The 72,089-nt window shown below is 37.9% G+C and overlaps 4 protein-coding genes across 4 annotated transcripts; all 4 read right to left on the bottom strand.

The window, feature by feature from the left end:
* Nucleotides 1-19,922: 19,922 nt before the first annotated feature.
* On the bottom strand, nt 19,923-21,763 carry LOC123270776. Its single transcript, XM_044736922.1, has 3 exons — nt 21,304-21,763; nt 20,825-21,108; nt 19,923-20,273 (listed from the first exon to the last, which is right to left on the bottom strand). Exons 1-3 carry the CDS (start codon nt 21,737-21,739, stop codon nt 20,085-20,087), a joined length of 909 nt encoding a protein of 302 aa, XP_044592857.1. The 5' UTR covers nt 21,740-21,763; the 3' UTR covers nt 19,923-20,084.
* Nucleotides 21,764-48,159: 26,396 nt separating this feature from the next.
* LOC123270159 lies at nt 48,160-50,202 on the bottom strand. Its single transcript, XM_044736098.1, has one exon. It carries the CDS (start codon nt 50,200-50,202, stop codon nt 48,160-48,162), a length of 2,043 nt encoding a protein of 680 aa, XP_044592033.1.
* A 60-nt stretch (nt 50,203-50,262) lies between these two features.
* Nucleotides 50,263-51,687, bottom strand: LOC123270158. Its single transcript, XM_044736097.1, has 3 exons — nt 51,312-51,687; nt 50,633-51,215; nt 50,263-50,557 (listed from the first exon to the last, which is right to left on the bottom strand). Exons 1-3 carry the CDS (start codon nt 51,685-51,687, stop codon nt 50,263-50,265), a joined length of 1,254 nt encoding a protein of 417 aa, XP_044592032.1.
* Nucleotides 51,688-51,741: 54 nt separating this feature from the next.
* Nucleotides 51,742-53,060, bottom strand: LOC123270156. The gene is made up of 2 exons (XM_044736096.1): nt 52,751-53,060; nt 51,742-52,391 (listed from the first exon to the last, which is right to left on the bottom strand). The coding sequence occupies exons 1-2, from the start codon at nt 53,058-53,060 to the stop codon at nt 51,742-51,744; spliced, it is 960 nt and encodes a 319-aa protein (XP_044592031.1).
* Nucleotides 53,061-72,089: the final 19,029 nt, after the last annotated feature.

The raw sequence follows: 72,089 nt of genomic DNA, 5'->3' as shown, positions 1-72,089 counted from the left end.
GTCTCTATTGTTGACAAATTTGATCCTTTATGGCATACCTAACCTCAAAATAATTTTCTCGTTGTTTGTTGTATTAAGTGATTAATCCGAGAATCAATTGACGCTGATACTAAGACAGAATAAGCCAATTTTTTAATAAACTATATTCAAATTACTATTCTAATATCAATTTTTTGCTGTCACTTGTGTTTAATGGTATATATCGTATTTAAATTAGTTCTTGATATTCTTCAGTATTTATTTGATTACATTTCATTAACTTTCTAATCTAACTATTGTTCATTATGACTAAAGTAATTGGTAATAGGACATATAACTATTTAGTTAGCTTTCAAATTAAAGAATTTAATTGTTATAAATTAGCTACTTATCGTGACGTTATTAATTTATTTATGTATAAACATTTAACGTTAAAATTGACTATACGTATCAGTACTACCGAAGCTATCGATGAATTAGAGGCTATGTGGGATAAAATTGAAATTCCCACGACACTGAAACGAAATAGTATTCAGAAATTTGAAAAGTTTTATGACGATTACAAAGACATTAAGAAACGAAAATCTCTTAACAATCTCTCAGACAATCAAAAACACAAAGTGGAAAATTTCGTTAATCAATTGAACAAATTATTCGATATTGCTGATAATAGTGAAGTTGAAAATCTTCCAAGTGATTTACAATTATTTTTAGAAGAATGTCGACAAAATGATGGCAATAAATGTTTACCATTAATATCTAAGTTAAACGAAAATGCAATAGTACTTTCTGATCAATCAGATATACAGGATGAAATACAAGATGAAAATAACAACATTGAATTTAGTAAGTATAGAATTCTATTCACACTGATGATTGAATTGTCATTTCTGCATTCATAATAATGAATTTATGCTATTTTCATATTAAATTTCACACTTTTTGACTTTCATTTTTGCAATTTTTAGTAAATTCTGTCGTCATATCCTTAGAATATTAAAAAAGTTTAGAATTTTATTTTTGTTAAATAGACAAGTTAAAATATGACATCGGTACTGAAGATGTTCTAATTAAAGATATCCTGGACGAAAAAAAAATACTCTACTACCATTCATCGAAGATCATCTACAGGTATAAATATTGTACAGTTTTTTACTAATGGAAAAAATTATTGCTAAGCTGTGCTTTGTTTCTCTCACTGAGTAAACAATTTTCATATTTTAATATTAACTACATTTCATTTTTTACAGAATCGAACTTCAAGAGATGACTATCATGAACTTTTGACGTTGAGCTACATTTTTTTAGGAGGTGTACCAAACAAAGGTATAAAATTTAGAGCTCCTGGTGCTATGCACCATGCTCGTTGGCTATCAAAAGCTATCTATAGTTTAAAAATATATATGTTTATACGGGTGACCAGTCTAGGGTTAAGGTCACAGGAGCTTCCCTGACTCATCTCACGATGGTGTCCGTGCGGCTGTGTGTGTGTGTGTAAACCTCTTGTAACTTTTGAACGGTTGGACCAATTTGATCGCGGTTGGTGCCATTCGAAAGGACTTCGCCAAACTGAGATTTCTTGTTAATTTGAACCGATTTGGAATCGTAGATTTTGGAAGATTTAGAGAAATCTCAAAAAAATGGGATAGAAAATTTTTTTAGAAGTGGGTTTTTTGGGATAACTTTTAAACGGCTCTACCGATCGATTCTGAAAACTAATCAGCTCTCAACCTTAAAAAATCACGTCAATCGCCGCCAATCCGGTCAAAATCGGTCGATTCGTTCGAGAGATATCGTGAACGATAGAAAACCGAAAAAAGTGTTTTTTTAAAGTTACTCCAAAATTTATAGTTTAACTAATTAAAACTTAAAAATTCCTAATGAGGCTTGAAAAACTGCGTATAATGCCACCAACCACGTAGAAATCGGTTCATTCATTCAAAAGTTATTGCAGTATGAAATTCAAAAAATAGTGTTCTATGAAACTTCTATCAGCTCAAAGAGCTCAAAAGCAGAGAAAAGATATCTTTTTGAGCTCCGAGAGCTCAAAACAACACACAGATTGTATTTTTGAGCTCGAAGGCTCAAAAAAAGCGGCCAGGTATTATCGGAATTAGCAAAAAGTTGCAGGGATGGCCTTTAAAGTCAATCGTTATCTTAATTTTTTTTTTCCGGTGGTTTTCTTACAATTACTCGAAAAAAATTTCCAAAAAAAAATTTCAAACTCAGATTCGAAAACTAGCCAGTTAGAGCTACAATTTGCTTTTTTTTCGCTGTATCAGCATTTTTGTATAAGATACAGCATGTTAAAAATCCCCCAAAAATTTCGATTTTTTTCTTGCTCCCTTAATTTTTGTGAGAAGTGTAGAACCAGGAAAAAATATCAAAATAGTTCAAAGGAAATTCCTGTCAATCAGGACATTTTCCGTTTGAAACACGATAACTTGCGAAAAAATTCACGAATCCGATAAGTTTTTTTTTTAATAGCTTGAGATATACTTTGCACTTACTCAGTGTGCACGATCGATTTAAAATATCGGGCGAAAGTTGAAATGAAAAAGAAAATAAAATAAAAAAATTCGTAAAACGGTTCAGCCTGAAGGCCATCCCTGCAACTTCCCGCTAATTTCATACCTGGGCGCTTAAATTGTACTTATGACGTTTTTGAGATTTTTGAGCTCAAAATATAATTTATGTGATATTTTGAGCTTGCTGAGCTCAAAGAGATAGTATTTCTATACATTTGAGCTCTTCGAGCTCAAAAGTCTGATACAAGTTTCATAGAACACTACTTTTGGAATTTTTAAACCGCAATAACTTTTGAATGGATCAACCGATTTTCACGCGGTTGGCGGCATTCGACGCAGTTTTATTAGTCTCATAAAGAATTTTCAGGTTTAAATTGATCGAACCAAAAATTTCGAAGTAATCCCGAAAAAACACTTTTTTCGGTTTTCTTTCGTTGACGATATCTCTCTAACGAATCAACCGATTTTGACCAGTTTAATGGCAATCGACGTAGTTTCATATTGTCTAGAGCTGATTTGTTTTTGGAGTCGATCGATGGAGCCGTTTAAAAGTTATCTAAAGAAAACCACATTTGAAAAAATTTTTTTTCTTAGTTTTTTTAAAATTCTTCAAATTCTACTGATTGGAATCGGTCCAAATTATACTCAAAATTTAAGTTTGGCAAAGCCCTTTCAAATGGCACCAATCGCGATAAAATCGGATGAGCCGTTCAAAAGTTATAAGCGGTTCACATACTTTCACACACACACACACACACACACACACACACACACACACACACACACACACACACACACAGTGACAGCTTCGCGGGAGTAGTCAGGGAAGCTTCCTATGACCTTCAAACGTCGAGATCTGATGAAAACTCGATTTTTGCAAAACAGGGTGAAAACAATCACTTCCCGATTTTTAAAAATCTTCGATTTTCTTAGCAGGAAGTTAAAAATTAGGAAAACGGTTGACCGTGAAGGCCATTCCTGCAACTTTCCGCTAATTCCGTTAATACCTGGGCGCTTAAAATTGTACCTACGAAGTTTATAGGCTCTTCGGGCTCAAAAATACAATCTATGTAGTGTTTTGCGCTTTCTAAGCCCAAAAAGAAACCTTTTCCATGCTTTTGGGCTCTCTGAGCTCAAATGTCTGATAGAAGTTTCATAGAACACTATTTTTTTAATTTTCAACCGCAATAACTTTCGAAAGAATGAATCGATTTGCATGTGTTATGTCCAAGGGCGTTTTTAGAGCGGTAGCGTAAACGGTGGAGGTTTGGACAAACAGTTTAAAGAATACGCAACGGAGGTTTTAATTCCGTTGTTTTAATTATTTATGTGGGACGTTTTCGAAGTACGAATTTACCACGCCTTCGTTTGAGACTGGCACGGATTTTTATAAAGAGTAGGTGTACTTACTACTTGTTGAACTATTTCTTAGGATCGGATCCGTGATTCCGGGGCTGATCGTAGTGCCTTTTCCTAGATTGGACCCTTTGTTGGTGTTTGCAGCGGATGGATGTGGATGGATTTGGGCTGCTTATCTTAAGGGCTTCTTATATTTATGAAATGAATTTATTTGGAACAGCTTTCACTTTTCAAGATTTCTTTAATTAAACACCAAACTTCTACACTTTCACAATTTTTATTAGATCGAAATTATTATTAATGAATTTTATTTGAGCTAACGTCCTCCAGTCCCCCGTAGGGTAAAGTGCGCAAATTTAGCTTTAAAAGATATTATAATAAATGATTTTATACTTATTGACCGAACTCTCGCCTAAGTGCAGAGCAAATTAGAACCTTGAGAATCCGGTTCTCTAGATTTTCTTACTTGTCAAAATCCCGCCTAAGTGCAGGGCAAATTAAGACTTTGGGATTTGACTTTCTAGGTTTTATCTATTTATCGAGTCCTCGCCTAAGTGCAGGGCAAATTAGAACTTTGAGAAACCCGACTAGTAGATACTAATAACTAATACGTGGCCTGCCGGTTGAAACCGCGTCCAAACTTCCTTTAAGTGCGGAGCAAATTAAAGCAAAGGACTCTACAAGGCACGGGCCCGTCAGTTAAACGCGGAAGTCGAATTAACCAACTAAGACCTGGTTTACACTTAAAACTAATACGTGGCCTGCCGGTTGAAACCGCGTCCAAACTTCCTTTAAGTGCGGAGCAAATTAAAGCAAAGGACTCTACAAGGCACGGGCCCGTCAGTTAAACGCGGAAGTCGAATTAACTGCTCAAAGACCTGGTTTACACTTAAAACTAATACGTGGCCTGCCGGTTGAAACCGCGTCCAAACTTCCTTTAAGTGCGGAGCAAATTAAAGCAAAGGACTCTACAAGGCACGGGCCCGTCAGTTAAACGCGGAAGTCGAATTAACCAACTAAGACCTGGATTTGGCTGTTGATCGCCTTTTTAAAAACTTGCGCTGCTGAGATTGCAGAAGTCCCCGCTATGTCAACCAGCAGTCACGTAGCTTACATTTTATTGTGGCTTTCGCGCATGGAGAAGTTTTCCATCTGCGCGGGTGATTTAAATTAAAAGAAAAAAATGCGGGTGGACATAACATTCCCCCGGAAAAGCGAGAGGCTAGTATAGTCTTTCGGTTTTCCTATGGCCACCTTCACCATAAGCGAGAGCCACTTACAATCTTTTGATAAAAATATTCTTAACATACTAAAAGAATAATAAAGAAAGTCATCTGGCGCGAATATTCAAACTTAAATTTGTATTTTTATTTCGCGCTGTATTATATGCTGACGGATGGTTAATCGTCCTCGGTTCTTGATTTCGTGAAGCCGTGTCAAGTATCACTATTGTCTCAGCAGTGATCGAGGTAGCATTGTATTTAAGAGATTTGTTAAAGAGAGAAAAGAAGAAGAGATGTATACTGTTGAAAAAAAAAATTTCGAAAACTACGGTACCTGGTACTAGATGGCCCTTGCCATTTGTGGAGAGAAGGTTAACAAAATTTGTAACATAACAAGTATATTCCAATCGTTTCATCTCTTGCCAAGAGATTAATTTATCTGTTATTCCTTTTAGGCGTATCAGATGATATCGGGTGGCTGACAATGGAGATTAAATAGCAGATCATTCTGCTTCTGCGTTATATGTATAAGTGAACATATATATATATATATATATATAAATATTAGAAAAATTTTCCTTCTGTCTTCCTCTTTTTATTTTATTTTAAATAAATATAAAAAGAAAGAAAAATTTGGTTTTAAATTTTTTTTTTTTTTTTTTTTTTTTTTTTATAATGCCTATGCTTTCTCTCCTATACCATGATAATTCAGGTAGTTGTAATGATAAAGAGTAAGAGAAAGGGAAAAAAAAATTTTTTTTATAAATAAATAATTAATTAGAATTTAGAAAATAAGTTGGAAAAAAAAAGAAAGGAAAAAAAACAAAAGAATAAAAGCTTATTTTAGAGGAAAAGGAAATTCTATAAGAGTTTATATAGCTCGATCAATGGGTATATGTGAGTACATGTGCAGCGGCTCTATTATAATTGCCATTAGATGACTATCCCTGTCCTCTTAATAACTTATATTTATTCTTGTTGAATATTAGACGTTTGAAATAATCGTTTTGAAAAAAAAAATTTTTTTTTTTTTTGATTTCTTAATTTTTGAAAAATTTATATGAGTGACGTTAGCTCGATTTTCTTTTAGTTATTATTTATAAAGTATAATAATTATATGTAAAGAAAAAATTTTGTTTAATATATGTTAATAAAATTTTTGTGATTCATAATATGTGGTAATACATCATATGTAAGTATAGTGATAGTATAGTGATATAATATCAAGTAATATGTAAGTATAGTGATAGTATAATGGAAAAGTAAAATAAAAAAAATTTTCTATTTTATTTTTTTTTTTTTGAATAGTAATTTTGTATAAAGGAAAAAAAAATTTTAATCAGAATTTTGCGCTGTTCCACTCGTCCCCTCAAGGCCGAAGATAAATCTTATTTTCGGTCTTGTGAGTCATAAAGCAGCAAAACTTTTTCAGAATTTAGATAAATTTACTGGTTTTCATTATACTATCTACTAATATATGAAGATATTTAAAAAATTCAATTAGGTTCCTTGAATTAAACTGTTTATACAAACTGTTGGCTCGTTTTTGGCAATTTTTTTTTTTATTTTTGTTAAAACGAAATTTCTTAATAAGAGAGAAAAAAAATTTGTTATCATTTTAAATTATTTTCTTACTTTTCCGCAAAGGAGCCATCAGTTTGTAAAAAAAATTTTATAAATGACCTTAAGTTCTACGATGTTGATGTCGGGATTGTTGTCTAAGTCGGTGATTTGTAGTCTTTCAGTCGGAATGTTTTTGACTTCTTTGGTGTCTTGATGGTCTCAGGAGCTTCTTTGGTTGTTACTGTTGTTGCCATGGAGGATTTCTTCTCGTTGTCGGTGTCAGTTCTTGTTGGAAGTGGTTCGTTGACTTCTGCTTCGTCGTCCCCCTCTTGGCCAATGTCTGAAGTCGGATTACTCGTAGTTGATCCTGGTGTAGGGACTCGTAGGAAGATTTCGTCGTCCCCCTGTTCTTCATTTACTATTGGTTACTTCTTTTTGGTGGTGTAGGGCTATTAGTGACATTTTTCTTTATTTTCTTCTAGCCCTTGGCCTCATGGATCGAATTTATCGATGATCGTAGCTCGATTAAGGTTTAATGTTTCTATGGTTCCGAACAGTTCTCGTGTAATTGTGCCTACGAAGCCGAATCAAGGAGCTCTCTTGGTGCGGTTTCGTGGGTCGAATTCTTCTAGTCGTAGATCTTCGAGGGGTTGTCTCAGTTGATGTTGAGCTTGTTGGATTTCTGCTTGTATTTCTCGATGGCTGTTGACCCTCAAATATGATGTGCAGATTGAATGGTTGAATTTTACTGAGCATATTCCATAGGCTTCGCATAGACTTTGATTCGAGTGTGGGTACAGGTTCACCAATTTTTCGATGTTGATTGAACTAATGAGTTGCCATTCTTCGAGGATCAGGTGTATTTTTTTTTTTGAATGGATCGTAGAGTAGGCCTGGGTTTGCCTCCATTGGTTTTATTCTCGTTTCTCCGGCGCTCCATGCTAGGTATACAAGCCCCAGGAGGAGAGGTAGCGCAGTATTCATGATGGATTGATTTTTACTTTTATTACTTTTATCTGAAACAAACGACTTAGATTCTTTTTAGTCAAATTTTTCGCGGCTAGCTGGTTTAGCCTTATTCGGGTGAAGTAATTTTCGTTTCCCGTTTTCTTTTTCGATAATTAGGTTTCCCATTTCGTTTATTTCAGCTATTTTGTACGGTCCGATATAATAAAGGTCTAATTTATTTTTTTTTTTTTTTTTTTTGGCTCTTTCAACATGTACACGAGATCTCCTACTTTAAATTTTGCCGGATGAATATGTTTGTCGAATCGTACTTTTGATTCGTGTTTTGCTCTAGTTAAATTTTCTGCGGATATTCTTTGAATTTCGGATATTCGACTAATTAAATCTGCCAAATAATCGTTATACGATTCGATTTTACTGAAATCCGGGAATTGGGTTGGGCTACGAGCTTTTCTTTCGTACAAAATTTCGTAAGGTGTAAATTTCGTGGCTGTATGAACGGTTGTATTATAATTTAGCATTGCCATTGGGATATACCGATCCCAGTTATTAAATTTATCTACATAGGCCCTGAGGTAGTCGACTAAGGGCTGATGAGATCTCTCTAAAGATCCGTTCGATTGAGGATAATAAGAGGAAGTTGTTATTCTTTGAATTTTTAATGCTCTAGCGAGTTGTTGTATTAATTTACTGGTAAATGAGGTGCCCTTGTCTGATAGAATTACGCGGGGGCACCCGTAAAGAGCAATATAATGATTTAATAAAGCATCCGCAACAGTGACTGCTCTGATATCGGGGAGAGGAACTGCCGCGGCTGCTTTAGAAAAATTATCTTGTATAGTTAATATATGTACATTTCCGTCGGGACCCTTCGGCGGTATATTTTCATCGGAACTCGAGGGTGACGACAATTTTGGCCGATGATGTCTTTCGGCGAGAAGATCCTCCGCCACCCTACATGTTCCCTACATCATCCCCCACGGTTTTATTCCCGCTTGTAGTCGGTCTATCGTCAGATTTATCCGGATCGCTAGAGTTTTCCGAATTATTGCGTGATTTATTTTTATTATTATTATTTTGAGAATTTGTTAATATAACCCCATTTGATGATTTTTCGCTCGATCGTCTCCCTTCCGATTCGATAAGAGTGTTATTTGGGTCGGCCGATTCGGTTTCGGGTGATCTTATGCGGGATGGATTTTTATTCCGGGTTAAATCTCGATAAAAAAAAATAATTTTCGACGGCACGTAATTTATTACGGGCCCGATAGAGATTGAAAAGTGTAAAAACCTAAATTTCTAAATGCAGGAAGAAATGTATGAAATTTTAGATGTCAATAACGGAAATTGACAATCAGCAGTCGAATAAAATTTTGTTATTAATTTTATTTTACGAGACTTAAAGAATATACCCCAAAAAAAAAATTTTCGCAAGAATATAATTTAGCAGGAGAAGAACTTTTTGTAATACCTGAGGATTAACAAATCCTTATTAAAATTATACGTGACGGGAAACGAAATTTAAGAATCAAAAAAAAAATTTATATAAGATGCACAAAAATTTACTATAAGAGTGAGAAAAAGAACAAATTTATAATAATTAAATTGTAATGATTAATATATTATGCAAAAAAAAATTATATATAGATATGTACACAATTACCGAGAATTTAATATTTCGAGTCAGCAAAAATCTCAGGAGAGACTTATGTATGCGTATATAAAAAAAAATTTCGAAAATAAATTATTTATAAATTTAGGTAACTAGGTAACTAGGTTACCAGTGATACTGCTTAATTAGCAAAAATAAAATGTATAAGATTTCTTAATGCGGAAGAAGAATATTTTTGCTGACAAGAATGTAGGTGCGAGTACGCGTGAGGCAACAACCTCGAATAAAGAAATGTCAGCGAATTCTTTATCGCAATATTAGGTTGCGATGAGTAGAGTATACCAAAAGGTTAAAACCTATATGAGGTCGAAAACCGATGATGAAAAAAAAAAATTTTAATATTGCAAAATGACGAAATAACTCCCTTTAAACAAAAATTTATGACGAAAGAAATTCTTTTGCAATTTATGGGAGCGATTTAATATAGATCAAAAAAAAATTTTGAACAACGATTCTAAAATTTCTGGAGTTAATATTTTATTCAAAATAAAACAAAGAATTTTATAGTTTTTAAAAAAAAATTTTTTTATAATTTAATAAATTTGGCTAATAAGAAAGGTTTTGAAATTAACAAAATTATACAAATTAAACTCGAATTTTATTTAACCAATGGAATTTAAATCGATTTCAATAATAATAATAAAAATAAAAAAAAAAATGGAAATAACAACAAAATTTTCAAGAGAAAAATTTATGGATAGTTAATAATATACAAGAAAAAAATTATAAAAATTTGCAGAACTTTAAAATAAAATTTAAAATTAATTTTTCAAGAAATTTTTAAAGATATCAAAATTAAATAGAAATAAACTTGAATTTACTTCTGAACAGTAGGATATACTTGATTTTAAAAGGACAGATTTGAAAAGAAAAATAGAAAATATTTAGAGATTATAAATTTTCTCAAACGAAAGTTAAATAATTTCGTATTCGAATCCCACCGCTGCCACCAGTGTTCTTTATGTTATGTCCAAGGGCGTTTTTAGAGCGGTAGCGTAAACGGTGGAGGTTTGGACAAACAGTTTAAAGAATACGCAACGGAGGTTTTAATTCCGTTGTTTTAATTATTTATGTGGGACGTTTTCGAAGTACGAATTTACCACGCCTTCGTTTGAGACTGGCACGGATTTTTATAAAGAGTAGGTGTACTTACTACTTGTTGAACTATTTCTTAGGATCGGATCCGTGATTCCGGGGCTGATCGTAGTGCCTTTTCCTAGATTGGACCCTTTGTTGGTGTTTGCAGCGGATGGATGTGGATGGATTTGGGCTGCTTATCTTAAGGGCTTCTTATATTTATGAAATGAATTTATTTGGAACAGCTTTCACTTTTCAAGATTTCTTTAATTAAACACCAAACTTCTACACTTTCACAATTTTTATTAGATCGAAATTATTATTAATGAATTTTATTTGAGCTAACGTCCTCCAGTCCCCCGTAGGGTAAAGTGCGCAAATTTAGCTTCAGAAAGATCTTAAATTACTTATTGACCGAACTCTTGCCTAAGTGCAGAGCAAATTAGAACCTTGAGAATCCGGTTCTCTAGATTTTCTTACTCGTCAAAATCCCGCCTAAGTGCAGGGCAAATTAAGACTTTGGGATTTGACTTTCTAGGTTTTATCTATTTATCGAGTCCTCGCCTAAGTGCAGGGCAAATTAGAACTTTGAGAAACCCGACTAGTAGATACTAATAACTAATACGTGGCCTGCCGGTTGAAACCGCGTCCAAACTTCCTTTAAGTGCGGAGCAAATTAAAGCAAAGGACTCTACAAGGCACGGGCCCGTCAGTTAAACGCGGAAGTCGAATCAACCAACTAAGACCTGGTTTACACTTAAAACTAATACGTGGCCTGCCGGTTGAAACCGCGTCCAAACTTCCTTTAAGTGCGGAGCAAATTAAAGCAAAGGACTCTACAAGGCACGGGCCCGTCAGTTAAACGCGGAAGTCGAATTAACTGCTCAAAGACCTGGTTTACACTTAAAACTAATACGTGGCCTGCCGGTTGAAACCGCGTCCAAACTTCCTTTAAGTGCGGAGCAAATTAAAGCAAAGGACTCTACAAGGCACGGGCCCGTCAGTTAAACGCGGAAGTCGAATTAACCAACTAAGACCTGGATTTGGCTGTTGATCGCCTTTTTAAAAACTTGCGCTGCTGAGATTGCAGAAGTCCCCGCTATGTCAACCAGCAGTCACGTAGCTTACATTTTATTGTGGCTTTCGCGCATGGAGAAGTTTTCCATCTGCGCGGGTGATTTAAATTAAAAGAAAAAATGCGGGTGGACATAACACATGCGATTAACGGCATGCTACGTAGTTTTTTGAGCCCCATTAAGAATTTTTGAGTTTTCATTGGTCAAACTAGAAATTGCGAGGTAACTCTGAAAAAACCCTTTTTTCAATTTTCTTTCGTTTACGATATCTCTCGAACGAATCAACCGATTTTGACCAGATTGGTGGCGATTGACGTGGTTTTTCAAGGTTCAGAGCTGATTAGTTTTTGGAATCGATCGGTTAAGCCGTTTGAAAGTTATTCCAAACAATCCACTTTTGAAAAAATTTTTCTCCTTATTTTTTTGAGATTTCTCAAAATTTATCAAAATCTATCGGTCCGAATCGGTTCGAATTGAAAGGAAATATAAGTTTGGCCAAACTCCTTCGAATAGCTGCAACCGCGATAATGTCGGTTCAACTGTTCAAAAGTTATAAGAGGTTTACATACTCACACACACACACACACCTCGTGTCGGGCTTGCTGGGTCCCGCATCGGGCGCCTCCTCAGGTGGCGGATAGGGTAGTGCCCGGCATATCTGCACGTCAGATGCGTCGGGTACCGAGGAAATAGAATACTCGGGGTGGACCAAAACCTAGCAAAAGATGATATGGAAATGTCAGAAAATTTTCAAACATCGTTTACAGTACAGAGGATGGATACCTCAGTGCCGGCGAGGGAAGGCGTGCAAACAGGCCTAAACTCGTCGTTATCAAGCGACCGTTTGAACAGTGGAGTAGACCCCATGGCTCTGCTGTCTAGCAATGCTAGCAAGGTTACAGGGAGTACGAAATCAGCCCAGATGGTAGAGAACGGACAGCTGAGCAACATTCCTTCAAAAAGTGGAGGACCTTTTGCTCCTGCCACTAATCAAACCCACCGAGGAAGAATGAACTCTCTACCGACCGTCACCGGCCAACAGTCACCAATGGAGAGGCTCGGCAACAAGATTGATGAGTTAGCCGACTTCATAAAAGACAAAAAGAATCTCCACCATGAGATCAGAAAATTGGTTTCGTCTATTAGTACGGCATAAAGGCTGGCCAACAAATCACCAACGAAGTCGGCGTCAACGACTCAAACATCTCCGAGTCTGAACAAAAAATCACAGCCACCTCTGACCACTCCTAAGAAATTACCACAGCAAGGAGATGGCAACAAGAAGAGGCCGCTGTCCACGCCCAGCCTTTCCTCAGATATTGACAAGCCAGCACAGAAAAAGACAGCCCGGGATGATACCTGGACCAAAGTGACTCGGCAAAACAAGAAAAAGAAAGAACAGGAGCCAGTGACTCAAGTTGCTACAGCCCAAGACCAGCCAAACAGCGGTGGCTCCAAGAAACCAAGGAGGAAGAAGACAAGAACTAAAGCTGTCCTAGTCCAACCAGCTGAAGGGCGAACATACGCCGATCTCTTCAAGGAAATCAAGGCCAAGGTAAGCCCTGTCGAGACGGGCGTAGACATAAGGTCTATTAAAAAGACGGAACACGGAGGCGTTCTCCTTGAAATGGCTCGAAAGACCGAAGACAGCAAGGCATTCACCGATGCAGTAAGGGCAGCCACTGCAAACATCGGCACAGTCAAGATGCTAACACCAACAACATCGATCGAAATCCTCGACTTAGATGAAATCTCTACCGAGAGCAAAGTCCGTGAAGCACTCAAACGTGAATTCACTGACAACCTGGAGGTCAAACGGGTAAATTTGACAAAACCCACACCATGAGGTAATCGGGCAGCCTTCTGCGAACTAGACGAGCCCAGTACGATTAAGGCCCTTGACAAGGCCCGTATACGGATCGGTTTGGTGAACAGTCGTATACGCCCAGTAGTAAAAGTAACACGTTGTTTTAAATGTCTTGGTTATGGACACCAAACACGTCAGTGTGCGGGACCAGACAGAAGCAGGTGCTGCTACAAATGTGGCGGAGAGAACCACAAGGCCGTAAACTGCACGGAGAAGTTAAAATGCTTCCTTTGTGCTTCGGACAAAGATGTCCAGGATAGTCTATGCCATATTTCTGGCACTGGAGCGTGTAAGGCATTCCGCAAAGCACTTGCAGAAGCCACGAAAGGTCAGAAATGACACGCATACTACAAGGCAACCTGAATAGGTGCGCCTTGGCGCAAAACCTGCTGCGCCAGCGTGTTTTCGATGATAAAATTGACGTCTGATTTATCTGCGAGCAATATCTAAACATCGAAGGTAAGACATGGTTCGCAGACGAAACGGGCACGGCAGCAATTTGGATTGTGAACACAAAGAACGTTACCGTCAACAACAGCGGAGGTGGAGCAGGTTTTGTCTGGATTCAAACCCCCACAACCTACTTGATGAGCGTCTATCTCTCACCTAACGAGGGGATTAGTGTGTTGAATGGGGCGCTGCTTTCTCCGACACCAGAGGAAACGAGGTCGCTGACGTCGTAGTTAAACTCGACCTTATAGTGCTGAACACCGGGAGCACCACGACCTTTAGAAGACCAGGGTACCAAGAATCCATCCTCGACATCTCATTGGCGACTCCAAGGACTGCCAACATGATTGAAGACTGGACAGTATCCGAAGAATACAGTGGCAGTGATCACCAGTTTGTGACATTCAGCGTTGGATTGGCATTTGCTCCGGTTTCACAACGCGACGTTTCTAAGCGGAAGTGCCAAAAGGCTTGATCCAGAGGCATTGCAAGCTTCACTCGCACGAAGCTGGTCTATCCTCCAGAACAACCCGACACCGGATACCTGCAGTGAGACGGAAAAGGCAGTGCTAAACACGATGAAGGAAATTACTGCCGCATGTGACGCCTCTATGCCGCGGCTGAAAAACCAGAGCTTCCACAGGCCGGCGTACTGGTGGTCAGCAGACATAGCAGAACTTCGCAAAATATGCAATCAGCTACGTCGCCGAGCAACGAGAGCTACGAAACGCTCCCCAAGCCAGGACTTGTATTCAAAAGAGTACAAGCAGGCCAAAAAGACGCTAAACCGAGCCATTAAAGCAAGTAAAGCGAAACTGTGGAAAGAGATCTGCAGCGATCTCGACAATGACCTCTGGGGTAAAGCCTACCAAATTGTTGCCAAACGACTTGGAAAGGCTTTACCAGAAGCACCGAAGTCTCCTGCCTTGATGGAGAGCATTGTAACGGAGCTTTTCCCCAAACACCCACCGCGGGAGAAGAAACACTACACTAAGAACAGCGAAGTAACACCTTTCACAACTAAGGAATTACAAGACGCGGCCAAGTCACTCAAAACAGGAAAGGCACCTGGACCTGATGGCATCCCGGCATCGGTGATCAAAACTGTAGCCCTGGAATACCCAGACATACTCCTGAACACCTACAACGCATGCTTGGCAACTGGCACGTTTCCCGTGGTCTGGAAACGGCAGAGATTGGTTCTTTTAGACAAAGGTAAGGGAACCCCCATAACACCTTCGTCGTTTAGACCACTCTGTATGCTGGACATTGCTGGAAAACTGCTCGAGAAGCTCATACAAGGGAGACTTCGCAACGACATAGACCGTGCTGGAGGTTTTGCCGCAAACCAACACGGCTTCCGGAAAGGACGTTCAACAGTCGGCACGGTTGGACTGGTAGCCTTAAAGCCTGCAAGGTGTGTCTTGTCCTCACGCTAGACATTAGAAATGCCTTTAACAGCGCAAATTGGAGAGATATTTTGGACGCCCTGGAGCACAAATTTGACGTGGAGCCGGAGAATCTGGCACTAGTCGACAACTACCTTGACGAGAGAAAGCTGATAGCAGAAACCACGGAAGGTCCACAAGAATACGCCATAACGGCTGGCGTGCCGCAAGGCTCAATAATGGGGCCCGATCTATGGAACGCGGACTACGACGAGCTTCTGGAAATCCCGTTGCCAAAGCAAGTGGAGCTAACGGGCTTTGCAGACGACGTCGCGGCCACGATAATAGTAGATAGCGTAGAGGAGGCTGAACTACTCGTTCGGGAAACCATTGATGCTGTCGAGACTTGGCTCGATAAACACCACCTGAAACTCGCAAAACACAAAACCGAGATGGTCGTTCTGACTCGCCAAAAATGGTTCCCAAAACCATTTGCTGTGGACATGGGAGGAATAACGCTAACGTCAACAAGGGCCCTGCGCTATCTGGGGGTAATGATAGACGAGAAACTATCTTCCCGCGAACACCTCGATAGTGCATGCCAGAAAGCCAGCAAGACGGTGTCTAGCCTAGCAAGAATTATGACGAATACTATGGGACCAAAAACCAAAAAGAGAAGAGTCCTTCTGGAAGCAGTCCATTCGGTACTGCTTTATAGAGCGGAAATATGGGCAGATATATTAAAGCAGAAAACCTATCGGCGGAAAATGGCAGCAGTGCAGCAGCGAGGCGCTCTCAGAGTTTCGAAGCGGTTTCCGAAGCGGCTGTATTGGTCATTGCGGAAGCTGCGCCCATCGACCTATTAGCGTTCGAGAGAGCAAGACTCTACGACGCTAAAATCGGTGGCGAAAACATGAAGGAGGCAAGAACGAGGATAAAAATGGAAACGTAGCAAGAGTGCCAGGACCGATGGACGTCGGGAGAGACAGGCAGATGGACAGCGCGACTGATCCCAAACATCAACGTCTGGCTTTCTCGGAAGCACGGGAACATGGACTTCTTTCTGACCCAGCTACTGACGGGACATGGGCAGTTAAATGCCTATCTATTCAAAATGGGTTTGCACAGCACACCAACGTGCAAATACTGTCTAGACAAAATTGACAACGCCGAGCACACGTTTTTCGAGTGTGATCGATGGAAGGATGATAGAATCTGCACCGAAGAAACAATGGGCACCGCGCTCTCCCCTGAGAGCTTGGTAACCTGCATGATCGAAAAAGAAGAAAACTGGACAGCTGTAGTAGCCTACGCGCAGCGTCTCTTGAAAGAAAAAATCGCAGAAAGGGATTAGAAACCAGTAATAACAAGAAGTAGGTGTCGTGAGGCACAACATGGACTGGATTGAAGTTCCTTGTAACATCTATAGGGAAACGAGAGAGGAGGATGTTTAGTCGGTATTGTTGCAAAATAATATTGTCTTCTGAGTCCGACATACCCAGGCACCAACACCTAGTCCTGACAACAACACCAAGTCCTGGCATACGTAAACGTATTTTACCTCCTCTATAAAAAAAAAAAAAAAAAACACACACACACACACACACACACACACACCTGCGGCAGAGGAGAAACTGCTACCAGGCGCGTCTTCCCGTAGCGGATGGGAGAACGCTCGCTGTCCTTGGATGACACTAGGTCTTTTAGTTGATGAGGTACAGAGGGTAGGAGCCAAATTAAATACGCTCCCGTGGACAAAATTCCCCTGTATAATGGGTTGGTCACACTTACTGATCTAGCAAGACGATCGTTCCCTGCTGTAACTCACTGGGAGTGTCCGGAACCCGTGTCGATTATTTCCAACGTTGCGGGCCACGGCTGATGTGAGCTTGCTCTGCCGACGTGTAAGTTGCAGCAGCAGTGGAGGAGAAAGTCACTTCGGGCCTTGATCAGGCCTTGAACTGGTCGCAGAAGAAGAGAAAGATCCATGGGGCAGACCGTATAAGGTGGTTATGACCCACCTGAAATGCCAGCCAATTCCATCACCTACGTGTCCACAGCTCCTAGAGAAGACTGTTACTGCGCTGTTTCCCCAACAGCCGGTATTCACCTACAAGTTGGAGCAGCTCAACCTTGAAAACATCCCAACTATCACGTTGGACGAGTTGATAGAGGCAGGCAATCAAGTAGGGAATAATAAGGCGCCGGGATTGGACGAAATCCCTAATATTGCCCTGAAATCAATCCTTAAGGCAGCATCGACATTATTCCTGGACGCTTACGATACATGCCTGAAGGAAGGGACTTTTCCCCAGAAGTGGAAACAGCAACGGCTAGTGCTACTTCCGAAGGGGAAAAAGCCGCCGGAAGAACCGTCATCCTACCGACCACTCTGCATGTTAGACACGGCCGGCAAGATATTCGAGCGCATAATTCATCAGAGGCTGTAGTCGATCCACTCCTGGCAGAGAACCAGTTTGGTTTCCGAAAAGGACGGTCAACTCTGGATGCGATCAAATTGGTTGTTGATTTAGCCAAGGATACAATCGCCGGAACGAGATGGAAGGGTGGAATGAAGAAATACTGCTTGGTGGCTGCTCTGGACATCAAGAATGCCTTTAACTCCGCTAACTGAGACTGCGTTATGCGGGCTCTAGAAGAAAAAAACGTACCAGGATACCTTCGCAGAATGGTAGCGAGCTACTTCACGAATAGGGTCCTGAAATATGACACGAAGAACGGTACGGAAGTGTACGAAATCACCGAAAGAGTGCCACAGGGATCAGTCTTAGGTCCTCTGCTATGGAACATCATGTATGATGGCCTCCTGAGAATAGCATCGCCTACGGGAGTCAAACTTGTAGCATATGCGGATGACATAGCTGGCGTGATCGTCACAAAGCACCTCGAAGAGATAGAAATGGCATTTAATATTACATTCAGACGAGTCAATTTGTGGATGGACATGGTGAACTTGCAACTAGCCAAGCATAAAACCGAGGCAGTGCTCATTACCAGTAGAAATCACATCACAACCATTTATTTGTTATCTGGGAGTGATGCTGGATGCACGACTCAACTTCAAGCAGCAGGTGGAACACGTCAGTGCCAAAGCGTCAGTAGTGAGGGCTAGTCTCGCACGGCTGATGCCTAACATCGGAGGCCCAATGCAGAGCAGGAGGCTACTATTGTCATCAGTAGTCACATCAGTGCTCGCTTACGGAATATCCATTTGGGCTGATGCACTGGAAACCTAGGAATCATGGAGAAAAGCTGGACCAGTATATCAACTGAGTGCCCTACGAATAGCTAGTGCCTTCCGCACTATATCAGAAGAAGCAGTGTGCGTCATTGCCGGAACCCTACCTCTTAGAGTTCTAGCAGAGGGAAGACGAGCCCTTCACCAACGAAAAAGGTCAACTGCACTGAGCCCTGAAGAACTTAAAATTGAAGAACGGCAGAACAGCATAGGCCGATGGCAACTACAATGGGATGCTGCAGAGAAGGGTAGGTGGACGCACCGCCTCATACATCGGATCGACATTTTGCTTAACTGGAATCACGGCGAGGTCAATTACTATCTTACGCAGATGTTGTCGGGACACGGGTGTTTTCGAGAGTATCTACACTAGGGTGTTTCAAAAAAAGACGAATTTTTTTTTTTTTTCTTTTGGTGTCTAAAAATTGATAGTATACCTAAAAACAAAAATTTTGGCGCCCATGTGAGCTCTTAATATCAATAGTAAGATTTGCCTGTATCCATTTCTTTATTTTCCATTTAAATAACACGGGAAAAATTTTTTTTAATTTTTTAATTTTTATTACTTTGGAACGGTTCATCGGAACAACAATCTGGAAAATGATATTTGTAGGAAATTTTACGCTCTACAAAAAACATCTGAAAACCAAAGTTCCTCAGATTAACGGCTTCAAAGATATCCGCGGTCAAAGATAACACTAATAAAAAATTTATAATATTTTCCAATAAAACTACAAAAAAAATATCATATGCTATATTTTTATTATTTTTTATGTTAAATTACTTCAATTCCGTTAACCTGAGACTGTAAACTTTTTTTTTTACTAATTAATTCAATACTTAACTCACGAAATGCACTAATATATAAATATAAACGTTAAAAATATCTTATAAATGATTTTTTGGTCTCTTTTATAACAAATTTATTTTTTTTTTTACTAAATATTAAGAAATTTAATTAAACAATTAATTTTTTATAACAAAAAACTATATTTACAACTTGTTACAACAATTTTTCAACTTGAAAATATTACAGTTTTATAAAATTACTTTTATTGCAATTAGGATATTGTTTTCTATGTTCTGTCACTACTTGCAACAAATATTGAAGCTGTTCTTCATCTTTCGTTAAGCATCGATTATACTGCTCTATCAATGCCACGCCGCGTTCTGCTACATCATTCACAACTTGAAGTTTCCCGAAATACTCCAAGTTTTCTAAGAAATTCGGATTCTGAGGCCATAAAGTAACATCCTCATCAATGAACTCATACGACAAATCAAACGATTCAAATATATTAATCGATCTCATAGACATAAATTGACTAAGATCTTTATTTAATAATGACTCTAAATTTTTCTTATCTATTATAAAGCGATTTGTTGTAGTTTCATTGGCTTTACAGTTTTTAAGAGCATGAACTATTCTTTTTTTTGTTCCAACTGAAACATTTTTATCAAAGAGAGATAAAACAGACAGCTCGTTGTTTAAATACCACAAGTGATCAGCTAATTTTTGTGAGCATGTCTGTGAAAGACTATTATTAAATCTTTCATATGAAATTAATTCTTTAATCAAAGTTAAATCATTATTAGGTGCTGTTATAGCACACGGCGCAGTGAACCAAGCTTTTAAATAGAATATTATGATAAATAAACAAAGTTCTCGTAATCCATCTATTTCCGATTTAGTAAGATGAAATTCATTTCTGAATAAAAAATTTTTAAACTATATATTGCTTTAGCCATCCACCTTGCATGATGGACCGCTCCAGGATGCTTAAATGTAATATTTGTGGTAGTAGTACCCAAAAATATTAATGATAATTCCAGAAGTTCACGGTAATCGTCTCGACAATGATCCATCTACAGAAAAAGTTATAAGTCAAAATGAAATTGATTATATCGCAATTTCAAAGTTGAGAAGACTAATTATTATTAACTGATGTGAGGTAAAAGTTGTAAAATATTTTACAAACGCAATTTTAATCGTTAAAGATGATTGAAAGTATAACAGTCATGTGAAACTGATTTTCAATATTTTTAATCACGACGGCAAGTTAATTAATCAGAGTAAAATTGATAATTGAGGAGCTTATTTTCAAAAGGGTATCTTTTGATTTTTGATTAATCGAGACAAAAAACTAGTTATCTTCAATTATAAATATTTGTATTGAACTTTTTTTAATTTAGCTATAAAGTGCAATCGGTTATGAAGCTGCAATTCGATTTTCATTTATAAATGTTCATAATTCTCAAAGTAATTAGTATTCAAAAGTTCAGAAAACTGGTATTTTAAAATATGAAAAGATACCCTTTTGAAAATCAGCTCCTCAATTATACTGAACTTTATACATTTTTCTTTTCCACTTTAACATCAGTTAATAATTCTTCAGCGCTGGATTAAAAAATTTTACTTCTATTTGATTATTAACGAATTTCAAAATCTCATCTTTGATTGGTGTTATTACTTCCAAAACTTTTTTGTCACAAACACCAGCCGTAAAGTTTGATTGGTCAATTTCATCCCACTTCTTTTTAAATCTCTGATAAATTGGAACGTTTGGGCCAGACGAAGCAGGCCAGTATACTTCAAATGCACTTCGAAGAACAATTTCAAAAATATGGTGTCGGCATGGCAAGTACAACAGTTTTCTACTAAGAGCCTTTTCTACTAATACACACGCACCATTTCTGATTCCTGTAAAAATAAAATGAGAATTGCTAGTGAAGTATCGATTTTTAGAGTAGTACGGAGAAACTTTTTCAATTTGAAAAAAAAAAATAACTCATAACTTGGAAATTAATGGTTAATACTAAAAATCTGATTTGATTTAGCATTTAAACATTACGGTAATCAACCATGTTATATTTTTTTTATTAATAAATTATTTACCCGTATTTGACGCCGTAGTATCAGAACACAATGCTTTGATGTTGTCAGTATTAATATCCCATTGTTTTACTGTTTTAATAATAGCTGAAGCTTGGTTTTGTCCAGTCCCAGATTCTAGTTTAGGAACTCCTAACAGTTGAAATTTACCTGATGATGATAAAATAATCGGAAGCCGGTCAACTTGTTCTGTACCTGTAATATCTGATAACAGTTTTCCATCAAAATGTAGTACATAATTGTCAGTTTCCAGATTAGTCTTCAGATTTAACGCCGCTTCTTTCCGGAATTTTTCCCTTGCTCGGTGAATAGTCACATGACTAAAGTTTACGCTTGCACAATCAATGTTCAAGCAAGATAATAAAGCAGCAATAATGTAAGTCGCCATCCTACTAGTCACGTTAGCTCTATCCAAAGCCGCAGCAAGTTCTGGTGTCATTATATCAATTTTTGGAACTTGTTGTTTTGGTATTTCATCTTCATAATCAGAGATTATACGAGAAGTATTACTTTCCAAAGATTTCTAGGATAATTGAGATGGATGACTTGATATTTTATGATAAGCAACATCATCAGTCTCAACTGCACAATAATAGTTGACATTGTCGTTATCAAACTCTCCGACATTATTATTACTATCATTACCATTATTATTATAGTTTTTATCATTGCTATCAATGTTCTCTTCACTATTATTATCACTATTATTGTTATTATTATCATAATTGCTGATATCAACATCCATGTCTTCGACATCTTCTAAAATTGGTTGAGAATTATATGAAATAAAACCACGTCGACTGGAAGATTTTTGTCCCAAATAAAATAATCTTTTTTCTTTGTCCAGTATATTTAAAACATCCGCATGAGCTACATCAAATAGTTTATTTAATTCATCCTGAAAAACGGATTCCTTTTTTTTTTGAGACTTTGACTTTTTCATTTTACGGTTTTTTTGTAAATTCTTCCATCGATTGTGATTTGAGATTAGTTTCAAAAAAGCAGATCTTTTCTCTCTTGTCGGGATTTGTGCCGCACACCAAATTTCAAAAACTTTGTCGATAGTGATTGATATACTTTCTTTAACTGAAAAATTTTTCGTATCAAGATAATAAAATAAAAGCGACATAACCTCTTTCAGAGAGGGTAATTTTTTTCCAACTAATTCACTTAACACATCACCAATCAAGTACACTGTTTTCACCATTATGGTCACAAAATTTATAACTAATATATTTTAACTAATTAAATTAATAATATAACGGATTGAAAAAACAGTCAGTATCAATGAACAAAGACAATGACGAGAAGATATAGTAAAGCGTTGAGAGCAAAGCAACTAAATGAAGTTAGTACCGAACAACCAGGCTTACCAACACAGAGCTTATTAGCTACAACACTCAAATTAAATGAGTATAATACTCTGTACCGACAGAGCTAAATAAAGCTCTGTTGATATTTTTCAAATAAAAATCATTTGATCAAGTTTTATAGTAGATTTAATTGATTTAACGTATTTACAGAATTTTCATATTATTTTGAATAATATGCAATGATGAGTGTTTGGTGAGTTTGTGTAATAAGGAACTTTACATTTTCCTCTTACAAAAATTTATAAATTTTATAAAATATAAAATAAATTTGTTATAAGAAAGACCAAAAAATCATTTATGTGACATTTTTAACGTTTATATTTATATATTAGTGCATTTCGTGAGTTAAGTATTGAATTTATTAGTAAAAAGTTTACAGTCTCAGGTTAACGGAATTGAAGTAATTTAACATAAAAAATAATAAAAATATAGCATGTGATATTTTTTTTGTAATTTTATTGGAAAATATTTGAAATTTTTTATTAGTGTTATCTTTGACCGCGGATATCTTTGAAGCCGTTAATCTGAGAAACTTTGGTCTTCAAACGTTTTTTGTAGAGCGTAAAATTTCCTACTAATATCATTTTTCAGATTGTTGTTACGATGAACCGTTCCAAAGTAATAAAAATTAAAAAATTAAAAAAAATTTTTCCCGTGTTATTTAAATGGAAAATAAAGAAATGGATACAGGCAAATCTTACTATTGATATTAAGAGCTCACATGGGCGCCAAAATTTTTGTTTTTAGGTATACTATCAATTTTTAGACACCAAAAGAAAAAAAAAATTCGTCTTTTTTTGAAACACCCTAATCTACACCGCTTTAAGCACGATGACTCTTCGGAGTACCCGTCCTGCCCAGGAGTTGCTGAAGATGCGGAGCACGTCTTCTTTGTATGTCCTCGTTTCGATCCACAGCGTGAAGAGTTGGAGAGGATCCTGAACCAGAGAATGCAACCAGATTCACTAGTGGAAGCAATGTTATCATCAGAAGCTGCCTGGAACGCTACCAACACGTTTGCAACAGAAGTCCTCAAAGACTTGCGTTCCACCGAAAGAGGAAGAGCAAATATCAGAAGATAGAAGGAAGTTAGTTAACACCTTAGCTACCAGAAGGAAGAGCAGTAGCTAGTTCCTCCCCTCACGAAGCAATGCCTGACGGCGGTTTCCATGAGGGATTAGAGAAAAGAAGAAAAGGGGTTTAGAGTTTAGTGAGTAGGAGCGTTAGCGTCGAGTTTTAGTATGACGCAGCGTCGAGTCTTCACATATCCAGGCGAAACAGCTATGCCTGGAATCCGCAAAAAGGATTCCCCCCTCTGAAAAAAAAAAAAACACACACACACACACGAACGGCACACACACACACGAACGGCACACACACACACGAACGGCACACACACACCCACGCATTCATACATGCATACATACAGACGTTTAGTGTCAGGCAGCCGGCTTCGGGAGGGATACCTCAATGCCGGCGAAGGAAGGCGTGCAAACGGGCCTGAACTTGTTGTCATCAAGCCACTGTTTGGACAGCGGGGTGGACCACATGGCTCTGCTGTCTAGTGCTACAGGGAGTAAGACAACCCAGATGGAAGTAGATGGACAGCTATTCAAAGTTCCTTCAAAAAGTGGAGGACCTTTTGCTCCCGCCACTAGTCAAACCTACCGAGAAAGGATTAACTCTGCACCGACCGTCACTGGACAACAGTCGCCATTGAAGCGGCTTGGCAGTAAGATCGAAGAGTTAGCCGACTTCATCAAAGACAAGAAGAATCTCTACCATGAGATCAGAAAATCGGTTACCTCCATCACTACGGCATATAGACTGGCCAACAAATCTTCAGGCATGACAGCGTCATCAACCCAAACAACCCCGGGCCTGACCAAAAAACCACAGCTACTCTTGGTCACTCCTAAAAAACCACCACAGCAAGGAAAGGACAACAATAAGAAGAGGCAGCTGTCTATGCCCAGCCTTTTTTTAGCAATTGACAAGCCAGTATAGTAAAAGATAGCCCGGGATGATACCTGGACCAAAATGACTTAGCAAAAGAAAAAGAAGCAAAGTAAGCAGAAGCCAGCGGCAAAACCTACTGAAGCCTAAAACCAGCCAAGTAAGGGTGGTTCAAAGAAACCAAGGAGGAAAAACGAAAAGAACAAAGGCTGTACTTGTCCAACCAGCTAAAGGGCGACGTACGCCGACCTTCTCAAGGAAATCAAGGCCAAGGTTAACCCGATAGAGACTGGAGTAGACATAAAGTCTATCAAACAAACGAAGCGCAGGGGCGTTCTCCTAGAAATGGGTCGCAAGACTGAAGACACGGCTGTTTTCACGGCTGCGATAAAAAAAGCAACCGCTAACATCAGTACAGTCAGAACGCTCACATCAAAAACAACGATCGAGATCCATGACTTGGATGGACTCTTTACCGAAAGCGACGTCTGTGAAGCACTCAAACGTGACTTTATCGACAGCCTGGAGATAAAACGTGTGAATTTGACAAAACCTACACCACGAGGAAATCAGGCAGCCTTCTGTGAGATAGATGAGGCTACCGCGATCAAGATCCTTGAGAAGGCCCGTATAATGATCGGATGGATTCAAACCCCCACAATCTACTTCATGAGCGTTTATCTCTCACCTAACGAAAGGATTAGTGTGTTCCAACAGAAATTAGCAAATATAGAAGATGCGATCACTAAGTTCGATGGTGAAATCATCGTATCTGGTAGCTTCAACGCTAAATCGGCTAGATGGGGCGCTGGTCTCTTCGACATCAGATGTAACGAGGTCGCTGACGTCGCGGCTAGACTCGATCTCATAGTGATAAATACTGGGAGCATCACGACCTTCAGAAGACCGGGGTACTAAGAATCCATCCTCGACATTTCGTTGGCGACTCCAAGGACTGCTAACATGATCGAAGACTGGACTGTATCCGATGAAAACAGTGGCAGTGATCACCAATTTGTGACATTCAACGGTGGACTGGCATCAGCTCCGATTTCATAACTTGACCTTTCTAAGCGGAAGTGGAACGCCAGGAAGCTTGATGTAGGGGCACTGCGAAAATCCCTCACACAAAGGTGGTCTAGTCTGCAAAACAACCCGATCCCAAACACCCACAGCAAGACTACAAAAACAGTACTAAATACGATGAAAGCAATTGCTGCTCCGTGCGATGCCTGTATGCCTCGGCTGAAAAACCGGGGTTTTCACAGGCCGGCGTACTGGTGGTCACCAGACATAGCAGAACTTCGAAAAAAATATCACAAGCTACGTTGCCTAGCAACGAGAACTGTGAAACGCTCCCCTAATCAAGATCTACATTCGAGCGAGTACAAGCAGGCCAAAAAGAACCTAAACCAGGCTATCAAAGCAAGCAAAGCGAAATTTTGGCAAGAGATATGTAACGTTACCTTGACAAAGACATCTGGGGTAAAGCCTACCAAATTGTCGTCAAACGACTTCGAAAGGCTTCACCAGAAGCGCTGAAATCACCTGCTTTAATGAGTTGCATCGTAGCGGAGCTGTTTCCCTAACACCCACCACGGGAAAAAAGACATGATGTGAAAAACAGCGTAACACATTTCACAACCAGGGAACTGCAGGACGCGGTGAAGACTCTCAAGACAGGAAAAGCACCTGGTCTGATGGTATTTCGGCATCGGTGATCAAGATTATAGCCCTGGAATACCTAGATATACTGCTGAACGCGTACAACGCATGCCTAGCAACCGGCACGTTCTCAACGGCTTGGAAGCGGCAGAGATTGGTTCTGTTGGACAAACGTAAAGGTAGCCCTGTAACACCTTCGTCGTTCAGACCACTCTGCATGCTCGACATTGCGGGGAAACTGCTTGAAAAGCTCATACAGGGAAGACTACGTGACGACATCGATCGTACTGAAGGCTTTACCACGAACCAACTTGGCTTTCGGAAAGGACGATCGACTGTCGGCGCGATCCAGAAGGTTGTAAGGACAGTGAGAGAAGTATGGTCTGGTGGCCTTAAAGCCCGTAAGGTGTGTCTTGTCCTCACACTAGACATCAAAAACCCCTTCAACAGCGCGAATTCGGATGACATTCTAGATGCCTTGGAGCACAAATTTGACGTGAAGCCAGAAAATCTGGCAATAGTTGATGACTATCTCGACAAAAGAACGCTGATAGCGGAAACGACGGAAGGCCCACAAGAACATGACATAACGGCTGGCGTACCGCAAGGTTCAATCATGGAGCCCGACTTATCGAACGCGGACTATGACGAAATCCTAGAAATCCCGTTGCCAAAACAAGTGCAACTCACTGGCTTCGCGGACGACGTTGCAGCTACGATAGTAGTAGACAGTGCGAAGAAGGCAGAACTACTTATTCGGGAACCATTGACACCGTTGGAAATTGGTTTGAGAAACATCATCTAAAACTCGCCTAGCAAAAAACCGAAATGGTCGTCTTAACACGTCAAAAATGGTTCCCAAAACCTTTCGTCATTGACATGGACAGGACAACACTGACATCTACAAGGGCACTGCGTTATTTAAGAGTAGTGATCGACGAAAAGCTGTCTTTCCGAGAATACCTCGAAAACGCTTGCGCAAAAGCTAACAAGACAGTATCAAAACTGTCGAGAATCATGACCAACACGGGGGACCACAAACCAGATAAAGGAGGGTGCTTCTAGAAGTCGTCCACTCGATATTACTCTACGGAGCGGAGATATGAGCAGATATCCTTAAACAAAACACCTACCAGCGCAAGATAGCGGCAGTGTTTTTTTTTTTTTTTTTTATTGAAAATATATAAGAATGGCTTGAGCTGAAAGCTCACTCTGCCGTGAATACAAATCATTACAAAATTCTTACATATTAAAGCCCTCTCACAGAGGAGACTTCGAACTAGAATATCACTTACGTACTAGATTTTAGAGTAAGGCACTGTATTTGAATATCAAAGTAGTCTGTTCAAAAAAGAAAAAATAATTAATTCGAAAATTAACGAAAAATAAATTCAGAAAGAAATTAAATGAGATTGAATGTTAAGTTCAATAGATTTATGAATTTAGATAGAGCAATCACAGACAAAGGGTTCATTTCACTTATCATGGCTTCAATACTGTAAGGAGGATACAATTTATCTTTTTTGAGATCATGAAACAAATATTCTCTAACTTCATCATACAACTTACACTGCCAGAGAACATGATTAGGTTCTTCCTCAGACTCTCCACAAGGACATTGATTTGACTCTACAATTCTGAATCGAAACAGGCTTGATACTAGGGAAGTGTATTCACTTCTTAGTCTATTAATTGACACAATAGTTTTTCTACGGAATTTAAAATTTTTAAACCACGGGTGTGCGCTTTCTGTATAAAATTTGCGGAAATAATTAGTTCCTTTGTCTTTGCTTGAAACTAGGCACCATTGATTGAATTTATTTCGGATTTTTTTGTTCCAAACACCTTTTAGATCAGAAGCGGGAATTAACAGTTGGGAGTCAATACCAGTCCTTACACTTTGAAACGGTGTGGTCCCGCTCTCTTGGTCGCCCCTAATATTTATTTAGGGTGTCACTGGATTTTTAACGCAATATCCAGAAACTGGACCAAGCATGGAGTTATAAAACAGGGTCATGAGAGATTATTAGGAAAGAGACAGAAATTATTCGAAAAAATCCATTTTCACAACTTATTTTATTTAACCAACCCTTTACAAAATAAACCCCTTGCCAAACATCAAATAAACTTAACACTAAGCCTTATTCCCGCTTACGCTGCGGTTTCTATCGAAAATTGTTATTCCCGATGATACCCTCTTATAGAACGTCCATATCGCGGTTTCTATTATAGTTGCTATTCCGGACAAGTACCCTCATATGGAGCGTCTATACCGCGGTTTCTACTTACTACCGTTGTACTCCCAACCCAGGCGTCTATACAACGGTTTGTAAGTGTGCCCAGGAAACAGACTATGAATACCATGAATCCCTAGGCAGCACTGTAAATATTTCCACACACACCCACAATTTAATAATTTTTCCAACTTACGTCTATTGCAGCCCCAACCCGGGCGTCTATGTAAAGGACTCTAAGTTCGCCCAGGAAACAGAGGAGGATACCATGAATTCCTAGGAAACACTACAATTGATAATTCTACCCACCCACACTATTAATTTTCCAAACACACTAAATATTTCCCCAGATTTTACAGATTAATTTTTATAAATTAACTTTCCAAAATTTTCTCATTAAACTTTATTTCCTAAATAAAATCCTATTTAATTCCCAATGACTAATTCACTGAATCCGATTTCTAATTTATTTATAAATCCTAATCCAAATTCCAAATTAAAATTCTTAACTAATTTATTGCCGTGGTCTTAATAATACAAAAATAAATATTTAATTACAAGAGGTCTTCGTATCTTGAATTAATAGATTAAAATCTGACGACAGAGGTTTTAATAATCTGCCGACAATGTTTGTTGCGTCCGAGATTACAAATTTCTTTTGTTAAATTAATTTACTTTATTTATCTAATTTATTTCACCAGAATTTTATAAATCTATTACTAAATTATTTAGAATTTTGTCCAGATCAATTTGTCAGAATTTATGAATTATTTTATTTAAATAATAATTTTTTTTCACTGCCGCCCCCTGGATTTTTAGTTCTTGACCTAAAAAAAAATATCCTACATAAATAAGCTCTTAATTACCAAATTAAGCCTTGCCCCAATCGAGTTATATTTCCTATTTAAATAACATGGGAACTTACAACTTTTTGTTATTAATTTTTTTCCTCTGAAAAAAATGCCACTACGACTATTATCGATGCATATTCTGATAAGAAATTGAATGTTTTACAAAAAAGTTCTCTTATAATTTTTCGATAAAATCATTCCTTTAAAAGTTATTCGTAGTTTAAGTTGTATTTATAGTTATTATCCTAGTTTTTCAGTCTTGCTATAAAGTTCCATGTGTTATAATCATTTATTTTATCTATAAATGTTCTAAAAATTTAATAAAAAAGATTAATAGTTACCGTAACGTTAACAATACGATGTATTGAAAACATTCTTAATAATATAGCCACATATTTGTATTTTTTCTGTCTCTAATCACATTTATTTGTTAAGCAATTTTTAGTCGCATTATGATAAGTATTTTTGTTTTTATGAATAATTTGCACTAAATATTGTTTTTGTTCTATTTTATGACTTAAAATGTTGCTTGTTCTTGAGTTAATTGAAGCGCTTTTTCAACTACATCGTTAACAACCCATGTAGGAAAGTATGGCGGGCCCAGGCTTGGCCCAACTATGTACAACTCTGGGCTAAGCTTGTAAACCAGAGTTGGCCCAGTCTTGGTTTAAGTCTGGAATGATAACGCTGGCCCAAGCCTGGTTACCAGTACTGGCCCATGCCTGGTTACCAGATCTGGGCCATAGTTAATTTTAAAGTCTGGCCCATGCCATTTGATAAAAAATGGTAAAAAAAGAATTATTTAAGACTGTATTTTTTTATTTTAATTTTTAAGTAGAGCTAAAGCAAATTTAGATAGTTTGACTCTTTATTTAGATTTTAATTCTACTAATCATAGAAATAAAGTAAAAATAGCATTTGCCCTAACCGAGATTCGAACCTAAGCCGCACGCTTGCCAGACCGAAAACTAACCCCTGCGCCGTACGACCGATAAGTTGATTCACATCTCATCATTCACATAAAATAAATTTATAAGATGACGAAGTGTGACGGTTTATATTATTTATATAATTTATTTTATTTAATATTGTATTTTTATGAAAATTAACTATTTTTTACAAATTTTTATTAGTAAAAAAAATGCACGAGTTAAGTTCTTATATTACTTTAGACTTTGTACATTGTTCTGTATATTTTTTTAGTATTTTATTGAAAATTTTAATGTTAAAAATTATTAATATTAAAAATTCAACTGTAAAATAATATGTTTTAATTTTTTTCAGACCGTATCAATTTTGACGATATGCAATTGTTTTGGTTACATAATAAATTTTCAATTTTAGCATTTGCTAACAAATATTCGTTAAACAATAAATATTTACTGTTTTAAATTCTATTACTTACCTATCTATGATAATTAACTATGATTAATTACCTTTGGATTTTCCATTGAATGGTCATGGCTAGGCTTCCTAGCCTTGGCCCAGGCTCGGGTAAATAACACCGGCATTTGACGGGACCCGTATATCTATATGTATTTCAAGCCGCTAAATCCGAATTTGAGGTCAGTTTGACCCGAACACCATCAAATATTCGAGAAAACTAAAAAACCGAAAAAAATGACGAAAATCGGCAGTTTAGGCGATTTAAAATGATTTAAAAATTTTTTTTGACCTAAACTAAGCATGATTTTTATGTATTTTGACCCGCTTAATACTTATCTGGAGTTTATTTAGACCATAAGCCATGAAAAGTTTAAGTAAATTCCAAAAAACTCTGAAAAAATGCAAAAACAGCGAAAAATTGCAAAAAAAAAGCAAAACATTCCAGATATTATGTTAAAAAAAATTTTATTAAATTAGATCAATCATGATTCTCATGTATTTCGATCCGCCGAATATAAATCTCGAATTTATATGGCTCAAACATCTCTGAAAATCGTAATAAATAGCAAAAAACCACTGAGAATTAAAATAATTCAAGTCCGTTATGACAAAAATCAATTTTTAAATAAAAATACAAAATTTTTAACATGTTATCCAATCTGTGGAATATGAACTTAAAATTTTTTGACCTAAATCCTCAAAAAATTTTAGTTAATTCTACTTTTTTTTTTTTATCGTTTTTATTACACTGGTGTCTTGGTGGAATCTCTTGCAACACTACTGTTAGGCCAATAATCAGGGTTCACAAAATATCCCTGCTTTTTATGTTTGTGGGATAGTTGCGATCGAAAAAACCACTATGTTAAAAAAGAATGGCCAACGAGAACGAATTTGAATCCTGGTTCTCACAATGTTACCCGAGAACCTCTAATTGATCCTTCCAATTACTTACTACCACCACTTCACATCAAGCTTGGTCTTATGAAGCAGTTTGTCAAAGCTTTAGACAAAGATGGCAACTGTTTCAAATATTTGAGGGAAAACTTTCCAGCTATAAGTGATGCAAAATTAAAAGAAGGAATTTTCGATGGACCACAAATTCGGACTTTATTTCAGGACTATAATTTCGAATATGAAATGAACAAAGTTGAGAGAGCAGCATGGGTAAGCTTCAAAGAAGTATCTCAAAACTTTTTAGGGAATTCGAAAAGTGAGAATTACGTGAATTTAGTTGAAGAGTTGTTGTACAACTACGATACCACACGTAAGCTATCGGTCAAAAAATTTAAAATTTATGTTCCACAGATCGGATAACATGTTAAAGATTTTTTATTTTTATTTAAAAATCGATTTTTATCATAACGGAATTGATTTATTTTGATTTTCAGTGGTTTTTTGCCATTTATTTCGATTTTTAGATGTCTGAGCCATATAAATTCGAGATTTATATTCGGCGGATCGATATACATGATTCCCTGGCGGTTTCGGCGACACGGTGAAAGCACGGTCGATTGACGGTTGTTTCACGGTTGTTTCACCGTATAAAGTTCGTTCTTACCGAGCGATTTGTCAGTCAGCATCGGATACCGTTGTGAACGATGTCTACTATGAATTTATTGAATATATACGGTGCATACGCAAGTTAATCTACGACGTTATGACCGACACTGTACGCTCAATATACTGTCGAAATACGGTAATTTTACGCTACTGTTACGGAAAATAAAATAAAAAAAAAATACTTCGGTCAGTCTATACCGGGACTCGAACCCGGCTCATCTAGTTGCGCGCCCGAGACTTTATCAGTTCGGCTATTTGAGACACTGTTCAGAACAACTAATCCAGTCACGTCATAAAGTGTCAAAATCAAGTCATTTTTTTTCATTGTACAGTTAAAAATAGCTTAAATAAATTTATATCTTTTCTATGACTTCTATATAATAATCGAAATAAATGATTCAAATTTTTAATAATTACGAAAATCTTGATTTCGAAATTACAGTGAAATTATTAACTGTAGAAAAAATGATCTGGAAAAGAAATTGTTAAAAATTTAATTGTTAAAAAAAAATATCTCAATAATTTTTCTTGATAACAAACAATTTTTCCGTAATTTTGAAATTAAAGTTTTCGTCTCTAAAAAAAAAAAAAAAACTCAAATCTTTAATAATGGATTCGAATTTTGGAATTACGGTGAAAATATTAGACGCGCAGAAAATATTTAAAGTTAAGTTGAAAATAAATTTTAATTTATTAATTAATTAATTGTTGAATAAAATACCTCCCGATTAAAAAAAAAAAAAAAAAAAAAAAAACAATATTTATTATTATATTTTTCATAAACAAAAATTATTATGGTTTTTCATTTAAGACTATGAAAAAAATACAACACTTGTTCCTAACTTACCGACATTATACGCTCGTTTCACGGTCGTTTCACTTACAGACTACTGTGCATCCACCACCGAGTTACGGTTTTTTGACAATTTAAATGTTTTCGAATGACTGTCAAATGACAGACGATCGATCGATGATCTACGATTTTTACTCAGATAAAAAATCGGAGGTCAAGTAAAAATTTGATTTTTCGAAGAGTGAAGTATGATAACTATACAGAATAAAAATCATAAAGTAACAGTGAAAAACTTTCACAATGATACTCGTCGTTCACTGTCAAACGACGGCCGTTCGATAGTCAAGTGACGGTCATTCGACGATCATTTGTCGACACTGTGAATTCACGGTACATTCACCATCGTTTCACGATCATTTTATCGTGACCACGAATCCGCCAGGGTTGATCTAATTTTATAAAGTTTTTTTTAACACAATATCTGAAATTTTTTGCTGTTTTTGCAATTTTTCAGGGTTTTTTGGAATTTACTTAAACTTTGAATGGCTTATGGTCTAAATAAACTTCAGATAAGTATTAAGCGGGTCGAAATACATAAAAATCATTCTCAGGTAATCATTGGGTTGGCCAAGGCTGATTACCCAGTCTTGGCCCAATATCGGTGCGCCAAGCTTGGTTGCCCAGTACTGGGCCAGGCAAGGCCCTGTCATTCAACTATGGCAGTTCTTACATGGGAACTTGTAGATTATTAACGATGTATAATCCTTTTAAGCAATCATTATTGGTGGTCAATGTCTCAAAGTTAACCTCTTGGAAATTTTTATTCATGTTGAATCGAACAAAAAATTTAATCGAATTTGAATTAATAAAAATCGATTTATTTAACAAAAAAATCAATATTTTTTTTTTTTTTGTAAATTGATAATTTCATTATCTGAATTAACTTTATAGCGTTTAGGGGGAATGAAAATCAAAATTTTCATCACATTTTAATGGCTTTAATTATTTGTCGTATTACGTGAAGTGATATATTTGGATCAAACAAAGTCAAAGCAGCTTTTCCACCAAATAAATACCACAGATGGTTTTTGAATTTGTGCAATACTGCCTCAAAAATTTTCTTATTAGTTGTCCTGTATTGATGCACATTCTTCATATAATTTAAATCTTGATATGAAGCTGATGCGGTAAGAGGTGTCACAAACCAAAATTACACATGAATAAACACCATGAATGAACAAATATCCAAAAGATTTTGTTGCACTTCAAGATCTAACTTGAAAATGAATCGCTTTTAACATCCAACGTACATGGTGAAATGCACCTGGTTTGTAAAATTCGATCTGATTGGCACTCTAATAATACGACTAAAAATTGCTTAACAAATAAACGTGGATAGAGACAAAAAATAAAAATAATTATTTGTAAAATGGCTCAAGCGGCAATATTATTAAGAATGTTTTCAATACATCGTATTGTTAACGTTACGGTAACTATAAATCTTTTTTATCAAATTTTTCGAACATTTATAGATGAAATAAATGATTATTACCCATGAAACTTTATAGCAAGACTGAAAAACTATGACAATAACTATAAACACAACTTAAACTACGAATAACTTTTAAAGGAATGATTTTATCAAAAAATGATAAGAGAACTTTTTTGTAAAACATTCAATTTCCTATCAGAATATGTATCGATAATAGTCGTAGTGGCATTTTTTTTTCGGAGGAAAAAAATTAATAACAATAAGTTGCAAATTCCCATGTTATTTAAATAGGAAATATAACTCGATTGGGGCAAGGCTTAATTTGGTAATTAAAAGCTTATTTATGTTGGATATTTTTTTTTAGGTCAAGAACTAAAAATCCAGGGGGCGGCAGTGAAAAAAAAAATCAACTTGGTAAATAACGGACTCCCTACTGATCAGGCATTTTTCATGTCTGATCAGGCCTGAAGACTCATGCCTGTTCATGTCTGATCATTTTTTTCCGAGACTACCCCAAGAATCCTGACCTACCGTCCATTGTATAACGTTGAGGAAGCGTTATTGACAAAAGTTAAATCTATGGCAGACTCTGTACCATATTGACGTGAACAGTATGTGGAACTCCCTTGATGTAAAATTCCCATTTCTGATCTTTCTAGCGCATTTCAATAAGAAACTTTTCAAAGTTTCTTACCTTCATGACAACGTGATCTGTTACCCCAATATGGGTGGTGTGCATTAAAATCACCGGCGACAATAAATTTTTTCTCAAATTTTGACAGAAAGTGCACCCAATAAGTTTCATTGATAATATTGGTTGGAGATCTATAACAGGAGACAGCAGTTAGTTTGTAATTCGCTAGGAATATTTGAATTGCACATAGTTCGATACTTCCCTTACAATTAAACAAATTATATACTCTTTTATACTTAAGACTAGTACTCACTAGGATGGTGACACCGCCACCGGCATTATCTTTACGATCATTCCTTACAATATCGATGCCTCTTACAGAGATATTGTCCTAATTATTTAACCTAGTTTCCCATAGAAGAATCACATCGTAGTTTTGAGCTTTCCTCTGAATTTCTGGCAATTTTTTTCGGCAACTGCGGCAATTCCATTGTATAAATCGTAATTGATTAGGATCTCGAGCCATTTTGGGTTTGGATTTGTGCTTGAGGTTGAACTTGAGTTATGTGTAACGACAAAACCTTCCATATTCTTTGCCATAGAGTTTCTTGGTTAGAGATGTTGTTAATCATCTCCAAAAAGTAATGAACTGCTTTATTGGACATCTCCGAGGGAGGGGTTATTTCTGTCTCTCTGGTTTTCTTTAATTGAACTATCACCGTCTCAGCAGTATTGCTTGAACCCATGAAGGACTGATTCAGTGGCGGTCTCTGCCCAGAGAGCAAATTCTGTTTCAGAGGGGGAAAGTTTAAGAGGGTCATGTCAGGTGCTGATGCTGGTACTCTTCCTTTTGCTTCATAGAGTTTTTTAGCTTGCATGTACATTAGATTATCGTACGCTATGATTTCGCTGATCTCATTAGCTTCTCTGACCTTCGGGCAGGCCCTGTCGAGTGAACGATGAGAACCTCCGCAATTTATGCATTTTGAAGCTAGTTAGCATTCATTTTCTTGATGTCTACTCTCACTACAGGTCACACGGAAAAAAGAAAACAGGAATATTTACTGTATAAAATGTAAAATCGATCCCGTCGTAATTAAAATTGCAAAAGTTCAAGTCTACACTGTAATTGTTAACTTTTATGTTGTAACAAATTTGTTAACGTATAAGAAGTAAATTTTACAGTTTAAAAATGTATATCTGAAATTATAAAATTAAAAAGTATTATTGCTTTTTTACGCCAGAAATTTTTTTCCGTAAAGAATTATTTATTCTATTTCTATTCAATTTAATTTGTTAAAGTGTAAAGTACAATTTACAGTGTGAGCTATTAATTTTGAACTTCTATAGAGAAACAGCAATTATTCAATCTCACACTGTAATTTTTAAAATTTTAATATTAAGCTAAGTGCATGTATAAGTCACCAAAAACTCTTACTAGTTGAAATGTCAAGTAAATAAATTTACTTATCTAAATACCATCTATCCGTAAAATAAAATTAACAGTAGACTTTATAAACTATCGAAGTTTCACGATCATTTATTATTGATTGAAAATGTAAAACTTAAATTTTAACGGTAGAATTGCTCGCATCTCAAGTTGTATGATTTAAAGTTTCGTATTGAAACTATACAATGCAGTCGACAAATTTCCAAAATCAACTGTCAATAACTGTGATGTCGCTCTACTATACTAAAGTTTTGGCGCGATAATGCCCGAAGCGGCGGTCCCAACACCTCAACAGTGAGTGTTATATTCAGTTAGTCTTTTGTCGAGCAGTCAACATCAGTTCAGTGCAAAGAAAAAATTAATATAATCAGTTTGCATAAATGTTAAAAATCGTTCATCTTTAGTAAGTAAATATATTTTTTGTACAATTAGCTCGTTTATAGAGTTTTAATTGAGTTTTAACTTTTTTATAGTATAATTATCTGTAATATTTGTATATTCAGAAAAACAAAAAAATTTTAAGTGTCATTTTTTTCAATTGCTGTTTATGTTTAAGGATCCCGCGGCTTTCTTAAATGCTTTATAAAAAAATTAGGAAAACGGTTGACCCTGAAGGCCATCCCTGCAACTTCCCGCTAATTCCATACTTAGGCGCTTAAAATTGCACCAATGACGTTTTTGAGCTCTTCGAGCTCAAAAATACAATTTATGGGTTATTTTGAGCTCTCCGAGCTCAAAGAGATTGCTTTCTTATGCTTTAAAGCTCTTCGAGCTCAAAAGTCTGATAGAGATTTGATGACACTATTTTTTGAATTTTTAAACCGCAATAACTTTTGAATGAATAAACCGATTTTTACGCGGTTAGAAGCATTCGACGCAGTTTTTTAAGCCTCACATAAAATCTTAAATTTTGAATTGATCGCGCTAGGAATTTTGGAGTTATTCCGAAAAAACACTTTTTCCGGTTTTCTTTCGTTCACGATATCTCTCGAACGAATCAACTGATTTTGACCGGACTGGTGGCGATCGACGTGGTTTTTTAAGGTTAAGAGCTGATTAGTTATTGGAATTGAACCTTTAAGCCGTTTAAAAGTTATTCCAAAAAAACCACATTTGAAAAAAATTTTGTTTTCAGTTTTTTGAAGATTTCTCAAAATCTATTGATCTGAATCGGTCCAAATAGTTTTCAAAATCTAAGTTTAGTCAAGCCCTTTCGAATGGCACCAACCGCGATAAAATCGGTCAAGCCGTTCAAAAGTTATAAGCGGTTCACATACTTTCACACACACACACACACACACACACACACACACACACACACACACACACACACACACACACACACACACACACACACACACACACATACACACACACACACACACCTGCGATCAGTGCTCACTTACGGAATATCCATTTGGGCTGATGCACTGGAAACCCAAGAATCATGGAGAAAGGCTGGACCAGTATATCGACTGAGTGCCCTACGAGTAGCTAGTGCCTTCCGCACTATATCAGAAGAAGCAGTGTGCATCATTGCTGAAACCCTACCTCTTAGAGTTCTAGCAGAGGAAAGACGGGCCCTTTACCAACGAAAAAGGTCAACTGCACTGATCCCTGAAGAACTTAGAATTGAAGAACGGCAGAAGAGCATAGGCCGATGCCAACTACAATGGGATGCTGCAGAGAAGGGTAGGTGGACGCACCGTCTCATACCTCGGATCGACATTTGGCTTAACCGGAATCACGGTGAGGTCAATTACTATCTTACGCAGATGTTGTCGGGACATGGGTGTTTTCGAGAGTATCTACACCGCTTTAAGCACGATGACTCTTCGGAGTGCCCGTCCTGCCCAGGAGCTGCTGAAGACGTCTTCTTTGTATGTCCTCGTTTCGATCCACAGCGTGAAGAACTGGAGAGGATCCTGAACCAGAGAATGCAACCAGATTCACTAGTAGAAGCAATGTTGTCATCAGAAGCTGCCTGGAACGCTACCAACACGTTTGCAACAGAAGTCCTTAAAGACTTGCGTTCCACCGAAAAAAAAGAGCAAATAGCAGAAGATAGAAGGAAGGTAGTTAACACCTTAGCTACCAGAAGGAAGAGCAGTAGCTAGATCCTCCCTTCACGAAGTAATGCCTGACGGCGGTTTCCATGAGGGATTAGAGGAAAGAAGGAAAAGGGGTTTAGGGTTTAGTGGGTAGGGGCGTTAGTGTCGAGTTAGTATGACGCTGCGTCGAGTCGCCACATATCCAGGCCAAACAGCTATGCCTAGAATCCGTAAAAAGGATTCCCCCCCCCTAAAAAAAAAAAAAAAAACACACACACCTGCGGCAGAGAAGAAACTGCTACCAGGCGCGTCTCCCCGTAGTGGATAGGAGAACGCTCGCTGTCTTTGGATGACACTAGGTCTCTTAGTTGATGAGGTACAGAGGGTAGGAGCCAAATAAAATACGCTCCCGTGGACAAAACTCCCCCCCCCCCTTTAATAGGTTGGTCACACTAACTGACCTAGCAAGACGATCCATTTGGGCTGACGTACTAGAGGTGCAAGATTCATGGAGAAAAGCTGGACCAATATATCGTATGAGTGCCCTACGAGTTGCAAGCGCCTTTCGAACAATATCAAAGGAAGCAGTGTGTGTCATTTCCGGAACTTTGCCGCTCAGAGTCTTAGCTGAGGAAAGACGGAACCTTTACCAACGAAAGAGGACAACCACACAAAGTGCCGAGGAACTCAGAGCTGAAGAACGGCAGAACAGCATCGCACGATGGCAATCGCAGTGGGACGCCGCGACAACAGGGAGATGGACACACCGTCTCATACCGAAGATCGACGTTTGGCTAAACCGAAGTCATGGCGAGGTTAATTACTATCTGACGCAGTTGTTGTCAGGACATGGATGTTTTCGGACGTATCTTTACCACTTCAAGCATGATGATTCACCGGAGTGCCCGTCCTGCCCAGGAATCAATGAAGACGCGGAGCACGTTTTCTTTGAGTGCCCACGATTTTACCCACAGAGAGATGAGCTGGAGATGATCCTAAAGAAGAAAATCCAACCAGAGACAATAGTAGAAGCAATGTTGTCATCAAGAGCCTCCTGGAACGCCATCAGCACATTTGCAACAGAAGTCCTTATAGACTTGCGTTCCATCGAAAGAAGAAGAGCAAATGACAACAACTAGAAGAAAGGTAAAATAACACCTTAGCTAACAGAAGAAAGAGCAGTAGCTAAATCCTCCCCTCACGAAGTAATGCCTAACGGCGGTTTCCATGAGGGATTAAGGGAAAGAGGAAAAGGGGTTTAGGGTTTAGTGGGTAGGGGCGCTAGCGTCGAGTTTTAGTATGACACTGCGTCGAGTCGCCACATATCCAGGCCAAACAACTATGCCTAGAATCCGTAAAAAGGATTCCCCCCCCCTTAAAAAAGAAAAAAAAAAAAAAAACACACACACACACACATACACACAAACACGCACATACACACAAACACGCACACACACACACACACACACACACACTCGGGGCAGAAGAGATACTGCTACCGGGCGCGTCTCCCCGAGCGGATGGGAGAACGCTCGCTGTCCTTGGATGACACTTAATCTCTTAGTTGATGAGGTACAGCGGGTAGGAGCCAAGCAAAATAACCAAACAAAATAAGCTCCCGTGGACAAAACTCCCCTTTAAATGGGTTGGTCACACTAACTGACCTAACAAGACGATCGTTCTCTGCTGTGACCCACTGGGAGTGACCGGAACCTGTATCATAGTTTCCGACGATGCAGGCCACGGCTGATGTGAGCTTGCTCTGCCGAGGTGTAAGTTGCAGCAGTGGATCAGGAGCCAGCCACTTCGGGCCTTGATCAGGAAGTACGCAGTGAGTGTTAGAGATCGGAATCTTCACCGCTCCGAGCGAGTCTAGTCCGTACGTGTATTCCGGGACTGGCTAAGTGTCGGCTAGGCCTCAGGGAACTGGGGTAGGAGTACTATCTCCGAGGGTACACCCGTTCTTAGTTATGACAACCCGCTCCACTCCGTACGATGCGCTGGTAAATCAAAAAAGTATGAGTAACCTACAGGAAACAAACAAGAGTGGAAACGGGCTACATGCCCAACAAGCAGCGATTGACGCAAGCGCTGAAATGAAGCGCTCGCAAGCGCTCAAACGCCTTGAAAAGCTGATTAGTGAGCTGAATGATTTCGTCCAACCAAAGGTCAACATTCACAAAGAGATAAAATCCAAGATGACCGGTGTAACTAACGCCCTTCAAAGGTTTGAGAAGCTAGACGAGGAGTGGCGCTCATCATTGCAGCGCATATCCCATGCTACACCGGAGAAGGCCTGTCAGGCTGTCGCCGTGACTGACGAAGCAATGGACACCGGAGCTGAAGGTGACGGTGAATCAGTCGCGGAAGACAAAAGTGAAGCCAGCAGCAAGTCAGGTAAGAGAAAAGACCGACCTTCTCCTGACCCAACAATCAATCGAGTCGTGAAGAAAAAGGATATGAAGAAAAGCCCTCCACAAGGAGAGGCAGTGCAGACCAGAGAACAACCGAAGGCGCTTGATTGGAAAAAAGTACAGTCTAGGAGCGAAAAGAAGAAAGAAAGGAAGAAAGAGCAACTCCTGAAGCAGTTGTCTGAGAAGTCACCACCTGAGCCTAAGCGGAAAAACCGCTAAAATTCACCAGAGCGGACGCATTAATAATTCGGCCTGTTGAAAAGGCGAACTATGCTGAGATACTGCGCCGAATAAAGAAGGAAGTCCCTAATGAGCAAGTCTGCGATACGGTTGATAAGATCCGCAAGACCAGAGACGGAGACATGCTCATCGAGCTCTCTAGAAAGAGCACTGACAAAGGACAAGCTCTGCAAAAGACGATCCAGAGTATCCTGAAAGAGGAGGCCAAAGTCATCAGTAAGGGCCCACAGGAGCAATTAGAAATCCGGGACATCGATGACACAACAACTAAAGATGACATCCAGGCGGCGTTACAGGAAGTAGCTGGAGATAGCTTTGAGATACCGGAAGGAGCTATCAAAATCAGACCAGCCTACAGAGGTACCCAAACTGCGCTAGTAACACTACCAATAACAACAGCGCAGACAGTACTGGGAGAAAGGGGCAAGATCAAGATCGGCTGGTCGAACTGCCGGGTTAGAGTTGTGAAAAGACCACAAGCATGCTTCAAATGCTGGAACTATGGACACGTTGCTGCCCAGTGTAGAAGCGGAATAGATCGATCAAAGCTCTGTCTTAAGTGCGGACAAACTGACCATCTAGTAGCTAAATGCCCGAATGAAGCAAAGTGTATGTTATGTGATGAAAAACCCGGCTCAACAGATACTGCCCACCGGGCTGGTTCTAGTAAATGCCCAGTTTTCCAAGAAGCTCTCCAGAAGACAACAAATAAACGAGCATGAAAATATTACAGCTAAACATTAATCATTGTGAGGCTGCACATGACTTGCTTCTGCAGACAGTGCGTGAACTAGGGCCTGACCTTGTACTAATAGCTGAGCCATATAAATGCCTTAAAGGCAAATTATAGGAAACGGACACGACCACTAGGGCCGTCATTTGGTCCTGTGGCAAGCTCCCATTCCAGAGCGTAGTTAATAATTGCAATGCCGGCTTTGTAGCAGTATCAGTAGATGGCGTTCGCTTCTATAGCTGCTACGCACCACCTAGCCTCTCTATTGTTGACTTCACTAACTTTCTGGATCGACTGACAGAGGACGCGAAGCAGCATCATCCAGTCGCGATAGCCGGCGACTTTAACTCCTGGGCAGCAGACTGGGGTAGCAAGCTAACTAACGCACGAGGTAAAGCGTTACTTGAGGCTTTTACTGCATTAGACGTAGTCTTACTCAACAGTGGTGACACACCAACCTACACCAAAGGAGACGCAAAGTTCCATCGTAGACCTCACGTTCGTCAGTAGCAGCCTCGCGAGAGGTAACCTCAACTGGAAGGTGCTGGATATCTACACTGCCAGTGACCACAACGCGATTCTCTGGGAGATATCAAATGACCAGGATACTAGAGGAACTAGTAGGTTACCTAACCACATTCGGTGGAGAGTACAATCTTTCGACGTGGGTACACTGACGACTGCTTTGGATAATGGCCCGATCACCGCTGGATGCGCAGAAGATCAGACTAAAGAACTTATGAAAAGAGTGACCGAAGCTTGTGACGCCAGTATGCCACGAAAACGAGGCATAAATAGAAGACCCGCGGTGCACTGGTGGAACGATCACATCAGCGCTCTTCGTAAAGAATGCCTCAGGAAAAGAAGAATATCACAGCGTGGCTTCCGTCGACCTAACCTTGCAGAACTGGTGGCAGAGTATAAAAGGCCCGTCGGGAACTAAACAAAGCCATCAAGGATAATAAAAGACGCTGTTGGAAAGAACTCGTCGAAGAAGTGGAGAAGGACCCATGGGGCAAACCGTACAAGGTGGTCACGGCCCACCTGAAATACCAGCCAATGCCGTCGCCTACGTGTCCGCGGCTTCTAGAGAGGATTGTTACTGTGCTGTTTCCTCAACAACCGGTATTCACCGGCCAGTTAAGGCAGCTAAACCCTGAAGACATTCCATCTGTCACGGAAGAAGAACTAATGGAGGCTTGTAACCGCGTAGGGAATAACAAAGCGCCGGGACTAGACGGAATCCCTAATATTGCCTTGAAAACAGCCATAAAGGCAGCACCAACGTTATTCTTGAAAGTTTACAATACGTGCCTCAAGGAAGGGACATTTCCTCGGAAATGGAAACAACAACGACTGGTTCTACTCCCTAAAGGAAAAAGCCACCAGAAGAGCCGTCATCTTACCGTCCACTTTGTATGCTGGATACAGCCGGTAAGATATTCGAACGCATAATTCATCAAAGAATAGAAGCAGTTGCAGATCCACTCCTGGCAAACAACCAGTATGGATTCCGAAAAGGACGATCAACCCTGGACGCGATCAATCTGGTTGTTACTACGGCCCAGGAGGCAATTGCAGGAACCAGATGGAAGGGTGGTACGAAGAAGTACTGCCTGGTGGCGACGTTAGACATCAAAAACGCCTTCAACTCTGCTAACTGGGACTGCATTATGCAAGCTCTTCAAAGAGAAGAACGTGCCAGGATACCTAAGTAAAATAGTAGCTAGCTACTTCACGGATAGAGTCCTCAGATATGACACAAAGGACGGTCCGAAAGAGTACGAAATCACCGGAGGTGTTCCGCAGGGCTCTGTTCTTGGCCCACTGCTGTGGAATATCATGTATGACGGGCTTCTAAGGCTAAAGATCCCAAGAAATATTAAACTTGTAGCGTATGCGGACGACGTGGCCGTAGTGATTGTCGCTAAACACCTGGACGAGATTCACCACATGTTTGATCTAGCATTCCAGCAAGTAAACCAGTGGATGGACACAATGAATCTTCAACTGGCGAAACATAAGACTGAGGCAGTGCTTATTACCAGCAGGAAAGTGTTAGAGACCATCAATCTTAGAGTCGGCGAACAAGAAATCACATCACAACCTTATATCCGATATTTGGGAGTGATGCTTGATGCCCGTCTCAACTTTAAACAGCAAGTGGAACACGTCAGTGCCAAAGCGTCAGTAGTAAGGGCAAGCCTCGCACGATTGATGCCTAACGTCGGAGGCCCAAAGCAGAGCAGGAGACTATTGTTGGCAACTGTAGTCACATCAGTGCTTACGTACGGAATATCCATTTGGGCCGATGCGCTAGAATTACAAGAAGCATGGAGAAAGGCTGGACCAGTATATCGCCTGAGTGCCCTAAGAGTAGCTTGCGCCTTCCGCACAATATCTGAGGAAGCAGTGTGCGTAATTTCTGGAACTCTACCTCTCAGAGTCCTAGCTGAAGAAAGAAGGAACCTTTACCAACGAAAGAGGTCAACAACACTGAGCGCAGAAGAACTCAGAACGGAACAAAGACAGCACAGCATCGCACGATGGCAATCTCAGTGGGATGCCGCAGAGAAGGGTAGATGGACGCATCGTCTCATACCAAAGATCGACATTTGGCTGAACCGGAAACACGGAGAGGTCAACTACTACCTAACGCAGATGTTGTCAGGACATGGCTGTTTTCGGGCTTATCTTCACCGCTTTAGGCATGACGATTCTCCGGAGTGCCCGTCCTGCCCTGGAGTCACTGAAGATGCGGAGCACGTTTTTTCGAGTGCTCGCGTTTTAATCCACAACGTGAGGAGCTGGAGAGGATCTTGAAGAGGAGAAGTCAACCAGAGTCAGTCGTAGAAGCAATGCTGTCTTCAGAAGCTGCCTGGAATGCAACGAACACTTTTGCCACAGAAGTGCTTACAGAGCTGCGTTCCATCGAGAGAAAAAGAGCAAAAGACAGAATCTAGAAGGAAGAAATAACATCTTAGCCACCAGAAGGAAGAGCGGCAGCTAATTCCTCCCCCCGCGAAGAAATGCCTTACGGCGGTACCATGGGGGATCAGAGGATAGAAGAGAAAGGGGTTTAGGGTTTAGTGGGTAGGGGCGTTAGCGTCGAGTTTTAGTATGACGCTGCGTCGAGTCGCCACATATCCAGGCCAAACAACTATGCCTAGAATCCGTAAAAAGGATTCCCCCCCCTAAAAGGGAAGAAACACACACACACACACACACACACACACACACACACACACACACACACACGCACTTTCAATAATATAAAATTAATTTTTCTTACACATAATTGATTATTTATAGTTTAAAATTAATTATCATAATCAAGAATAAATTAGTTATAATATGATATTAATTTTCGTACTAAAAATGAATGATCGATTTAATATTCATTTTTTTTTTAATGTAAAATTCATTTAAATAACTTAAAATTAATTAAAACGTTACTCTATATAACGACAAACTCCTTAAAGCGTCGAAATCACTTGTCTTTGGTTGGTTTAGCTTGTCTTTCATACAATGATACACTATACAAATATAAATAATGCTGTGAAGCGGGAAAGAATAGGAGTTACAGTAATTATTACGTGAAGCGTTCCACATTCACGTAACAGGATATTGGTAGGAAAGGATTGAGAAAGGAATGTGGAGAGGATAATCTCAATGTGAGTTTATAGAATATGCGAGAAAAAATTATTATATAGCATTACACTCACTCTCAATAACGACAACAATTAAGTGGCATCATGGATACCGAACTTTCTAAGAAATTCTTTCTTTTGTTTACAAATTGGAATAGCTTATGCACGTGTAGACTGTTGTTGACCATGGCTCATAAGTAGGTCATGGATTATATATACCTTATCATTATCATATTCTTAGTTGTTCACAAGCTTTCAAACTGTAAACATGGCTAATAAAAGAAAATCACTGTGCATTGACGAAAAAGTTTTAATGATACGTGCAATAGAAACTGGAGAGAAGATAAGTGATGTTGGCAGACGCTTTGGATTTTGTCACTCTACTGTCTCCACAATATGAAAAAATAAAGAAAAAATTCTCCAAGCAGAGGACGAGGGGAAATCTTCCAAAAAAATTAAAAAAACTTGAGTACGAAGATTTGGATCAAGTTATACTATCATGGTTTCACCGACAGCGCAAAAGACGTCAGACAAAAATAACAGACTATACGCAATAGCGTTGATAATAAATAGTTAAATAAATAAAATTGCTTTTTATGCACATAACTAAAATAAAAATATAGTCTAAAGTAAATTGTTTTTTTCCTAGCTCTAATTTTTCTTCTCTCTATTTAACGTTAACTCTCTATAACGTCATAATATTCACGGTCCCTTCAGTGACATTATATAGAGTTTACTCTGTATTTATAATCTAAAATTAATTTTTATGATGAAAAATTAATTTTTGAAACTTAAAATTGATTTTTAGGTAGATTTTTCTAGAAATCTATCTATTGTAGCCGGTCTCATATCATAATTTTTAGAAAATTTTGTCATAATATGTTATAATTCATCGAGTAATATCGAAATATGGCATTGGCCCAAAAGTTTATATATGTATTTATGTATATATATATATATATATATATATATATATATATATATATATATATATATATATATATATATATATATATATATATATATATATATATATATTGTTTTGTCGAAAACTATCCACTTAGGATAGTTTCCGTAATTGTTTTAAAAATTATGATTAATTTGGGATTAGGATATTAAATAAAATATACGTCGATTTGTTGGGGAATAAAATGTAGATTTATTTATCCCCAGAGGAGGAAAACTCAGTTGGACTGAGAAAAAACCTCCTCGAATGAAAAAATGTACAAGTAAGAACGCAAAGCGTGTAGTGCGAATAAAAAAATATGTGTAAATTGCCGTCGCAAACAACACAAACGAGGTGAGCTCAACCGCTTTAGAAAAGCAAATGGTATTAATTCAGAATTAATGAATTGACGCTAGCTTTTAAGCTAACTAGAGTCAATTAATAGTGAAATACTAATTAATTGACGTAAAATATCAGTGCAGAGACTGATTGATTGATTAGAATTATTAGTGTAGGAACTAATTAGATAATTCGATATCAGAATCGAATAGTTGATAAAATTTGATTTGATAGAATGATGATTAAATATTTAGCAATAAATTTAATATAATTTATTACAACTATTGCGTGTTAACTATGGATTGACTAAAGCCGCGTGGCTGATGCAATCCTTTGTTAAAATGGCGCGTAATGACCGCGTGGCGTCACTTATTAATTTTAATTAATTTAATTCACTGAACAGTTACTAATGCTTTTTAATGATTTGAGAATTTAATTGGTAATTGAAGTTAATGAAATTAATAGTATTTTAATGAATATTTTAAGTGTTCAAGTAAATGCGTAGTACAAGTGATAAATCAGAAAACGATTGACACAGAGTAGTCGTACTAGTACAAGCGTCCAAGCACAACTGCTTATCGCCGACCACGTGAGCTGGCTTCTCTCCTGCTAACCAAGGCGCGCATGAGCGACAGCCATGGTGTGACACGATTTTTCACGAGTTGGAGCGATCAAGCCCGAAGGCGCAACTCCTCTTATAAATTTTTATTAAATGTCTTTTCTATCGGTTAAACATACTCCCCCCGTTGCGAAGGCTGAGCAAGATGTTATGAATAGTGTTTACAATTAGTTACATCACATGATTACAATGTTTTGATTTTATAAAATTCAAGAATTGATTGGTAAAGGACATAATAGAGTGATATTTCGTTTGTATATCCCTTGAGCCGTTCGGATTGAAGCTACTCTTGTCACATCATCATCTCCTGGATGAATGTCGACCACCACTCCCAGCTGCCACCGCATACATGGTTGGTTTTTGTCCATCAATAAGACGATTTGATTGATTGAAATTTCTCTTTGAGAAGATTGCCATTTTTGCCGAATTTGAAGTTCATGGAGGTATTCCAAATACCAACGTCTCCAAAAGTCTTATCTAGCCTTGACAATGAATTGCCAAACATTGAGTCTATTATCTGGAACATCAGAAAAATCATTGTCAGGCAGCATTGTGAGAGGACGTCCTATTAAAATATGAGCAGGCGTTAAGGCAATAGGATCATTAGGATCACTAGATAGAGAACAGAGAGGACGAGAATTTAGTATAGATTCTATTTGAATAGTTAGAGAATTCAATTCGTCGAAAGTGAGAAGTTGGTCCTTTACCACTCGTTTAAAGTGGTGTTTGAAAGATTTTACAGCTGCTTCCCAAATGCCACCAAAATGAGGAGATAGTGGAGGATTGAACGTCCAGATAATGTTTTTGCGTATAGCATATTCGTTAACGGAATTTTGATGGGATTTTGAATTAAATAACATATACAATTCTCTCACTTGATTATTTGCGCCTACAAAATTAGTACCATTGTCCGAATAGACGTGAGTTGGAACTCCTCGTCGACCAATGAATCGACCAAATGCCCCGAGAAAACCTTCTGTTATTAAATCGCTAGCAATTTCTAAATGTACAGCTTTAGTAGCCATGCAAACAAAGACGCATCCATAGACTTTAATTTTTGTTCTGTTTCTGAATTTACGTTCTTTAATAAAGAGCGGTCCAAAGTAGTCTACACCTACGTGGGAGAATGCCGCTGATTCGGTGACTCGAGAGCTAGGTAAATTAGCCATTTTACCTTGCAGTACTACAGGCTGATGTCGAATGCATGTGACATAATTTTTTACAATTTTACGAATCTGGTTTTTACCGTCTAGCAGCCAAAATTTGTGTCTAAGATTTGAAAGTGTACTCTGTATACCTGAATAGTATAATTTTTCATGTGTTTCTCTAATAATTAAATCAGTAACATAATGACGTGAAGGTAATAAAATAGGATGTTTCTTTGAAAAAGATATAGGAGCATGTTTCAAACGACCTCCTACTCTTAGTAATTCGTTTGAATCAATAAATGGATTGAGACATCGCAATCGTAAGTTCTTAGTCTCTCCGGTTTCCTTAATTTGTTTGATTTCATAATGATATTGTTCGTTTTGAATCAGAGTCAAGATTTTTGTTTCAGTTAATAATTTTTCTTCTACGCTTAACGATTTGTATTTGAATAAATTATTTTTTAACATTCGTAAACAATAAGAAAAGGAATTTATAAGTTTAGAATATGATGAAAATCGTTTAAACAAATTCTCAGTAGTCGCTAATAAACAGGTAATTTTTCGAGTACCCGGAAGTTCGGAAGGAACAGCAGGCTTCAAGTTAGGCCAATTAAGAGGGTCCTGTGAGAGCCACGTGGGACCTTCTAACCACATTTTGTTATTTAAGAATTCAGAAGGAAGTTGACCTCTAGATAAACAATCTGCCGGATTGTCTTTAGTTCTAACATGTCGCCATTCGACTTTACTGCAAAGAGTTTGAATTTTTGTTACGCGATTTGCTTCAAAGACCTTTAGAGAGTTAGGAGACCGTTTGAGCCATTGAAGTACAATAGTTGAATCAGACCAAAACGTAACTTTAGAAATATCAAAGTCAAAGGAGGGAATTGTGTCTTTATATAATTTAGCAAGTAATAATGCTCCGCATAATTCTAATTTTGGAATTGTAACATCTTTGATGGGAGCAACTCGAGATTTAGAACAAACTAATTTTACGAGTACGTCTCCGCGTTCATTTACTGATCTTATATAAATACAAGCACCATAGCCCACTTTACTAGCATCACAAAATCCGTGCAATTGTATGTCAGTCGGATTAGGAAGTAAAATATTACGCTCAATGGAAAAATCTTTAATCAGAGGTAATTGTTCAGCAAATTTACACCAGTGTAAATGTAACTCTTGTGGGACCGCTTCGTCCCAGTGGACCTTTAATTTCCAACATTCTTGAATGATAGTTTTTGCAGCTAATACTATAGGACCCAGAATTCCGATAGGGTCGAAAATTTTTGCAATATCAGATAAGATAGTTCGCTTAGTTATTTTTCGCGATGAATCAATTGGTTTAAATGTGTAAATAAATTCGTCCATTAGAGAATTCCATGCAATGCCTAAAGTTTTAGAAATCGGATCATCATTGATAGCACAATCTCAATCTAAAGTTTTTTGATCGAAATTATCCAGTGCGTGTCGATGATTTGAAGCCCATTGTCTGAGTTCAAATCCACCCTTTTGCACCAGTTGAATGATTTCATCACGCAATTTTAAAATTTCGGTCAAAGAATTAGATCCAGTTAATAAATTATCGACATAAAGATCTCGTTTTAATATTTTTGAAGCTACAGGAAAATCATGAGATTCGTCATGAGCAAGTTGATTTACGGTGCGTATAGCTAAAAATGGGGCTGCAGAAACCCCGAACGTAACTCGTTTAAGTTCGAAGGTGCTAATATTGTTATTATGATAGTAAAGAATTCGTTGAAATTTGTGATGATCCGGATGTATACAGATTTGTCAATACATTTGAGCGATGTCAGAAGTCATAGCATAAACAAAGGTGCGAAAACGCAAAAGAATAGTGAAGAGATTGTCCTGTATAGTAGGCCCAGTTAGTAGAACTTCATTCAATGAGATACCTTTATCGGCTTTAGCTGAAGCATCAAATACAACGCGTACTTTGGTGGTAGTACTAGATGTTTTAATTATCGGATGATGGGGCATATAATACCCAGGTCCACTATCATCCGGTACGTGTACCATATGGCCAAGATCGATGTATTCGTTCATGACTTTAGTGTATTCAGATTTTAATGAGGAATCTGAATTTAATCTCCTCTGTAAAGATAGAAATCTTTTATAAGCTAGTTGTTTAGAATTCCCGAAATCGACATCGTCTACGCGAAAGGGTAATTTTACTACATATCTACCGTCTGTATCGCGAGTAGTGGTATTTTGATAATAAGTCTCACACGTAGAATCATCAAAGGATCGAGAATCATTAGAACCTACGTCTTCAATATTCCAAAATTTAGTTAATTGACTCGATAGATCAGTTAATTGACAAGTTACAGGAAATACATTTTCATCGTTATTGACTCCCCCCGCTACGACCCATCCCAGTTACGTTTTTTGTAGTATTAAATCACAATCATTTTGTGAGCAATTAATCTGTCCGACAGATAGAAGAGAAAGTGTGGTACCTGAACCGATAAGGACATCTACAGGTCTTGGTATGTGAAATTGTGGATCAGCGAGTATTATGTTTTTAGGTATGCATATTTTATTACGTGGAAATATTTCATTCGGACTTAATTCTGCAATTTCATCAACGGTTAAAAATGACAATGTTCTTTGAAATTTATCGTTTAAAGATTTACAATTTATTTGAACGACATGTTTTGAAAGGGTTTGCATTCCATTAACAGCCCCGATTGGAATAGAACAATTTTGCATAGGAAGTTTTAATTTATTAGTCAAATTTTCAGTAATGAAATTAGCTGTTGCACAAGTGTCAAGTAAAGCGCGAGCTTGTATGAATTCACCTGTTGAATCACGCAACTGAATGAGTGCGCTCATCATCAATTGGAAACGCGGTGTTCTGAGAATTGTTGTATAATTGTGTGCTACTAGTCAAGATGTAGATTCCTTATCAGTTGTTACAGTAGAAGGTGACTCGAATTTTACGGAGTTGTTCTTGGAAGTATTTGGATTAGTCGGTTGTTGAGTTACATTTTGCTTAATGTGCAATATGGTGTGATGGAATTTCTTACAGATTCGACATCTGCTGGAAGTGCAAGTTCCTTTGTGTACGCGAAGACAATTATTACAGAGTTTATTAGATTTTACAAATTTTATGCGTTCTCCTACAGTTAATGCATTGAATGTGTAACATTTATAGAGAGGATGTAAGTGTTTGCAACATGGGCAGGCAGAAGAGGCGGTTGTCACTAAAGCTCGAACTGGCGTGTCAGTTTTTTGTTTCTTCAAATTATTATTCGAGTGTTCATTACGTCTTCGTTTGAAGGAATGATCGGAATCGCGATGTTTATCGGGTTTGTGTGTACTAAGTCTGAAGGCAAAGTTTGAGACAAATTCACAAAATGATTCGAATGTTGGAAGAGTGTCGTTGTCAGTGAACGTTTCTTGCCATTTGTTTTTAATTTCTGATGTTAATTTATTTTCTAATATTCGTACAAGTAAGGATTCGGTAATATTAATTTGAAGTGACTGTAAATTATTTATATGTTGCCGAGCATCATCTATCAACTTGTTTAAATTATCTGTTGTTGGGATTGAAATTGTATTGAGATTAAGTATCGAGTCATAATGTTTAAAAATTAATGCTCTTTTCTTCTGATATGTTTTAGTTAAAAAATCCCAAGCTTTAGTATAATTTTCTGCACTCGCATCAAAAAGCGCTAGCTTGTTAGCTGCTGAGCCAGTTAAACATCCGCGGAGGTATAAAAATTTGTTTAGATCATCAAGATCAGTACGTGTATCAATAAGTGTTTAAATGTGTTTTTGAAAGAAAGCCAATTTTCAAAATTACCATCGAATTTAGGTAAATCAGTAGTAGGGAGTTTAGCAAGTCATTGAGTCTCAATAAAGGTAGTATTTCCCGCTGTAGTATTATTCGTACTAGTGTTAACATTATGTGAATTATTATGGTTAGTTCTATTCAATTGAGTTAACTTTTCAAATTGATCCATAAGATCATAAAATAATGTTTGAACGTCTTCCGCGAGATTTATTTCATTATCCTCTGGTGTAGTTAATTCGAGTTTCTCAATAAGTCTTTCATATTGTTCAAATGATTCTTTTACTTTTGTAAAGCGATAGTTAATGGACTTAGTTTTAACACCTTCAGCTGTTAGTTCATCCTGAAGTTTAGTAATTTTCGAAGCTATCATTACGCGTTTTTGTTCTAAAGGAACCCTTAGGTTATCCATTTTGTGATAAATTTATAAAAATAGCAGTAATAATAATCGTGATAAATATTAATTGATAATTAATTGTCTTATTTCTATAATAAATAGATTACTTGTGGTGATCAATTTATCTAAGAAACGACTTAAACACTTAATTATAATTAATAATAAATAATTTGAGAATTAATAATGAAGATAGAGATTAATTAATAATTAATTATTCTGTCGAACAATAATTAGTCACCATACAATGACCGATTAATTGTCAATTATTGAATAATTAATCAAATTAAATTATACGTAAATAATAAGAATAATAACGTACGTAAATATTTAAATGATAACCAATTGCACTATTCGATAGATAAATTGATTGCCTAGTGAAAACCAATCCGTCAGTCAAACTTAAACAATTAATTAAAATTACAAATGAATAAGTTGAATATATTATCAAGTGATAAAATAATATAATAGTTAGTATTATATAAATTTTAATAATTCAAAAACTTATCTCATATGTATTGAAGTCCAACGATGCTGGCAGCAGCTGGGTGGTATAGTGATTGGATCCTTGGATCGTCTTGCTCGTCTTCACAAATCAGGGTTCGTGTGCACTTCAGACCTCACAGGAGGCACCAAATGTTTTGTCGAAAACTATCCACTTAGGATAGTTTCCGTAATTGTTTTAAAAATTATGATTAATTTGGGATTAGGATATTAAATAAAATATACGTCGATTTGTTGGGGAATAAAATGTAGATTTATTTATCCCCAGAGGAGGAAAACTCAGTTGGACTGAGAAAAAACCTCCTCGAATGAAAAAATGTACAAGTAAGAACGCAAAGCGTGTAGTGCGAATAAAAAAATATGTGTAAATTGCCGTCGCAAACAACACAAACGAGGTGAGCTCAACCGCTTTAGAAAAGCAAATGGTATTAATTCAGAATTAATGAATTGACGCTAGCTTTTAAGCTAACTAGAGTCAATTAATAGTGAAATACTAATTAATTGACGTAAAATATCAGTGCAGAGACTGATTGATTGATTAGAATTATTAGTGTAGGAACTAATTAGATAATTCGATATCAGAATCGAATAGTTGATAAAATTTGATTTGATAGAATGATGATTAAATATTTAGCAATAAATTTAATATAATTTATTACAACTATTGCGTGTTAACTATGGATTGACTAAAGCCGCGTGGCTGATGCAATCCTTTGTTAAAATGGCGCGTAATGACCGCGTGGCGTCACTTATTAATTTTAATTAATTTAATTCACTGAACAGTTACTAATGCTTTTTAATGATTTGAGAATTTAATTGGTAATTGAAGTTAATGAAATTAATAGTATTTTAATGAATATTTTAAGTGTTCAAGTAAATGCGTAGTACAAGTGATAAATCAGAAAACGATTGACACAGAGTAGTCGTACTAGTACAAGCGTCCAAGCACAACTGCTTATCGCCGACCACGTGAGCTGGCTTCTCTCCTGCTAACCAAGGCGCGCATGAGCGACAGCCATGGTGTGACACGATTTTTCACGAGTTGGAGCGATCAAGCCCGAAGGCGCAACTCCTCTTATAAATTTTTATTAAATGTCTTTTTTATCGGTTAAACATATATATATATATATATATATATATATATATATATATATATATATATATATATATATATATATATATATATATGTATATATTATAACGGGTATTTTCGTACTCGTGCGTTAGCGAGAACGAAGCCCGAAATAAATAATCTGGCCTACCTGCTTTACCTGTTGTTGGGCGCCAGGAGCCTTGCTCCAATCACGTCGATGTCCGGCTACTCCGGTTCGGGACTCCTTTCGTCGGGTGGCGGGCCTCAAGGGTACGACTTAATTATAGAGGAACGAGGAAAGTATTCCGGCGATTTGCATTAATTCGCAATTAATTAAAAAAAATAAATTATCAATTTATTGACAATAAATTCAAATAGTTGTTCAAAATTAACAAAATACAAGAATTAAACGCGAAAAAAAAAAAAATAATAATAATCGTCGACGATCTCGTCGATACGCCGTCGATACGCAGTTTTCGCCGAAAGCAAACTTCAACGGTTTCAAAAACACAATACTCCGGCAAATTTCACTCAAACAATCTCAAAAAAATAATTTTGTCGTCGCTCACTCAGTTAATTTAGTCAGTTAACGACAGCAACAAAATAAAGCTCCCCGCAATTCACTCAATCGCAATTGATTAACTAAATAACCAAAAAAATTGAATCTTCGCTTAATTTAATTGAAATCCCTTAATTAAATAATACTAATAATAATAATAAAATAACGTCCTTGAAATTCAATTAATAACAATTAATTGAAATAGTTAAATATAAATCGTCGCTCAAGTCAGTTGTTATTAACTAACCCAAAAAAAATTACTTGTTCATAAATTGTCGCTCAATTCAGTTACGTTCAGTAAATTAACACAAAAAGATTCATAAAATTCACTCGATTCAAATTTATAGCAGTCAAATAACTAATTCATCATAATTAATTTTAAATTTTACTTTCTAAAATTTCGCCGAATTTTTGGTACTAATAATAATAAACAAAAATTCATTCACCGCAGTTAAATAACAGTTAAATTAATTATTCAGCACGAATCCGAAGCTCGATCAATGGATAATCGACCTCGTCGATTATCCCGGGAGTAAACGTCGAAATTACAAAAAAAAATGATAATAACAGTATTAATTGTAACTTTCATACATCAGTACACAAAAAAAATAACAACAATGGCGGTACCGAAATACCTCGTGGGATTACTCGGTTACTGGCTGAGTCAACACAACCTTGAAATTCCTCATCGACAAATTTAATGAAAAAAAAAAAAAAAAAAATATTACTTGATGAATATAAATCCCACGAGCTATTTATTTACGAAACCCGTGGCACTCACCCTGGTCGAAGACGTCGCTTAATCCCGTCCGTTGATTGGCCACACCAGGTCGTCCTCGGCTTCCACGTCGAACTATATCGGACAATGAACCTCCTCGGCGAGGATACGTGGTGATTTTGTTCGTCACTTGCACACGTCAACCAGCGATCACCCAACAAAAAAAACGTCGTAATAGATCGCTTCTATTAAATAAATAATTGGCGACAGCCAATTATCGTCGTAATGCCGTAATAAATTTTTGGCAAACAAATTCGCAGCTAAACACAATAATCAATACATGCAGCACACCACGTCGTGGCTAATTAACTGAAATCATCAGATTTCAAACGCGAGAAATTTCACGAGAGTCTTTCTAATAAATCTCAAAATCAGACAATATTAAAAAAAAATAACCAACAAAAATCCTCCGAATCGAAATTACATCCGCACGTGGCAAGTGGAAAATGTGGAAGAAGGAAAAATTAGCACATGTCGCATTCCTCGTCTCTTCCCCCTTTCTGGGTCCGTCGTTAGCTTTGAACTCCAGAGATGGCGCCGCAAGTCCAATTTACCAATATCGACGTTTATTGAGTGATATATTGGCTGGAACAGTTGCTCGTTCCCGAGACAGACATCCGCCCGTCGTTGATAATCTTGCAGATGATCCACGTCGTTGATCCTCGTTGGTCTCTCTTCGCGGGTTTGTGGCCGGTAGTACCATTCTCAATAATACAATACTTAACTAACTTATTCGCTAAATTAAATTCCTATTCGCAATAAATTTTGTTTCGAGCGCAATCGAGCTTCGGTCAAATTTTTTCCCACGCGAGGGCGACTCGGTCGCGGCGAATTCAATAAACGGACATTAAATAAATTTAAGAGCCCAATTTAAATTTTCTTTTAAAATTTAAATTCAAAATAAAATTATCATAAAAAGAAAATAAATAATAAACAAACGTCTTAACAGGTGGCGCTAAAAGCGGCCTGTTACAATATATATATATATATATATATATTTACATATGTGTGTGTAACGTATAGTTTGAGACACCCGATTTTTTTTTCTTTAATCACGTTCAAAATACACTAGACAATTGGAGATGGAAGTTTTTTTTTTATTTTTTTTATAAATTCAAAAGTTAAAACTCTGAAGACTGTACCCAATATTTGAAGAATTTCTTATATTTCAAGGACATGGGTTCAAAATTTGGATTCAATTACGAACGAATGTATTGTTTGAGGACTTATGTTTTCTTTGAGACCACATATATATTTTAAGGTCTGTGCTGAAAATTTCTACTTAATTCCAGGACTGTCTTCGAAATCTATACATTTGACTATAACATACATTGCTAAAACTTTTTAGGACAGGCCTTAAAATTTTGTTATCATTTTTGAGTGTATTCTTGAAATTGATGCACTTCATAAATATAGTTTCTAAATTCTTGCCAATTTTATCATGTACTATGTCCCAAAACAATATCAGATGATTACCAGCGACTTTTTGAAAATATTCGATAAAAAAATGAAAAAAGTTAAATGGTTAAACGAAATGTGCGTGTCTTAAGGTAGTTGGGCCCAAAAAGCAAAAATTCAAGAAATCTCTCAAACTCCGTATAGAAGTATTTAAATACATAATACACACGCTGTTAAAATTTAGAGATGATTTACTACGTCTAACCGAAGATAATGGCAATTGAAAATGATATTTTTACACAGACGGTATGGGAAAAAAGAGAGAAAACCGCGAAGTTTTATTATTTTTGTATTGAAGAAATTTTAAGAATTTCACGAAAAACTAATATTACTTAGATTAATGCATGTATAATTACCCTACAAAATTCTGGAATTCCCTACCACATAGTTTTTTAGAAATCATTGATAAACTAGTAAAGTAAACGAATAAAGTCATGCGTGGAAGTGAGTGAGCAATAGCCCGTAACAGAGGCGACACTAGCAAGTGACAAAGACAGCAGTAGCATAAACTATAGGTTGGGAAAAAACTACCTTAAACGCTCGTATCATAAGTATGTTATTCAAATTTTTTTAATTTCCCGCGCATTATTCATGACACGAATAAAACGCCTTCATATGTTCCGTTATATCAACTACTTACATGTTGATACGCATACATACGTTGACTCGTCGCAAAGTCGCTGTAAGATCTCTGTTTACTAAAAAAATAACCCGAGCTTGGGCTAGGACTGGGTTCCCTTGCCTTGGCTATTCAATCACTGTAACATTTCCGTGGCTTTTTTTCAAAAATGAATAGTAATTGACACGAAGAAAATAATTTGAAATAAGCATTGAAAGTTTCGGTTAAAGTAATTGCAGGTCTCATAAGTGAAGTTGAAATCTGCCTAGCTTAAAGTGTTAAGAGTTTTTTGATAATACAAATCTTTTCCGTGACATCCATTTTGTATAGAAAACTAAAAAATCGAGCGCGCTTCTCCCTTTGTATCTTAAAAAAAGTTAATAATTAAGAAATGACGTTGTAGTTTGTATACTGATGATATTTTTAATAATATAAGCTCAGCCTGGGGTTAAACTTATCGAGATCTTTTATTTGAATACTCACACGAATTTTATATATATTTTATATATTTCACAAATATAAGAAAAATCATATATATAAAATATATGAAAAAAATTAGGACGACGGTTGATCCTAAAGCCCATCCCTACAACTTCCCGCTCATTTTGTACTTAAGCGCTCAAAATCACACATTACGTTTTTGAGCTCTTCGAGCTCAAAAATATGATAGTTGTTTCATTTTCAGCTCTCTGAGTTCAAAACTCTAATAGCGGTTTAATGAAACACAACTTTTTGAATTTTCAAACCGCAATAACTTTTGAATGAATGAACCGATTTTCACGCAGTTGGCAGAATTCGACGCAATTTTTGAAGTTTTATAAACAATCTTTGAATATGAATTGATCGAACTAGGAATTTCGGAGTGATTCCGAAAAAACTCTTTTTCCGGTTTTCTTTCGACAACGATAACTCACGAACGAATCAAACGATTTTGACCGGACTGGCGGCGATCGACGTAGCATTTTGATGTTAAGAGCTGATTAGATTTTGAAATTGATCGGTAGAGCCGTTTAAAAGTTATTCCAAAAAAACCACTTTTGAAAAAATTTTTTTTTGTAGTTTTTTTGGGATTTCTCAAAATCTACCAGTCCAAACCTTTCCAAAATATATTCAAAATCCAAGTTTGGTCAAGCCCTTTCGAATAGTGCTAACGGCGAAGAAATCGGTCGAGCCGTTAAAAAGTTATAAGAGGGTCACATACATACATACATACACACACACACACACACACACACACACACACACACACACACACACACACTCGGGGCAGAAGAGATACTGCTACCGGGCGCGTCTCCTCGAGCGGATGGGAGAACGCTCGCTGTCCTTGGATGACACTTAATCTCTTAGTTGATGAGGTACAGCGGGTAGGAGCCAAGCAAAATAACCAAACAAAATACGCTCCCGTGGACAAAACTCCCCTTTAATGGGTTGGTCGCACTAACTGACCTAACAAGACGATCGTTCTCTGCTGTGACCCACTGAGAGTGACCGGAACCTGTATCGTAGTTTCCGACGATGCAGGCCACGGCTGATGTGAGCTTGCTCTACCGAGGTGTAAGTTGCAGCAGTGGATCAGGAGCCAGCCACTTCGGGCCTTGATCAGGAAGTACGCAGTGAGAGAGATCGGAATCTTCACCGCTCCGAGCGAGTCTAGTCCGTCCGTGTATTCCGGGACTGGCTAAGTGTCGGCTAGGCCTCAGGGAACTGGGGTAGGAGTACTATCTCCGAGGGTACACCCGTTCCTAGTTATGGCAACCCGCTCCACTCCGTACGATGCGCTGGTAAATTAAAAAGTAAGAGTAATTCAAAGGAAACAAACAAAAGTGGAAACGGGCTACATGCCCAACAAGCAGCGATTGACGCAAGCGCTGAAATGAAGCGTTCGCAAGCGCTCAAATGCCTTGAAAAGCTGATCAGTGAGTTGAATGATTTCGTTCAACCAAAAGTCAACATTCACAAAGAGATTAAATCCAAGATGACTGGTGTAACTAACGCCCTTCAAAGGTTTGAGAAGCTGGACGAGGAGTGGTGCTCATCATTGCAGCGCATATCCCATGCTACACCGGAGAAAGACTGTCAGGCTATCGACGTGACTGACGAAGCAATGGACACCGGAGCTGAAGGTGACGGTGAATCAGTCGCGGAAGACAAAAGTGAAGCCAGCAACAAGTCAGGTAAGAGAAAAAATCGACCTTCTCCTGACCCAACAATCAGCCAAGCCATGAAGAAAAAGGATTTGAAGAAAAGCCCTCCACAAGGAGCGGCAGGGCGAAGCGACGAACAGGAAAAAGCGTCAGTCTGGCAAAAAGTTCAGTCCAAGCAAGAGCTAAAGCGTGTAACGGGTGGTTTAATTCCCGCTCATTTGGCCCCTAGTAAAATTTAAAAACAACAATATATTCAACAATTGACTCTAAGATTTACCAGGGCGCCACCAGGATTTTGTATCTCGGTTCCTGGAACCGGAAACCAGAGCTGATTCTATTAATCTACAGGGAAGAGAGAGTTGGGGGAAGGTGGTTCTGAAAATGAATAAATTTTTATTTAACAACGGTACCAAAATTTATTAACAAAGAATTTAACAACTCGTGCGCTTGCACGTACACACACTCACTTACAACTAACTCACTTAATGTTACAACTTATTACTACTCCCCTCAACTCCACGCTACCGCTTTGTCACCCCGCAAAGAGACTAATCGTATGCAAAGGCTCGTTAACTCGGCTCACGAAAGTAGTCGACCCAGTGACTAAACGTAGACCGATGTCCTCCCGTGAGCTTACAAAAAAATTTACTTAATCCCACAGTACCCTCTTATGGAGCGACTATACTGTGGTTTCTACCTTACTACCGCTGTACCCCACTTAGCGTCTATACAACGGCTTCTAATTCGGCTCACGAAAGTAGTCGACCCAGTGACTAAACGTAGACCGATGTCCTCCCGCGAGCTTACAAAAAAATTTACTTAATCCCACAGTACCCTCTTATGGAGCGACTATACTGTGGTTTCTACCTTACTACCGCTGTACCCCACTTGGCGTCTATACAACGGCTTCTACGCCAGCGAAACACCTCGCAAAGAGACTAATCGTATGCGAAGGAACGCTGGTAGCACTCACCCACTCACAACCCACTCTTCTCCACACACACTGACTCTACTTTACTTTTGACTAATTAAAATTTTACAAAATTAACTCCAAAATTTACAACGTTAATTTTCACTAAAATTGTTCAGTCATTAGCTTACAATAAAACCATAAATTATTCTCACGAATTAACAAAATTTACTTCTTAAAATTCCGGCTTAAAACCGACGCTTCTTTTATTCCAATTTTAACACGAGCTTAACTCTGCGCATTAACTTAAATTCTTTCGAAGAACATTCTTTATAAAATTAACTAAATTTTTACTCGGACGTAATCCACACTGACAAATAGTTTTTATAAATAATTCCAATAAAATAATAATTTTAGTCTTCGATAGTTCAATGTATTAATGACCACGTGGAATTTTTCGATTTATAAATAATTAATAAAACAATTTGTCTCAATATAAAATAAATTCACGAAAAATTATCCACGGTTAATTCGATCTCAATTGCGTCGAAACTCAGTAGCCGATTCTCAATAAATTATATTAAATAAATAATACTTTTTTTGTAACAAATAATATTAATAAATGATAATTCAATTGTTATAATTTATAATAATAGTCCAGTTGTTAATATTGTAAATTTACTGCGTCACAAAATTCTCAAGGAATTTGCGCGCTCAAAATGAACTCCGTTGTTCGTTACAGCGTACTAAGCTCGACCTCGGTTACCGAAGCTTGACCAGTCGTGAGTTGCTGATTGGAATAATTCTCGATGTTCAGAAATTAATTAAATTTGATTAATCAAAAGATGAATTTAATTTAGCCAATCTTAAGATGTTAATAATTATTAACCAGCTGAATTAACAATTTAGATACTCATGACCTAAACCCAGGAGGTCTAGAACATTCCTCGGGTGTAAAATCCCCAGGAGGAATTGTTCACAAGCTAACAAATTAAATTGATTAAAATAATTAATTATTATTAAGCAAAATTATTAAACAATTGAATTATCCAAACTTGAAAAAATAAAATGAGAAGTAGTGTGTTTGATGAGCCGGGTATATGGCCCCAAGGCTCATCATTACCAAAGTCCAATACCTGGTGTAAATTTGGTTGAAGAAACTCTATGGTTGATACTCGCTTCCTTCTTTGGACTTCTTGATGTTACTCGTTCCAACACTTTACTACTTCTCCGGACACCACGCATGGCTCGTCTATATAACGACCCCAAAAATACCCCATCCTGCTCTCTCTCTAGGCCCGAAGATCGATGCGCTCAAATGCTAGTCGAAAAGTTATCGATCTCTGGTGACTTATCGATTAAGGGTAATTTACCCTGTTACAAGCGACAGAAGAAAGAGATGCTCTCAAAACAGACGTCAATGGAGCCCCGACCTGAACCCAAGCGAAAGAAACCGCGGAAATGGATCAGACCGGATGCCCTCATCATTCGGCTGACAGAGAAAGCAAAGTACGCCGAGATCCTGCGTCGAATAAAACAGGACGTCCCTGACGACCAGGTCCGCAGTACGGTAGAGAAGATCCATAAGACCAATGCTGGAGATATGCTGATAACTCTTTCGAGGAAGAGCACCGACAAAGGCCAAACATTGAGAAAGACTATTGCAGACATTCTGAAAGAAGACGCAAAAGTAACCTGCAAAGGACCACAGGAGGTAATTGAGATCCGAGACGTCGATGATGACACAACTAAGGATCACATCCAGGGTGCCCTACAGGAGGAAGCTGGAGATGGCTGTGAGATACCACTAGAGGCAATCAAGATCCGTAAGGCCTATAGAGGTACTCAAATTGCCACAGTAATTCTACCAGCAGCAACAGCACAGAAATTACTGGATGGAAGTAGCAAAATCCGGATTGGTTGGGTTAATTGCCGAATAAGGACAACGAAGAGACCTATTCAATGCTTTAAATGCTGGCATTTCGGACATCATGGATCCCAGTGCAAAAGCAAGGTGGACCGGTCGAAGCTTTGCATCAGGTGCGGACAAGAAAGGCACAAGATTGCTGATTGTAAAAATCCCGCCAAATGTGCATTATGTGCTGAGATTGAAAGTGCAGAGAATGTTGCCCACCATGCCGGTACCCATAAGTGCCCGTTATTTCAGGATGCACTCCAGAAGTTGACGAACAAACAAGCATGAGGATACTGCAGCTCAATCTCAAACATTGTGAGGCAGCGCATGACCTGCTCATGCAATCCGTGCGAGAACTAGAGCTTGACTTGGTACTGATAGCAGAGCCATATAAACACCTGAATACCCAACCCTGGGAATCTGACAGCACATCCAAAGCTGTCATCTGGTCATGTGGCAAGCTCCCTTTCCAAAATGCAGTCGACAACAGCAATGCCGGCTTTGTAGCAGTATCAGTAGAGGGCATCCGCTTCTATAGCTGTTACGCACCACCTAGTCTCTCTACTGTCGAATTCACCGCATTTCTGGATCGACTTACCGAGGACGCGAAGCATTACCACCCAGTGGCAATAGCTGGAGACTTCAACGCCTGGGCAGTAGACTGGGGTAGCAAGAATACAAACGCGCGAGGAAAGGAATTACTAGAAGCCTTTTCTACATTAGATGTAGTACTGCTCAACAATGGTGACACACCAACCTACACCAAAGGAGACACAAGTTCTATTGTAGATCTCACTTTCGTCAGTGGCAGCCTCACCAGAGGTAATATCAACTGGAAGGTGATGGATACCTACACAGCCAGCGACCACAACGCGATTCTCTGGGAAATATTAAACGCCTAGAGCCCGAGAAGACCTAAAAAGCAACTTAACACCATTGGTTGGAAGGTAAAAACTCTTGACCCAAGGGCATTGTTAGTAGCTCTCAATAGTGACCAGATTATCGCGGGCTGCGCAGAAGAGAAGACCAAGGACCTGATGAAAAGAGTGACCCAGGTGTGTGACGCCAGTATGTCTCGTAGACGTGGCATAAACACAAGACCTTCCGTTCACTGGTGGAACGACCACATCAGCGCCCTTCGTAAAGAGTGTCATCAGAAGAGAAGAATATCTCAGCGTGGCTACCGACGACCTAACTCTGTGGAGCTGGTCGCAGAGTACAAAAAAGCCCGTCGATCCCTGAACAAAGCCATCAAAGATAGCAAAAGAAAATGCTGGAAGGAGCTCATCAACGAGGTGGACAGAGATCTGTGGGGTAGGCCGTATAAGGTGGTCATGACCCATCGTAAAAACCAGCTAATGCCATCACCCACGTGTCCTCAACTCCTACAGAAGATCGTAAACGCGTTGTTCCCCAAACAAAGCAAGTTTAACGACCTATTAGCGCAGAATGAAATGGATGACATTCCATCTGTCACGGAGGGAGAACTGATGGAGGCTTGTAATCGTGTAGGGAACAATAAAGCGCCGGGATTGGACGGGGTCCCCAATATTGCTTTAAAAACAACTATAAAAGCAGTGCCATCATTGTTCCTGGACGTCTACGACACATGCCTCAAGGAAGGGATTTTCCCTAGAAGTGGAAGCAGCAACGACTAGTACTACTTCCAAAAGGGAAAAAGCCACCAGAAGAACCGTCATCTTATCGACCACTTTGTATGTTAGACACGACAGGTAAGATACTTGAGCGTATAATCCACCGAAGAATAGAAGCAGTTGTCGATCCACTCCTGGCAGATAACCAGTATGGTTTTCGGAAAGGACGATCAACCCTGGACGCAATCAACTTGGTTGTTGCGACGGCCAAGGAGGCAATCGAAGGGATCAGATGGAAGGGTGGAGCGAAGAAGTACTGCCTGGTGGCCACTCTGGACATCAAAAATGCCTTCAACTCCGCCAACTGGGACTGCATTATGCAAGCCTTGGAAAAGAAAAACGTACCAGGATACCTACGTAGGATAATGGCTAGCTACTTCACAGACAGAATCCTGAGATACGACACGAACAATGGTCCAAAAGAGTATGATATTACTGGAGGTGTACCCCAGGGTTCTGTTCTGGGTCCACTTCTGTGGAATGTCATGTATGATGGCCTGCTGAGACTGACTCTTCCAAGAAGTGTCAAGCTTGTTGCATATGCAGACGATGTAGCTGTCATAATCGTTGCGAAACACCTAGATGAGATAAACCACATGTTCGGTATCACCTTTGAGAAAGTTAACCGGTGGATGGATTCAATGAATCTACAACTGGCTAAACAGAAGACTGAGGCTGTGCTTATCACCAGCAGAAAAGTGATAGAGACCATAAAACTGAAAGTCGGAAAACAAGAAATCACATCACAACCATATATCCGATATCTGGGAGTGATGCTTGATGCCCGACTCAACTTTAAGCAGCAAGTCGAACACGTGAGTGCAAAAGCATCAGCAGTGGTAGCTAGCTTAGCACGACTGATGCCAAACGTCGGAGGCCCAAAGCAGAGCAGAAGACTACTACTATCATCTGTAGCCACATCAGTGCTCACTTACGGAATATCTATCTGGGCGGACGCACTAGAAAAGCAAGAATCATGGAGAAAGGCTGGACCAGTCTACCGTCTGAGTGCCTTAAGAGTAGCAAGTGCCTTCCGCACAATATCTATGGAAGCAGTGTGTGTCATCTCCGGAACTTTGCCTCTCAGAGTCTTAGCTGAGGAAAGACGGATCCTTTACCAACGAAAGAAGTCGACCACACTAAGCGCTGAGGAGCTTGGAACAGAAGAGTGGCAGAGGAGCATAAGTAGACGGCAACTACAGTGGGATGCCACAGTGAAGGGTAGGTGGACGCATCGTCTCATACCAAGGATCAACGTTTGGCTGAACCGGAGTCACGGTGAGGTCAACTATTATCTTACACAGATGTTATCAGGACACGGCTGTTTCCGGGCGTATCTCCACCGCTTCAAGCATGATGATTCCCCGGAGTGCCCATCCTGCTCAGGAGTCAATGAAGATGCAGAGCACGTTTTCTTTGAGTGCCCACGTTTTTACCCACAGCGAGATGAGCTGGAGAATATCCTGAAGAGGAAAATCCAACCAGAGACAATTGTAGCAGCAATGCTGTCATCAGAAGCTGTCTGGAACGCTACCAACACGTTTGCAACAGAAGTCCTTAAAGACTTGCGTTCCACCGAAAGAAAAAGAGCAAATAGTAGAAGATAGAAGGAAGGTAGTTAACACCTTAGCCACCAGAAGGAAGAGCAGTAGCTAGATCCTCCCTTCACGAAGTAATGCCTGACGGCGGTTTCCATGAGGGATTAGAGGAAAGAAGGAAAAGGGGTTTAGGGTTTAGTGGGTAGGGGCGTTAGTGTCGAGTTTTAGTATGACGCTGCGTCGAGTCGCCACATATCCAGGCCAAACAGCTATGCCTAGAATCCGTAAAAAGGATTCCCCCCCTAAAAAAACACACACACACACACACACACATACATACGAACATACGGATATCATCGGGAAAACATTCGGGGAAGCTTTCTAGGACCTCAAAACGTGGAGATATGATGAGAACTTGATTTTCGAAAAACGGGGTAAAACCAATAACTTCCCGAATTTGAAAATTTTCAATTTTCTTAGCGGGAAGTTAAAAATCCTGTGCATACTCAAATGAACGGTTTCGATGAGCTGAGCTTCAGGATAAGCTTATATCTTAAAAAATGTCAATAATTAAGAAATACAATTTGTAAAAATATTGATAAATTTAATTGTCGATAATAAATATGTTGGCAAAAGCGCGGTCGATTTTATAGTTTTCTATATAACATAGATGTCACGGAAAAAATTTGTATTAACGGAAAATTCGTCGCACTTCAAGTTTAAAAGAATCTCAAGAGAAACAGGAAATTACAGAGATGGCCTCCAAGGTCAACCGTTTTAAATATTCTTCTTTCTTAATAATTGGATATCAGCTAAAAACGAATTGAGCGATAATTGTCTTCATATGTAGGTTATGTCAGAATGGTAAGTAGAATGTGAAAAAATGTTATCGTTTATAAACTAGAACTTCTTGAGACATGAAACTTAGGACATATTTATTAAACTTCAATAAATTCAGTAAAAATTTCTTCACAACAATCGTCTCTTCGGCAGTGGAGAAAAAGTCATTGTAATGTTCTCAAAATTTAACATTACAAATGTAGTTATTTAGTCAACGGACTAAGAATTTTACTTGTAAATCTCACATGAATGCATTCATTTTACTTTTGCAGATTACATAACTGATGAATTCTTTTATTGCGGGATCGCGGGAATGTAACAGATTAAAATGAATGCATTTTCCAAACACTTGAGATGTGGAAAAGAAATTCGGCTACTTATTTCAATAGAATTCATAAAAAAACATGTACAATTAATTTTTCATAAAAATTGATGTCACGAAGAAAATTTTAGTTAACGGAAAATTCGTCGCACTTTAAGCTAGGCAGATTTCAACTTCACTTATGAGACCTGAGATTTCTTTAACTTAAACTTTCAATGCTCATTTCAAATTATTTTCTTCGTGTCAATTACTATTCATTTTTGAAAAAAAAGCCACGGGAATGTTACAGTGATTGCACATTAAACGTTACAATGAATATTAGCTAGAATAATTACATGGTTAAAAGGTACAGGCCAATTCGATGGAATTTTGAATCAGTGCAAGTCAAGACTATACTCCAATTAAATTTCATGTCTAGATCTAAAAATACAATTCTATAAAGTGCCCAGTAGAGCGGGTTACCCATCCGGGTAACAGCTAGTAAATAAATCAATTTATGAATATAATATTTTTATACACGATGTAATGGAATTCAAATTGGAAACAATATAAAATCCAGTAATATTTCGATGATTCACGAATTGTTCGAACTATTCGGGAATTATTCGAAAATTTTTGAATTATTCGTGTAAAATTCTGAAAATGCGGGAAAGCGGAAGATCAGGTTTTTGTCTGAATATCTCAATTAAAACGCGAAAATTATTATTAAAATGAACACTATAAATTTATTTACACTAAATACAAGTTATATTTAATATGTTAGTTAGCGAATTGTTTAAATAAAAGCGGATAAATAAAGCACTGCGTGATTAATAAAGTGAAGCCGGTTGACACGTGGTTGAACTTACTACCGGCACTGGAAAAGCGGAGAATTAATTGCACAAATAACACAATTTATCTGTAACAAACTAAAGCGAATTAATAACAATTAATTTAAGCAAATTTAATCATTAAATAAGCGAAATGCGGTTTATTAACAAAATGCGAAAGTAAAGAAATACTAATGGTGACTTGTTGCAACGAAAGCGTGGATGCAAAAGATAATAATAATAATGCGTCTTCTTCCTCGTCGACTTGGAGAAGGAGGCTGATTGCTCATGCCTGCGGAGCGATCAGCCAATCACACCGTCGAAACATGGCATGATCAGTCAAGCTAAGCTTTGCAAAGGTGGTTAGTTTTTGCGGGAACTAGCGGTTGCAGGTGCGGCTCGTGAATTTGGGAGTCCCCCAGGGGCGACTTCATTGCGGCTGGGCCTGTTCACTGAACAATTCGAAATTTTTCGAATTATTCGTCGAATTTTGAATAATTCGAATTACCTTATTTATAATCTCAGAAATTATTTTTTTGTGGTTCACTATTTTCTTTTGTCCTTCGGATATTTTTTTGTCACTTTGCTGTAAACTTTTATTATTATTATTGTTCGTAACAACTTTGTTTGGGTTTGCTTGACCAGCTTTTTCTAATAAAGCGAGATTATTTTTCTCTTCATTTTTTTTAACTTCTCCCGAGGAAAATTGAAAATTTTCAAAAGTTGGGAAGTTATTGGTTTCACCCCGTTCTTCGAAAATCGAGTTTTCAACGAATCTTGACGTTTTGAGGTTTTAGGAAGCTTCCCCGAATGTTTCCGCGATGATGTCCATATGTCTGTATGTATGTGTATTAGGGTGTGCCAAAATATAACTTCCGTAAAGAACCTTTTAAAATTGGAATTTTGAGTTCCGCTTTTAAAAGCAGCTGTGTTTAGGCATTTCCTAAGATACTTTGGGGTGAGACGATGAATTTGATTTTCATAGAATTTTTAACAGGAGCTTAGTTTGGGCACTTCCACTAAAAACTCAAAATTCAGCCGGAAGTGCCCAATTAAATTTTCTGCTAATAAATTCTATGAAAATCAAATTTATCGTCGAGTAATTGTCCTTTTGCAGGTATACCTTTTGAGTGTTGCGTCTTTTTAACGTGAGTAGTATATTGTGTTCCTGGTAATTCACGTGGGAAGATTTCGAGAATTTCGTTTCTAATCCTCATGAAACGAGATGATTCGATCGATGTAATTTGCAGTAGTTCATCATACTCGCGATCGAGAACCAGGCGGACTAAATCATTCCTATCAGTTGACGTGAAAAAGAAACTATGCTGTGATTCATATAATGAAATGAGATTTCTTCTATCAAAGCTTTGTTTTAACCATACCGCAAGAGGGACCTAAAAAAGTACGTCATATTCTAATAAAGGATAGGAAAAGACAAAAAATTGATTTAAAAAATTTATATATTCTTACGCAAGCGCTAGGTGAGATTTACTATGTGCCAATTTTCGGTGATGGTGTAATTCCAAAGATGTCTGAGTCTGTTAAGTTTTTAGTGGGAGCAGTGTTTTCCGGAGAAAGAACAAGAGGTCTTGTTGTATCAACAAGTTGTAAATTTTGGCCAGAGCTTGAGCTGGGAGCTGCTAATAAATCTGACGATAAATCTGTTTCAATAGTAGCCTATAATTTAAATTTATTTATTAAAAATATTTCCAATAATGAATTTTGTTAATTAATAATAACAGAAAAAATAATTATAAATGATACTAAAAATAGAGAACATGTGACAATCGTTGATACATACAAGAAAATTGAAATAATTCTCGACATATGCTATTTACAATGTTTAATTTATAAATTTAATATATAAAAATTAAGTTAGCCGACATCTAAAAATTTTTATGATTTTTGAAGTAAAACTTCTTTAGGCGTGACTAGGGAGTAGCTCAGATTTTTTTTCTGACGGATGTAACGCTTACTATAGTCTGTGTAATTTCCGCTATTCAAAAATAATAATTCGGATTGGTCGTAAGTAAATGTTATATACTCCACGCTCATTGACTTGTACGCCAGCTAGTGACAAATATTATAATTAATTAGGATTATTTATTTTCAATATTTTAAAACGGATCAATTGTGAATAGCAAAGTGAATAAAAATTCAACAGTTTTTAAAAAATTATTTTAAATTGCGAAGTTTTTTGAAGATCTCTAAGTATACTTGTTTATTTATTACTTTTGTAATAAATAAATTATTAATAAATTTTCTGACGATTGCGTCATTCTATAGAATTCAATTTGGAAAATCCAAAAGTTCACGACTCATAATGCTCATTTAATTATGAAATATTGAAAAAAAAAAAAACATAAGTCATTCAAAATTAGTTGCCGAAAAAACAGCTGTACTAGGAAAGTAATGCACAGCTGCCCCTGGTGAAATAAATGTACATATTTTATATAGATATATCACCATCCATGTAAATTTTACATGGATATATATATATATATATATATATATATATATATACAGTCTTCTGGCTTTTTTATTTTGTTAATTGTACATGAATGATACTGAATTACCTTACCATTCGCATTCGATTGCCTACAATTATCCTAAAGAATAAAAAAAAAAATTTAACTTAATTGATGTATTTTTTCGCAAGTTATAGTGTTTTCAGAGTTTCATACATGACGGACAGGAAAATTTTTTTACCTATTTTGAGGTTTTTTTCCGTTTCTAGTAAACTAAATCAATTTTTGAAAAGTGTCGAATTAATCTCCATTAAATTATCTTGACAATAGTATGCAAAATATCGGTGACCTTCTCTTTTTTCTCATGCAAAAATTTCTCGCGACAAAAATTGTCAGCAATAATTTCTTGTACAATATTTTTTCACACAAAAACCAATATTTTTTCACACAAACACAAAGACTGGATCGGAACCACGTTAGCATTACATCAATCCAGTCCGTGTTGTCTCACGACGGTTACTCCTAGTTACTAGTCTCTTTCTGCGGTTTTTTCTTTTAAAAGACGCTGAGCATAGGCTGCGACAGCTGACCAGTTATCTTCTTTTTTGATCATGCAGGTTACCAAGCTCTCAGGAGAGAGCGTGGTGCCAATAGTTTCTTCAGTACTGCTTTTGTAGTCCTTCCACCGGTCACACTCAAAGTACGTGTGCTCAACCTTGTCAATTTTGTCTGGGCAGTATCTGCACATTGGTGAGCTATACAGATCCATCTTGAAAAGATAGGCATTGAACAGCCCATGTCCTGTGAATAGCTGGGTCAGGAAAAAGTCCGTTTCTCCATGCTCCAGAGAAAGCCAGGCGTTGATGTTTGGGATCAGGCGCACTGTCCATCTGCCCGTCTCTCCCGATATCCATCGGTCCTGCCACTCTTGCTGCGTTTCCGCCTTTATCCTTGTTCTCGCGTCCTTCATGTTTTCGTCACTGTTTTCAGCGTTATAGAGTTTTGCTTTCTCAAACGCGAGTAGGTCGATGGGTGCGGCTCCCGTAATGACCAATATAGCCGCCTCAGAAACCGTTCGATAGGCGCAGGCAACCCTGAGAGCGCCTCGCCACTGCACTGCCGCTATTTTTTGCCGGAAGGTCTTTTGTTTCAATATGTCTGCCCATATTTCTGCTCCATAAAGCAGTACCAAGTGGACTGCTTCTAGAAGACCTCTTCTCTTTTTGGTTCTTGGTCCCATAGTGTTGGTCATGATTCTTGCTAGTCTAGACACTGTCTTGCTGGCTCTCTTGCATGCACTATCAAGGTGCTCGCGGAAAGATAGTTTCTCGTCTATCATCACCCTTAGATAGCACAGGGCCCTTGTTGACGTCAGTGTTTTTCCTTCTAAGTCCACAGCGAATGGTTTTGAGAACCATTTTTGACGTGTCAG

Source organism: Cotesia glomerata, linkage group LG8, assembly GCF_020080835.1.
Source record: "Cotesia glomerata isolate CgM1 linkage group LG8, MPM_Cglom_v2.3, whole genome shotgun sequence".
Taxonomy (NCBI): Eukaryota; Metazoa; Arthropoda; class Insecta; order Hymenoptera; family Braconidae; genus Cotesia; species Cotesia glomerata.
Note: the sequence above shows the minus strand (reverse complement) of the source record. Positions and strands in the feature narration are given on the sequence as shown.

Excerpts from the sequence above, each read along its gene's own strand:
- LOC123270158 (XM_044736097.1), bottom strand. The coding sequence starts at position 51,687 with ATGAGCGCACTCATTCAGTTGCGTGATTCAACAGGTGAATTCATACAA. Across the intron at positions 51,216-51,311 it reads AGATGTCCTTATCGGTTCAG|CGGGGGGAGTCAATAACGAT; the intron begins GTACCACACTTT and ends GATGGGTCGTAG. Across the intron at positions 50,558-50,632 it reads ACTTCTGACATCGCTCAAAT|CACCTTCGAACTTAAACGAG; the intron begins GTATTGACAAAT and ends TAACAATATTAG.
- LOC123270156 (XM_044736096.1), bottom strand. The coding sequence starts at position 53,060 with ATGGATAACCTAAGGGTTCCTTTAGAACAAAAACGCGTAATGATAGCT. Across the intron at positions 52,392-52,750 it reads TTCACATAATGTTAACACTA|ATAATTTAAACAAGTTGATA; the intron begins GTACGAATAATA and ends TCCCAACAACAG.
- LOC123270776 (XM_044736922.1), bottom strand. The coding sequence starts at position 21,739 with ATGACACCAGAACTTGCTGCGGCTTTGGATAGAGCTAACGTGACTAGT. Across the intron at positions 21,109-21,303 it reads TACTACGGCGTCAAATACGG|GAATCAGAAATGGTGCGTGT; the intron begins GTAAATAATTTA and ends TTATTTTTACAG. Across the intron at positions 20,274-20,824 it reads TCGTTAATAATCAAATAGAA|ATGGATCATTGTCGAGACGA; the intron begins GTAAAATTTTTT and ends CTTTTTCTGTAG.
- LOC123270159 (XM_044736098.1), bottom strand. The coding sequence starts at position 50,202 with ATGGACGAATTTATTTACACATTTAAACCAATTGATTCATCGCGAAAA.